Source organism: Felis catus, chromosome D1, assembly GCF_018350175.1.
Source record: "Felis catus isolate Fca126 chromosome D1, F.catus_Fca126_mat1.0, whole genome shotgun sequence".
Classification (NCBI taxonomy): Eukaryota; Metazoa; Chordata; class Mammalia; order Carnivora; family Felidae; genus Felis; species Felis catus.
The window spans coordinates 19,710,823-19,771,770 of NC_058377.1; the positions used below are offsets into that span (position 1 = coordinate 19,710,823).

The following is a 60,948-nucleotide window of genomic DNA, read 5'->3' on the forward strand; positions in this document are numbered from 1 at the left end:
ACAAAAAGAAACTCAAAATAGATGACAGACCTAAATGTAAGACAGGAAGCCATCAAAATCCTCGAGGAGAAAGCAGGCAAAAACCTCTTTGATCTCAGCCGCAGTAACTTCTTATTCAACACGTCTCCAGAGGCAAGGGAAACAAACACAAAAATGAACTATTGGGACCTCATCAAAATAAAAAGTTTCTGCACAGCAAAGGAAACAATCAGCAAAACTACAAGGCAACCGACAGAGTGGGAGAAGAGATTTGCAAATGACATATCAGATAAAGGGTTAGTGTCCAAAATCTATAAAGAACTTATCAAACTCAACACCCAAAAAAACAAATAATCCAGTGAAGAAACGGGCTAAAGACATGAATAGACACTTCTGGAAAGACATCCAGATGGCTGACCGACACATGAAAAAATGCTCCACATCACTCATCATCAGGGAAATACAAACCAAAACCACAATGAGATACCACCTCACACCTGTCAGAATGGCTAACATGAACAACTCAGGCAACAACAGATGTTGGCGAGGATGCGGAGAAAGAGGATCCCTTTCACACTGCTGGTGGGAATGCAAACTGGGGCAGCTACTCTGGAAAACAGTATGGAGGTTCCTCAAAAATTTAAAAATCGAACTACCCTACGACCCAGCAATTGCACTACTAGGTATTTATCCAAGGGATAGAGCATCCATCGAAGGGGCACATGCACCCCAATGTTTATAGCAGCACTATCCACAATAGCCAAAGTATGGAAAGAGCCCAAATGTCCATCGATAGATGAATGGGTAAAAAAAGATGTGGTATATATACACAATGGAGTATTACTCAGCAATCAAAAAGAATGAAATCTTGCCATTTGCGACGTGGATGGAACTGGAGGGTATTATGCTAAGAGAAATTAGGGAAAGACAAGTATCATATGACTTCACTCATATGAGGACTTTAAGACAGAGAACAGATGAACATAAGGGAAGGGAAGCAAAAATAATATAAAAACAGGGAGGGGGACAAACAGAAGAGACTCATAAATATGGAGAACAAACTGAGGGTTATTGGAGGGGTTGTGGGGGGGGATGGGCTAGATGGGGAAGGGGCACTAAGGAATCTACTCCTAAAATCATCGTTGCACTATATGCTAACTTGGATGTACATTTAAAAACTAAAATTTAAAATACATAAATAACTTGAAACACACACACACACAAAAGAACTCAGCTACATATAAAATTATGACTGAGTTTTATTTCAGAAATGCAAGGATCGTCTAGTATCAGGAATCTACTAATATCATTTATCATGATAGTATCTCTATGGAGAAAAACCGTGTATCTTCATAGCTGCTGAAAAGCTATGAGTTAAAATATACTATTCATTTTTTTTAACATTTATTTATTTTTTGAGAGACAGAGACAGAGTGTAAGCAGGGGAGGGGCAGACAGAGGGGGAGACACAGAATCCAAAGCAGGCTCGAGGCTCTGAGCTGTCAGCACAGAGCCTCATGCTGGGCTCAAATCCACAAACCGTGAGATGATGGCGAGCCAAAGTCGGACGCTTAACCGACTGAGCCACCTAGGTGCCCCAAAATTCAGTTTTTTATTTAAAAAACTAATTAAGAATAGGTGGATTCTTCCTTGATGTGAAAAAGCCACATCTAATTTTACTAAAAAGCCAGTGTTCTGGTTATCTATTGCCGTGGAACAAGCCAATCAAAAACAGTAGCCTTAACACCATAATAACCACTTATTTTGCTCACAAAGCCGAGGGGTCCCCGGGCTAAACTAGGCAGCTCTTGCCAAAGTCTGTCCGAGATGTGGTCAGACACGTCTGGGGCTAGGCCTTCTCCAAGACTTCTTCATGTCAATGCCTAGTGCACAGACCGTGAAGACAGAAATAACTGGCATGTTCCTCAGGCATCTCTCTATGTGAGATCTCCAAGTAGAGACGTCAGGGGAGCTAGATTTTTTTAAATGGCTGCTGAAGGTCCCCAAAGTGAGCGTTCCAGGAGAGAAAACCAGACCTAGTCCTCTCTAGCCTTGCTGGGAAAACCAATAGGCAATGTTGCTGTGCTTTGTGGCTACTGAGACAGCCATCAAGTCCTATCCTCGTTTAAGGAGACGTGACATAGACTCCACCACTAGGAGAGAGTCCCCAAAATTTATAGATACGTTTTTAAGAAAATCACAGTATTGGGGAGCCTGGGTGGCTGAGTCGGTTAAACATCTGACTTCGGCTCAGGTCATGATCTCGCGGTTCACGAGTTCAAGCCCCGCGTCGGACTCTGTGCTGACAGTTCAGAGCTTGGAGCCTGCTTCGGATTCTGTGTCTCCCTCTCTCCCTGCTCTTACCCCGCTCATGCTCTGTCTCTCTCCCCTTCAAATATAAATAAACTTAAAAAAAAAAAAATCATAGTATCATACTTAAATGGGAGACACCAGAAGCATTCCGTGGAAGTCCAAAACAAAACAAGAATGCCCAGGGGCGCCTGGGTGGCTTGGTCGGTTAAGCGTCCAACTTCAGCTCAGGTCATAATCTCATGGTCTGTGAGTTCGAGCCCCAAGTCGGGCTCTGTGCTGACAGCTCAGAGCCTGGAGCCTGTTTCAGACTCTGTGTCTCCCTCTCTCTCTGCCCCTCCCCTGTTCATATTCTGTCTCTCTCTGTCTCAAAAATAAATAAACGTTAAAAAAAAAATTAAAAAAAAAAAAAAGAATGCCCACTGTTGGGTGATGGGCATTGAGGGGGGCACCTGTTGGGATGAGCACTGGGTGTTGTATGGAAACCAGTTTGACAATAAATTTCATATTAAAAAAAAAAGAATGCCCACTGTTAATTATGATTTAGTATTTGACATCGTTCTAGCATAGAGATGAGCAAATTTTTTCAATAAAAGTTTGGACAGTATTTAAGGCTTCTCAGGCCAGATTGTTTCTGTCAAAACTACTCAGCTCTAGAGAAAAGGCCACAGATAATATGTAAATGAATGGGTGTGGGTGGGATTCTATAGAACTTGACTTACAAACACAGGTGGCAGGCTGGATTTAGCCAACAGGCTATCATTTGATGACCTCTGTTTTAGAGTTTCCAGCCAACACTTATAGAAAAAGAAAGTAAAAAGTATAAATATTAGAAAGGAAGAGATAAATTATTGTTTGCAAATTGTACCCTATAAATCTGAAAAGCCCACAAGAATCAACTACAAAACTAATAAATAAAATAAACAAAAAGGAAATTCAGAAAAACAGATGGGTACCTAATTGGGAGTACAGAAATCCATAGCTGTAATATTGTGATATAATTAAGAAATAGATATTTGAAGGGCACCTGGGTGGCTCAGTCAGTTAAGCATCCGACTTCGGCTCAGGTCATGATCTTGCAGTCCGTGAGTTCGTGCCCCACACCAGGCTCTGTGCTGACCGCTTAGAGCCTGGAGCCCGCTTCAGATTCTATGTCTCCCTCTCTCTGCCCCTCCCCTACTTGTGCTCTGTCTCTCTCTCTGTCTCAAAAATAAATAAAAACTAAAAACATTAAAAAAAAAAAGTAGTAGATATTTGATCTTCGTCTGGGTTCCTGACACAAGAACTTCTACAACTCTGAGTGATAACGGTGAGGGGAGCATCTTTTGTTATTCAAAATAAGCCCCTCTCAACCAAACCTGAGTTTATGCTAATGAGGTGACTCTTGGTGGCCCCCTAGATAGCTTGAGGGTGGGGGCTGGTTGCCAGAGGAACCAACCATGGGAATATTTGGTTGGAATTGTCAGCCCTAAATTCAAGACAGAGGACCCGGACGGAGATTGAGCTAATCACCAATGGCTGATGACTTAGTCAATCTTGTCTATGGACCCTCCATAAAAATCCCTAAATGATGAGATTCAAAGGGCTTCCAGATTGGTGAATGCATCAAAATGCGGGCAAGATGTTCCCGCAGAGGGTTTGGGAGCTCCACACCTCCCACACCATGCGCCTTGTCCTATGCACCTCTTCATCTTGGTCTTGCCCCATGTACCTGTCCTTTGTCATATCCTTCATAATAAGACAGTAATGGTAAGGGAGCTCTTTTCACCGAGTTCTGTGAGCCATTGCAGCAAATTACTGAACTGGAGGAGGAAGTCATGGGGAAACCCCAATTTATAGCCAGTCAGCCAGAAGTATGAGGGACCCCCCTTCCCCAGAAGTAACTGACATCTGAAGCGAGGACAGACGGGTAGTTAACTCTGAGTAGTTAGCATCAGAATTGACTTGGGGGGGCGTGTGGGTGGCTCAGCTGGTTGAGCATCCAACTCTTGATTTCAGCTCAGGTCGTGATCCCAGGGTCATGGGATCAAGCCCCACGTTGGGCTCCACACTGAGTATGGAGCCTGCTTGAGATTCCCTCCCTCTCTCTCCTTCTCCCTCTGCCCCTCTCCCCCACGTGCACATGCTCCAACATAACATAAAAATAGAGAAAAAAAATCTTTAAAAATTGACTTGAATCATTCACTCAGTTGGGTCTGGAGAGTTAGAGAATTGGTTTTTGGTGTGGAAAAACCCCACATATTTGGTTTTAGATGTAAAAATAGGTCAGATTCACACTCAGAAATACAAACATTAGAAGTTTTGCTGAAGGAGTAGCAATAGAGACCTAAAATACTTGGGAAGCAGAACTCAAATACCCAAGAAACAAGAATTGTATATAACTGAGGATGCAAATTTTAAAATACACCTGAAGAGCACATCATTCTACATACTTACTTCTGAACGCGCAAAATATGCACATATATAGTACAGTAGCTTTGAAACAGCAAAATATTGCAAACAACCAGTCCAGCAAGAGAGGTGATTAAATTATTGTACACACATCCAACATATTAAGCATCCATCAGTGCGAGGAAGCCCCCTGTGCACGGATGTCGGCTGTGCTTTCAAGATATATTGTTAATTATAACGCACATCGTGCAAAACATACTTGTAGCCTTCTACTATTTGTCTCGAAAAGTAGGAAGAGGAAATAGATATAAACATACACATACAGGCATTTGCTAAAATGTTTGAGGAACAATACCCAAGAGACGGATAACATTGTTTGCTTCCAGAAAGGGGACCTGGATGGCTGGGGGACAGAGGTGGAAAAAGACACTACACCAGATACCCGCTTTCTGTGTTTTGATTCTTGAACCATATGAGCGCATTAACCACTCAAAAAGTACATATTGCTTTTAAAATATGGTTTATTCGCTACATAAAAGTCAAATGCTTTTCGGGGCACCTGGGTGGTTCAGTCGGTTGAGCGTCGGACTTAAGCTCAGGTCATGATCTTGCAGTCCGTGAGTTCGAGCCCCGGATCGGGCTCTGTGCTGACAGCTCAGGGCCTGCAGCCTGCTTCGGATTCTGTGACTCCCTCTCTCTGCCCCTCCCCTGCTCACACTCTGTTTCTCTCTCTCCAAAAATAAATAAACATTAAAAAATATTTTTTCAAAAAATCAAATGCTTTTCAAGCTTTTAAGAACTTTTGTTACGATTTACTTTTCTTTACCAGTTATCACACGCCAGTTATAATCTGTGTGATCTTGAACCCATTAATCAACATCTCTGTGCTTCTATTTACATACCTGTAGAAGAATATTTATAAGTCCTTTGTGCAATAAACGGCATGGTCTCTTCACTGCGACATCCAGTGCCTTGATGGAGTAACTGTGCAATAAAATTATGCTGCAGTGTCTACCTATCAAAACAAACAAAAGATGGAATTGGAAAGGTAGACTTGTTCCCGGGGATATTCATCTTACAGGTTAGGGAACCATAGAAAGCATCAGACCTTAAAGCGACCTTGAGAAACACTCCTCCCTACTCTAACCTTCTATCAGAGCTTTACCACGCAGGACAGGATGCCTGTTTGACGTTAGTCAAATCCACCTGTTAAATGCAGGTGTTCCCAAGCTTGACAAAGGTACCCTCGTCCTACAGAAAACTAGTATTACCTCTCAGGAAACTACTATTCAGAACAGAGATTCCCCACTCCACCCCCCCAAAAAAGAAGAGGGATTTCCAAACTTTAACACACACGTGAGTCACCTGGATTTATTCTTAACACGTAGATTCTGATTCAGTAGGTGTGGGATGGGGCCTAAGAGGCATCATTTCTATTTCCCAGGGGATTCCAATGTAGCTGGTCCACAGACCAGTTTCATTAGCAAGATTTTATATAGAAGCAGCTCGCAAAATGCGTACCGTATTTCTATAGATTTATTCGTACACAAGGTCCCATTCATCTTTCCATTATCTAAGTGCATTGACATGTCAACTTGTGTTTAATTGTATCTGCACCTTTCACAGGATAGGTTTTGTTAATTAAATGCGCCAGTCAGCTTATTATGCAGTCAAGGCAAAAAAAAAAAAAAAAAAAAAAAACCAAAAAACAAAAAACAACAACAAACAAAAAAACTCAACCAACCCCAGTAATAGTGACAGACTCCAAAACTTACAACAGTGCATACATTTTGTTTCAAATGAAGACAGCAGCAACAACAGATATGTTATTTCTAAACAACATTAGCATGACCTTTATTAATTAGATATTTTTTGTATTTTATAAATCTTAGGATAGTGGACACAGCCCTAAGTTACATACTTTCTGAACTTTAATTTCAGAAAATGGACATCTATAAAATCTATACATCTATAAATTTCTATCTATGCATCTATATTTCTAAAATCTATACATCTATAATTTCATAAAATAAACATCTCTAAAACGACGGTAGTAACCCACATGTCAGAAAACTAAATAGAAAGCATCAAACAGAAAGTCCTGGCATTTAGCAGTTAGTAAATACATTAATTTTTACTTGAAATCACTAAAGATTACATTTGCTTAGGAGCCCGCATCATGTAATTTCAGATTTCTCTAGAAAAATTATTCTCAAATTTTAGCAAGCAGCCGATTACCTAAAAAGCTTGTTAAAACACAGAAACTCCCAAAATGTCTAAAATGGTTAGCCTGGATCCAAGAATTTGCATCTCTAACAAATTCCCAGGTGATGCTGTTACCGCAGGAAGCACACTTTAAGAACCCCACTGCTAAGGGGCGTCTGGATGGCTCAGTTGGTTAAGCGTCCGACTTCAGCTCAGGTCATGATCTCAAGGTTCATGAGTTTGAGCCCCACCCACATCTGGCTCTGTGCTGACAGCTCGGAGCCCAGAGCCTGCTTTGGATTCTGTGTCTCCCGCTCTCTGTCCCTCCCCTGCTTGCGCTCTCTCTCAAAATAAATAAGCATTAAAAATTTTTTTAAAGAACCCCACTGCTTTAGAAGAGAAAAAAACATGTGAGAAACTATATACATTTCTTGAAAAGCCTACTGTGATACACAATGCTTTGCCACAGTCTTACCGATGGGACTTTGTGACACAGCGGAATTCTTTGGAACAGACTTAATTTCCTAATTATATACCTTCAACCTTTTGGCTTTAAGTTTCCTGGGCAACTAAAACACGAGACCCAGGAGAGAACTGGCTGATAACTTTTTCAAACACGTAACTTCAAATATAAAAAGAAAGCTTCATTTTATTCATTGGTGTCCTGATGTTTATAAATGCTTGAAAATACATTATTCCAGGTGGTACTCATAATCGCCCACTTGGAAGGCAGACCGGGGGGAAATCTGTCTCTGAATTTTATCGGTGAAGACCCATGGCACACGAAGATTAAATAATCTGTGCAAGAACACAGAGCCAGTAAATTAACAGAGCCAGAATTTAAGCCTGAGGCTTCTGATCCGCTAGCCTGTGCTGTGTGCCCGAAGCCGAAGCCGCACTGACTGATGAGACAGTACCCAATTATGTATCTATTCACTCCTACAGAAGTGACCCCATTTCCCCATCTTGACGTTTTAGTTCTTATTTCTCCAGAACTCAGAGGCATACATGTGCACAACTGAGCCTGAATTTCTATTAGCAGCGGGCTGTGCAAGCTTTTCAAGCCAAAAACCAAAGGTTACATAAGTTGTTTGGGAAGAATTATGATTGGTGCTGGCAGTTACACTGACTAACTAATACAAGGCTGGCTATTTAGCTAACAGGTGTCACATTATTTCAGTCCAGAGCTGTATTCTCCCAGCAGGTGGTAGAACGGCAGTGACAAACTGTAACTGACCAAAGTTCTAAGAATTAAAAAAGGAGAGGTACACGGGCCCTGCTTCTTCCATATCCTTCCGACCCCAATTTGAATGACTGTCTTTGCTTCACTTTGGAACCTGCTTTCACATTCCCCCCTTTCGATCAAGATATTTCTGGCAGGAGAGCGGCGCTGATCAATTTCACGACCGTGTATCCATCTCACTGCTGGAATGATTGGCAAACCTGCTCCCGCTCCATCATGCCCCTCAGAGGGGGCAGTTTCACAGCTGGTTGGGATTTGAGATGTTCAACAAGCATGCTAGGTGACCGTCTTACGGCCACTTTTGGGTAACGAGGCGGTCTGGGGAAATGAGGTCTAGACGGCAGCTAGGTTCTCGTTTCTTTTCGTCAAAGCGAACATCTGATGAATGGCCTTAAGTCTTGGAGCAATCATGGCTTTGACATTTTAAGTAGTGGTACGGCAACAAACGATACACAAAATGAGCAGGTGGAAAATAGCAGAGAGGGCACGAATTAAAATAATGTTCAATAATAATTTGTAAGCCTGAACATAACCTAAGAGAGCGCTTACGTTCCTGAAGGAAGCCAGCTAAAAATATCAGAAAACTTAAAATTAAACCAACCCTGGATAAAACTCGAATGTCCTTCTAAGGATGTGGCTAGTTTGAGTAACTCAGTGGTTTCTACTTCTACTTATTGTGAGGTGTTTACATAAATACAGCAAGATATATTGGCTGTGGCACAAATCCCTCCTTGGGCTGTGAGCAAGTAATCTACAGCAATCCTGTTGTCAAGAACTACAGGGAATCTAAAGATCCTTGTTGGGTTCTGATGGTTCTCATGGTGGAGCAAGCGGTTTTCTTTTACCATGTCTTTTTTTTTTTAAGTTCATAGATTTTGAGACAGAAAGTACAGGTGGGGGAGGGCTAGAGAGAGAGAGAGGGAGGGAGAGAGAGAATCCCAAGCAGACTCCACACCGACAGCACAGAGCCTGATGCAGGGCTCAGTCTTATGAACTGTAAGATCATGACCTGAGCCAAAACCAAGAGTTGGAAGCTTAACCGAGCCACCCAGGCGCCACTCTGTTACCAGTTCTGGTAAGATTTCTCATGCTAACTTCTAAGCCTGCTGTGCTCACTCCAAGCCATGAACCTATACTTCTAACGTATTGGTAAAACTGATCCCTAGAAGGTCCGGCAAGAAGGTCACACCCTTCACTGTGGCCACAGCAGTTGTCTTCATATTCAGAAGGGCCCTTATCAGGGTAATCCTCTACAACTGATAAGGCCCTTTTTCTTCTCGGGTGAAATTAGGGAGTAGTGGCTGTAGCCATTTTGAGAATAAACAAAAGGGGGATATTCAAAGACCCCCGAAAATATGGGCCCCCAAAGCCTCTCCAATTATCAAGATCTTCATATGCCCAAGATTGATGATCATATCCACAAATAAAAATATATCCTTTAGGCAGGCAGAGCAAACCAGACAGGTTGACAGTATAGATTATTTAGCAGGCAATGAAGAGAAAGCAAGCTCAAGCCAGGGGTCAGTTTTGGGGAGGCGCGCAAAAGTTTCATTAAGTTGGCAAGCTTGGGGAAGGATGGTCACGGGGAAAGGATTGCATGAGAAAGTCTTACAGGGATGCCTGGGTGGCTCAGTCAGTTAAGCCTCCGACTTCAGCTCAGGTCATGATCTTGCGGTTCACGGGTTCGAGCCCCACATCAGGCTCTGTGCTGACAGCTCAGAGCCTGGAGCCCGCTTCAGATTCTGTGTCTCTCTGTCTCTCTCTGCCCCTCCCCTGATCAGACTCTGTCTCTTTCTCAAAAATAAATAAAACATTTTTTAAAAATTTGTAAGTAATAAAAATAAAAGGAAGTCTTACAGACTGATGAATTCTTCTTAGGAAAGGTGGGTCCCTGAACTTGCACTACAAGTACAAGTAAGAGCCTGGAAACCCCCCTTCCAGGAGTTTGTTATGGGGGGAAGGTGGACATGGTGAATGGTATCCAGATAAAGCATGGGATGAGAGTTTGGGGGCTGAAAACTTGGACTTGGTGGGTATAGCAGAAGGCCTCTTATCAAAAGTTACAGTGAGCAATCCCTATCAAAATAACACCAGCATTCTTCACAGAGTGAGAACAAACAATCCTAAAATTTGTGTGGAATCAGAAAAGACCCCGAATAGCCAAAGCAATCTTGAAAAAGAAAACCAAAGCAGGAGGCATCACAACCCGGGACTTTAACATGTATTACAAAGCTGTAATCATCAAGACAGTATGGTACGGCACAAAAACAGACACTCAGATCCATGGAACTGAATCGAGAACCCAGAAAGGGACCCACAAATGTATGGCCAACTAATCTCTGACAAAGCAGGAATGAATATCCAATGAAATAAAGACAGTCTCTTCAGCAAGCGGTCCTGGGAAAACTGGACAGCGACATGCAGAAGAATGAACCTGGACCACTTTCTTACACCAGACACAAAAAGAAACTCACAACGGATGAAAGATCTAAACGTAAGACAGGAAGCCATCAAAATCCTAGCAGAGAAAGCAGGCAAACACCTCTTTGACTTAGGCTGCAACTTCTTACTCGACATGTCTCCAGAGGCAAGGGAAACAAACACAAAAATGAACTATCGGGACCTCATCAAAATAAAAAGCTTCTGCATAGCAAAGGAAACAATCAGCAAAACTAAAAGGCAACCGACAGAATGGGAAAAGATATTTGCAAATGACATATCAGATAAAGGGTTAGTATCCAGAATCTGTAAAGAACTTATCAAACTCAACACCCAAAAAACAAATCATCCAGTGAAGAAATGGGCAAAAGACATGAATAGACACTTCGCCAAAGAAGACATCCAGATGGCCAACCGACAGAGGAAAAAATGCTCAACATCACTCATCACCAGGGAAATACAAATCAAAACCACAATGAGATACCACCTCACACCTGTCAGAATGGCTAACATGAACAACTCAGGCAACAACAGATGTTGGCGAGGATGCGGAGAAAGAGGATCCCTTTCGCACTGCTGGTGGGAATGCAAACTGGTGCAGTCACTTTGGGAAACAGTATGGAGGTTCCTCAAAAAATTAAAAATAGAGGGGTGCCTGGGTGGCTCAGTCGGTGGAGCATCCGACTTTGGCCCAGGTCATGATCTCATGTTTGTGGGTTCGAGCTCCACATTGGTCCCTGTGCTGACAGCTCAGAGCCTGGAACCTGCTTCTGATTCTGTGTCTTCTTCTCTCTCTGCCCCGCACCCCCCACTCATGCTCTGCCTCTCTCTGTCTCTCAAAAAATAAAATAAAATGTTAAAAAAATGTTTTTAATTAAAAATCAAACTACCTTACAACCCAGCAATTGCACTAAGTATTTATCCAAGGGATACAGGTATGCTGTTTCAAAGGGGCGCATGCACCCCAATGTTTATAGCAGCGATATCAACAATAGCCAAAGTATGGAAAGCGCCCAAATGCTCATCGACGGATGAATGGATAAAGAAGATGTGGTATATATATATACAATGGAGTATTACTCGGCAATCAAAAAGAATGAAATCTTGCCATTTGCAACTACATGGATGGAACTGCAGGATGGAACTTATGCTAAGTTAAATCAGTCAGTCAGAGAAAGACAAATATATGACTTCACTCACATGAGAATTTTAAGAGACAAAACAGATGAACATAAGGGAAGGGAAACAAAAATAATATAAAAACAAGGAGGGGGACAAAACATAAAGAGACTCTTAAATATGGAAAACAAACATAGGGCTGCTGGAGGGGTGGTGGGAGGAGGGATGGGCTAAATGGGTAAGGGGCACTAAGGAATCTACTCCTGAAATCATCGTTGCACTATATGCTAACTAACTTGGATGTAAATTAAATAATTAATTTTAAAAAGTTACAGTGAAGTTGGGAATACTTTTAAAAATTAGAGATAGGCACAAGTATTGGGCTATTATTTTTTTGCAAAACTTTCAGTGGGGAAATGATGGCAAACCCATCTATTGAATAGGCAGCCAGATGAGGCTGAGGATGGGGACATCTGAACAAAACATTATCCTTCCAGGTTTGGGAGGAGAAAAGAGGAGGGAGAAAAACTGATAGGATTTAAAAAAATTTTTTAAGATTTATTTATTTTCAGGAGAGAGACAGACAGAGTAGGAGCAGGGGAGGGGCAGAGAGAGAGAGAGAGAGAGAGAGGGAGACACAGAATCCAAAGCAGGCTCCAGGCTCGGAGCTGGCAGCACAGAGCCCATCGCGGGGCTCAAACCCACAAACTGCGAGATCATGACCTAAGTCGAAGATGGATGTTTAACCAACTGAGCCACCCAGACGCCCCAAGATGAATAGCCTTCATAATGCTGGAGATCTAGGTAAAGAAGGGAAAAACAAAAGAAGGGAACAATAGGTATACAGAAAGCTTTGGGATTTGGTGATCACCAGTGAAGAAGTCCTACTGAATATAAAACAGAAACATGTAAGAAGTCCCCCACAGAGAAACTGTAGACCAAAGATCTCAGTAGTTTTTGAGTTTCCACTAAGTGTCCGACAGATATGAAAGAGTTATTGTACTGGGCCGGTCGTGACTCGGGAAGGCATTCTACTCAAATGTCTGCTTCTTTTTCCAGGGTATGGTCAGTTTAAGGTCTACACTGGCTTAGTAATCCAGTTGGATTTTGGAACCTTTTCTATTATTATTATTTTTTTTAGTAATCTCTACACCCAACTTGGGGCTCGAACTCATGACACTGAGATCAAGAGTTGTTGTGACTAAGCCAGCCAGGTGCCCCTGGAGAAATGAGGGGCTTTTTTTTTTTTTTATGAGAAACATGGATCCATGAGTCAATGCCTTCTAGTTTGCAGTGCAAGGACTGGTTAGCAATACCTGATATGGTCCCTTCTGGCAAGGCTAGAGAAGTCTTTGTGGAGGGGTCTTTTCTAATAAACCAGGTCTCTGGGTTGAAGGCTGTGACATTCAATGTCTTCATTTCCTAGGAACACACCATGGGAAGACTGTTCTTCTACCAAAGTATGGTTATTCTCTATGGATTTCATTCAGCTTTTGCAAAACTGAAGTATGTCCCCTTTTATCACCTGTAGATCCAAGGAAGCAGGGGTCAGGTGCATCAGGCATCCGCTACAAGGAGGACAGATTCTTATTGAATGTCTATCAGAATTTTAGGAATTTCATATAAATTTTGGAACACTTACATTAACAGACACCTATGTAAATACAATATGAAAAAGGTTTAGTATTACTTATTTGACAATGCTCCCTATATGATTTAACATAGTAAATAGGCCTAAGTAGTTCAATAGATCCTTTGGAATGTTCCAAGGGCCCTCTGGAAAACAATCCCAAAGTTTCTTCCAGATTGAAATGACTTCACTCCCCAAGACTTCGACTTGGGAAGTTTGTCAAAAACATCAAAAGGCTTGGACGCTTGGCTAAATAAGATCACGGAAAATTTTATAACAATACTTATTTACTTAACCAAAGTGACAAAAAGATTTCAAGGGCAGGGGCACCTGGATGGCTCAGTTTGTTAAGCGTCTGACTCTAGGTTTGGGCTCAGGTCATGATCTCACAGGTCCACGAGTTCGAGCCCCGCATCAGGCTCTGCACGGACAGTGCGGAACCTGCTTGAGATTTTCTGTCTCCCTCTCTCTCTGCCCCTCCCCTACTAATGCTGTCTCAGTCTCTCTCAAAATAAAATACACTTAAAAAAAAAAAAAAAGAGGGGCGCCTGGGTGGCACAGTCGGTTAAGCGTCCGACTTCAGCCAGGTCACGATCTCGCGGTCCGGGAGTTCGAGCCCCGCGTCAGGCTCTGGGCTGATGGCTCGGAGCCTGGAGCCTGTTTCCGATTCTGTGTCTCCCTCTCTCTCTGCCCCTCCCCCGTTCATGCTCTGTCTCTCTCTGTCCCAAAAATAAATAAAAAAACGTTGAAAAAAAAAAAGATTTCCAGGACATATATATAAAATTTTGTAGCTCCAGAAGTCTCAGCTCTTTTTGAAAAGAGAAGTCTCAGTTTTTCTAAGTAATTAAATACGTGATAAAAGAAACAAAAACACAGAAGACAAAACACAGGATCTTTGTTTCCCAGGCAGATTACATTCATGCTAAAGAAATTTTGTTTACAATTTCTTATTGAGAACAGACCAACAATCTAAGAAAATGTTGTTGTTTTAACAGAAAGAAACCAAACACTAATTTGGTATCAGCGCACTATTGAGCTAATTTTTTTTAACCCTATAAATAAGTCAATTCAATCTTAGACAGCTTTGACCATACAACATAAACCTCCTTTTCCCCCAACTTTCTACACCTTCCTATGTCCATTTTAGTTTGTCCCTCGTTCTTCTCATTTCCAAAATAGGACTTTAGGACAAAATCGCTTTCATTTCCCCCAACAAAATGCATTTCAATTCCTCGTAACTTCTTTTATCAAAAACACACATCCCGTTTCCTTGTATGTTTTCATATATAGTCCGTTTCCTTTCCTGCTTATTGTTTTTAGTAGTTTTATTTTTTTACACATGTCAATTAGAATTCTTTACCTTTGGAATCCTTAATTCCCAGCAAAAACTAAGAAGCAAGCAATTGTGGGGCGCCTGGGTGGCTGAGTCCGACTCTGGCTCAGGTCATGATCTCGCATTTCATGAGTTCGAACCCCGTGCTGGTCTCTGTGCTGACAGCTCAGAGCCTGGAGCCTGCTTGGGTTTCTGTGTCTCCCTCTCTCTCTGCCCCTCCCCTACTCATGCTCACTCGCTCTCTCGCGCTCTCTTAAAAATAAACGTTAAAAAAAAATTTAAAGAAAAAGGAAGTAAGCAATTGTGGACTGGCAAATGTATAAATACATGCTTTCTCAACGTGGCATAAAATGTTCATTATGTTTACTAAAAGACCCAAATATTTTTAATTTCTCTAAACTAAGAAACCCAAAGTGGTAGCACAGGTAAGCCTGTGCTCAGTAATTAATTTTGTGGTACTGTAGCTTTTTAAGAAAATACAGTATTTATTGCCCTAAGAGCCTATACAAATCACATTCCTGCGTCCATGTGGCTCATGGATTGGGAGGATGTGAGTGTTACAGGGGCCACTCACAGAATAACCTGTGGATAACCATCAATGATAGGCTTGATTCCTTGGATTATCTCAGCATTTAAAGGGTATTGTCTGATACTGGGCAGAGGCTTTCTTTGACCCATTTGGATTTTAGTGGGCAGTACAGAATAAATACACCCAATATAGGTGGCATTTCTTGGACCAGAGTCTCATGAATAAAAGCCAAGAGGGGTTCAGTGTTACAGTATTTTACAGAAAAAACAGGGATCGATATTAGGGTGCCAAGATTTTCTTGAAGTTTTGGATTTGGGGAGTTGGTATTCAAAAACATTTACCCCTTTTGGGAAAAGACAAACATCCTGATGGGCTTTAAGAAAATTTGGACCCAATGTATGCATAGGAGCCAAAGGGACCAGCAGGAACAGATAATGTCCCTGACTAGGTCCCAGTCGGAACCGGATGGGGAAGTCATACGGCCGTAAGAACCCAAACCATTTCCAGAGTTTGAGTACTCTCGAGAAAGGGGATGGGAGAGGCTGGTTAGGTTTTAAACGATAATGCTGCTCTTGCCTCCATCAGGGCCTACATATCCCTCCTCCTAACATTAGGTCAATTCGTCCCAAAGAATGGGTCTGGAAGAAAGGGGAAATCCCCTGTAAATCTTCCTAGCAGCCCTATTGGGGAGAATGGCTGAAAGGGACCCTTTCCTTAAGAGACTGAGGAGATTGGGGTGCCTGGGTTAAGCATCCGACTTCAGATCACGTCATGGTATCACGGGTTCCAGCCCCAGGTCGGCTGTGTGCTGACAGCTCAGAGCCTGGAGGCTGCTTCCACTTGTGTGTCTCCACCCCCCCTCCCTCAAAAATAAACATTAAAAAAAGAGACAGACTGAGGAGACTGACTATCCTTGCCTTGGGCCAATCTTTTTAGTTTCAGACAGTCCTTTTAAATTTTTAAAAAATGCCCAGACTTTTTGCGGTCATAACAGGTACCCTTTGGAGTAGCAGCAGAGCCCTTAAATAGGGGTTTGTTTTGATTTACAGTTAGCTGTTGCAAGTTGAAGGCTAATGATGTGCGTGGCTTTCTTTTCACTGTTTTGGTTATTTTGGTTATTTCAAGCCAGTGGGACAGGAACCGTGGGACTACGCCAGTGAAACACATTATGCACCCAGTGTGCCTCGTGTTGGCTGCTCTCGCGTAACCCCTTCTATTACGAGGCGGATCGAAGTTGGGCCCTTCTACAAGCTGGACTTAAAAACAGAGGACCCTGGCTCCAAAAAGCACCAATGAGCTGCCAGAGTTCCCTGCCAATATTGACCAATCAGGACGAAGTTCTTTCAACCAATCAGGATGGGGCACTTTTTTTTCTTTTCCCTCATTAGCATAGTGAAACCCAGTGGAAATGGCCATGCGCACCTGAGCAGGAACTTTAACTAACTCGCCTGTGTTTGTGGAGGTTAGTTTACTCCGTGTTGGTGTTGTGTCTCCTTTCAGCTCTAGCTGTAGCCCCAGTAAAGCCTTGACTGTGCTGTTGACTTCTGGGTCCAGGCCCATTTCAGGTGCAAGAACCCAGCTCCAGTAATACTCCTGGGTTAGCTAGGTTAATGAGATCAGGAGTTTGCATTGTCTGCTTAACAAGTAACAATAGTTCTTCGTCTAAGCCATCAGCAAAGGTATAATTAAAAATAGTATAGGGGTGCCTGGGTGGTTCCGTTGGTTAAGTGCCAACTATTGTTTGCAGCTCAAGTCATGATCGTAGGGTCGTGGCATGGAGCCTGCCAGATATTTTCTCGCTCTCTGCCCTCTCCTGCTCACGCTCTCAAAAATAAAACGGTATAGCTGGCTGTATGAATGGCAGAAGGCCAGAGTTTTGGCAAGGACTGTCTCTAGTCAGTTACAATCAGATTCATCAGGCCTTTGAATACCTTACTGAATCTTCCCAAACAAAAGATTTGGGGAAAGGGGCGCCTGGGTGGCTCAGTCGGTTGGGCGTCCGACTTCGGCTCAGGTCATGATCTCACAGTTCGTGAGCTCAAGCCCCGCATCGGGGTCTGTGCTGACAGTTCAGGGCCTGGAGCCTGCTTCCCATTCTGTGTCTCCCTCTCTCTCTGCCCCTTCCCTGCTCATGCTGGGTCTCTCTCTGTCTCAAAAATAAATAAACATTAAAAAAAAAAAAAGATTTGGGGAAAGTCTTAGGAATAGTTTTACAGTCTTTTTCCCAGTTTAGGGGCGTCTATTCCATCAGTGGCTCTCCGCTTGGAGAGGTCTTGTTAGTGGGTTATAGCAGTCAGTTTGTTGCATCCAGTTTCTAGCCTGGCCTTCACCAACTAGCTTTATAATTAGTTAACATAAATCACAGAAACTGGGCTTATGTGTTTGGATCACAATGTTAAATTCCTCAACACATTTACGAGAGTCTTTGGAAAATTGTTTAGCTATGGCACATAGTTGGGCTTTTGACCAGGAAGTCAAGGAATTTGGGCAGCCCCGGCTTTTAACCAGGGAGTGAAGGAAGTTTGGGCACCCCTACCTCCTCATGTTTAACCTTAAATGGGGTGTCAAGCAGAGCTTCAGGTCCTGTAGGATCGGAAGGCTGTCAGGGTCTCAGGAGGAGAAGGGGTGTTCCGGTAAGGAAGACTACAGAGAAGAAGGTAGTAGAAACAGGGTAGGAACAATGGTGAGAGGTGGGGAGGGGGAGGAGGAGGAGGAAGGGGTTGAGAGGCTTCAGCCAACGTTTCTAAATTTGAGAGGCTCCCGGGAAGGTCTGAATCAGCTTCCTCGAGTTTGGAATTAACCACCCAAAGGAAAGTAAAACTTCCCACGCAGTGTTTCTTTTGGAGGCCTCCAGATACCAATTAAAATAAGCTTCCCCCTCATTTTGTTTGGCCTTCTAACGCTTTTCCAGTTATGCACACAAATTAACTAATTTGGGGATATCAAAACTGTCCCGTTTTGGCGAATGGAGTTATAACTCATCTCAGATAATGTGTCCGGCGGGACCGAAATTTTACAGCATGAAGGGCCATGTTCCTCAAACCTACATCCGGCAGGAGTTCCAGCAGGAAGCTATCAGAAGTCCCCTTAGAAGAATTATTTCCCGTAACAGTACTCACCGAGAACCTGAAACCCGGCTCTCCCACTCAGAATGGGGGAAGACAGAAGGCTCCCCTCAGCTATGAGTGAAGACAGAACCGGAACCGGAATCTGTGTTCCAGGAGGTGGTGGGCGTGCAATTGACAAGATGTAATTGATTAAAGTCAAAAGTTCACCTCGTGCTGAGAATTGCAACAGGACAGGTGCATAGGCGCGGCTTCAGTATCCTCCAGACCCTGTTTTGAATGACTCTTTGCAACGCTCACTTCATTTTGGAACCTTCTTCCACAACATCATCACCTAGAGACTGTAATTATGACAAGCACACAGTATACCACAGTTCCAATATTTGGCTGGAGTGAAACTCAGATGAGGTCTTCCAGATGGACTAAGAATTAAATCTACACGAGACCCGTGAATAGAAGGAGGAAAAACTAGGTTTTATTCAGTGCACGTGGAGGCCTAATAATGCAATTGAGACCCAAAGAAACACCGAAGCAGTTTTTTATGCTTTTCGGACAAAGAGATAACAAATTGGTGAGTAATTGACGGGATAAAGAAAATAGATGTTTGGGAGCTTTAATTAGCAAGGAATTATGAAGTGGAATTCGGCCGAGTTAGTAAATTACAAAAGAAAAAAAAGTAACAACGTTTGTTTCCACACCTTTCTCAGCTTTAAAGTCTCTGTCTCTGGTGATAAGGATGTCTTTTTAACTTCTTAGTAAGGGGAGGGTATCTTTCAAATGGAAGATGTATTTCCTCTTTGGAGGCGGGGAGACAGAGGAGGGTATGAGTGTTCTGCACCAGCTGTTTTACTAAGTAACTTTTATTTAAAATACTCACTATGCCAGGGGCACCTGGGTGGCTCAGTCAGTTGGACATCTGACTTCGGCTCGGGTCCTGGTCTCCTGGTTCGTGAGTACAAGTCCTGCATTGGGCTCTGTGCTGACAGCTCAGAGCCTGGAGCCTGCTCCAGATTCTGTGTCTCCCTCTCTCTCTGCCCCCTCCACCGCTTGCATTCTGTCTGTCTCTCTCTCTCAAAAATAAACATTAAAAAAAAATTTTTTTAAATAATCACTCTGCCAAAGTGGTACATTTTGAGGCAGTCTACCCTTAGTCCCTCCATTACCGATTCCTTACTTAAACATTTCTTACTTACAAAATAAATAATGTGTATCTTTCTTCTTAAAATTGAGTGTCTGAGAATTACATGAATTCGCCTCATAGTATGGAATCATGAACTCTTAAAAGTTTTAAGGCGGGGCGCCTGGGTGGCGCAGTCGGTTAAGCATCCGACTTCAGCCAGGTCACGATCTCGCGGTCCGTGAGTTCGAGCCCCGCGTCAGGCTCTGGGCTGATGGCTCGGAGCCTGGAGCCTGTTTCCGATTCTGTGTCTCCTTCTCTCTCTGCCCCTCCCCCGTTCATGCTCTGTCTCTCTCTGTCCCAAAAATAAATAAAAAACGTTGAAAAAAAAAAAAAGTTTTAAGGCTCCAAAGAATCAGTTTAATGAAGATTCGTCCATCAGGAGGTTCCTGCTGGTGGATCCTGAGCCAACAAATGAAGATTAGCCTTATTGTCATGGGAACTCAAGATAGTTGCCTTCCATGTTTGGTGGAACCATGTAAGAACATGTTTTTATACATCAATGATGTCCAAATATTCAGCCTAATAGGTGGGCAGTTGTCCCATAATAACATCCCCTCTTCTAAATTTCTTTGATGACTAATGCTCATTGCTCGCTGATACAGCGACAGATTCTCCCTCCAGGGTGCAAATTAGCCCCAAATTTCTGGATCTACATTCCATCGTGGCCCAATATATGCCCAACATTTCCACCAAACTGGGTTGCACACTATCCTCCAAACATTCCCCCCAAACTTCCTTGTCTCTGCCTTTTTGCTACAGCCTCTAAAATTCCCTCCCTCTATCCCATAACCCTCCTCTGTATGGCATACGAGGTTGGAGATCTCCTCACGATACAGTCGCCTGTGAGAGAAGATGAAGCTTACTGATTTCGTGTCTTACCAGATCCAGTGTTCCTCATCAGCCCCAACCCAATGGTTTAGAAGGAAGGCGAGTCTACCTAGATTTAGTGGAACTCAGTACGGCAATCGAAATCGTCCCTCTGGAGAATACTTCATCTCTATATGAAAAACTGAATGCCTGCGCCCTCAGGTTGCTCTGTCTCCTGCCTGCCTCCCAGCTCTGCTCTGCAGCAGCATCCAAAGGAGTGTGGGGAGGCAGGGGGTGGCTTGCTGGACCCCATGGGGCACGCAAAGACTCGAAGTCTTGGATGTCTCAGCCTCAGAAGGGAGGGAGAAAATGAAAAGGGGGAGTCAACCCTTTCTCTTCTTCCTCCCGCATTCCCTTTTTCTTCTTCACGTTCCTTGTAGAAGACTCCCGATCTACTTCTAGGCAGATGGATACCTAAGACCAATAAGAAGAAGGTCATATACTCAGAGAGCCTTAAAATTTTTTTTTCAACGTTTTTTTATTTATTTTTGGGACAGAGAGAGACAGAGCATGAACGGGGGAGGGGCAGAGAGAAAGGGAGACACAGAATCGGAAACAGGCTCCAGGCTCTGAGCCATCAGCCCAGAGCCCGACGCGGGGCTCGAACTCACGGACCGCGAGATCGTGACCTGGCTGAAGTCGGACGCTTAACCGACTGCGCCACCCAGGCGCCCCTCAGAGAGCCTTAAAAACAAGGACCTATATTTACGCTCCTTCCTCAGCGCTTCCTAACACGTCTTACTGTTGGAAATTGTACAGTTTTGCCTTGCTTGCGTAGTTACGGTGTCTGCAGGAAAGACAGCAAGATGACGAGCAAGGCCATTCTAGAAGGACCAGAACAGGTGGGGCAGGATGAGGAGGACAAAAGTGAAAACATTATCTAACTAGAAGGTTCACCAGAAGGAGAAGAACAAATGATTCAGAATGCTTTGGGAGAAAGAAGCCTTCTTTCTTTCCTCCAAGAAGCCGTCTTTGATCTCCGACTCTGTGTTGGATGCTTCTCTTAATGTGCCTCCTCTGCAGAATACCTAACGCGGTTGGACTTCAGACAGGGAGGTCGAAAGTCTTGTAAGCTCTCCCTGTGTTCCGCCTGCAGTGTGGCGACAGCAGGGACGAACACGGGTCAGCAAGGGGCACACTCACAGAGACTCCAGCCACTGGGCAGCCAGCCATCAACCAGAAAGGCCTCCCCAGCGTTGAGCACCGGGTGACCTTTGGACCTTTGCATGTTCCTGGAGCGAGGGACCCCAGTAACGACTGACGTGTAATTTCCTGCCAGCGAGCCGATTGGAGATTCTCGAGTCGGAGGCAATCTGATTTAAAGGAAATTAAGAAATCTGATATGCTTGGCGCACCTGGGTTTGTATCCTGAGACCCGTTCCACTGTAACAGGTGAGTTTATCCTGAGGGAGTTTGAACGTGGAGATGAACCCGTGCCTTCCTTGAGTCCAAATGGCAGGCTCTCTGTATCCATTCCCTGAGTCAGGTTCCTGAATTCACGTGCTCACGGGCGCCCGGGCGGCGCAATCTGTTGAGTGTCCGACTCTTGCTTTTGGCTCAGGTCCTGATCCCAGGGTCGTGGGTTTGAGCCCCACGTCGGGCTCTGTGCTGAGCATGGAGCCTCCTTGGGATTCCTCTCTCCCTCTCTGCCCCTCTCCCCTGTGCGTGCGCTCTCTCTCTCTCTCTCTCTAAAGAAAACAAAATGTTGGGGCGCCTGGGTGGCGCAGTCGGTTAAGCGTCCGACTTCAGCCAGGTCACGATCTCGCGGTCCGGGAGTTCGAGCCCCGCGTCGGGCTCTGGGCAGATGGCTCAGAGCCTGGAGCCTGTTTCCGATTCTGTGTCTCCCTCTCTCTCTGCCCCTCTCCCGTTCATGCTCTGTCTCTCTCTGTCCCAAAAATAAATAAAAACATTGAAAAAAAATAAAAAAAAAAAACAAAATGTATTCAAACTCAAAACCCCCAGAAGTTTCTAAGACCCATAGAATCATAAGGCCTTTCCCGTGCTTACCTCAAACTACCTTTCCAGCTTCATCTTCCACCAGCCAGCCGCATACACACCCACCCCCGTACCACACCAAACTACAATGTGGCCATTCCAATTGCTTCCTATCCTGAGCGTGCCAGGGTCACGTATACTTTTGTGCTTCTCTTGCACCTTCTTCCTCTCCCGGGAATGCCTTCCTGCTGACCTCTCCCTTCACTTGGTAACACCAACTCAAACTTCAAGACCCATCTCAGATGTCACCACCTCCCCCACCTCGGGACAAGTTACAAGTCCCTCCTCTGTGGGCTGGGAGCACTTAATGAACACTCTGGCCGGGAGCACGTGTATTTTACAGCAACTGGTTCCCGTGCCCTGGGCACTAACCCACCAGCTCCCACAGGAGGAAGGACAGTGGCCTGCCCATCTCTGTGTGCCCAGTGTACTGCAGGGTCGAGCGCACAGTAAGCACTTGATAAATCTTTCTGGGAGACGGGACATAGAGCACTGGCCAGGGAGCCTCTCAGTGGCCCTGGTGATGCTGCATGTTGGAGCACCGTCTCAATCAAGGCTTTTCGTACTTTTTTTTTTTTTTTTAGCTTTTTTAAATTTATTTTTTTTTAAATTTACATCCAAGTTAGCATCTAGTGCATCGATGATTTCAGGAGTAGATTCCTTAATGCCCCTGACCCCTGTAGCCCATCCCCCCTCCCCCAACCCCTTCCGTAACCCTCTGTTTGTTCTCCATATTTAAGAGTCTCTTCTGTTTTGTCCCCCTCCCTGTTTTTATATTCTTTTTGTTTCCCTTCCCTTATGTTCATCTGTTTTGTCTCTTAAAGTCCTCATGTGAGTGAAGTCATATGAAATTTGTCTTTCTCTGACTAATTTCGCTTAGCGTAACACCCTCCAGTTCCATCCACGTAATCGCAAATGGCAAGATTTCATTCTTTTTGATTGCCGAGTAATACTCCATTGTATATACATACCACATCTTCTTTATCCATTCATCCATCGACGGACATTTGGGCTCTTTCCATGCTTTGGCTATTGTTGACAGCGCCGCTATAAACATTGGGGTGCCTGTGCCCCCTCGAAACAAAGGCTTTTCCTACTTCTGACATCTCCAGGAACACCGGATTACGAGAGAGGCTCCGCTTGATCCCAAGCGAACATTCTAGAACAAGAAAAAGAAATGCTTTTAATTAACAAATTAGAACACCACCAAGAAGATTGGTTACTCCTGGGGTGATGTAACAGTGACAAGATACCAGACATCCCCACTCTCCCCCGTCAGGATTGGAACAGCACAACTGGAAAACACAGTAAGCACTTGGTAAATCTTTCTGGGAGACGGGGCATAGAGCACTGGCCAGGGAGCCTCTCAGTGGCCCTGGTGACGCTGCACTTTGGAGCCCTGTGTCAATCAAGGCTTTTCCAGTCGGCGTCTTTGAAAGTCCCCTCTCCCCACACAGACTTCTGAAGATTCTTCTCTTATTCGTTAACTCGGTCTCAATAACAGAAGCCACACCCCCAGGCGTATGGCAGTGCAAAATGTACTTCATCGCGTGGTCTTACGTGATTCTCTCGATGTTCCTGAAACACAATCCCGGTAGAAGTGCTCAGCGGAGCCAGGCAGACCTTGTCAACTAGGTCAGTCGCTGTTCCCCTCCCTCCTCTTGCTTCCAGGATCGGGCACTGTCCACACACCCAGATGCTGCAGGCATCCCTGAGTCATGGCCCGGATCAGACCCCAGCCCTGCTCCAGCTCTCCCTTGGATTCTAATCATGGCTACCACTGAGCTCTTCATCTGTTTCCAGTAGTAGTGTCTCCTTTTTCTCCTGTTTCTGTTCAGGGGGCCCCCTCCTCCAGCTACGCAAGTCAGCACCCATTCAATTCTGATACCGACTACCCTGAGTTGTCGAAGACCCCACAGGCCCAGCCCCCAGAAAGACGGCCCTCACTTGAAACGCCAGCCCCAAGTTGGGGGCCCCAGGTCACCTGCACTTGTGGCCAACTGGATACAAATTCAGGGAGTTTCCTGATCTCCTTAGGTCTCATAATCCATTGGAAGGACTCACAGAACTCAGGAACACACTGTATCTATGATCGCAGTTTCGTTATGAAGGATCAGGACCAATCAAATAAAGAGACCAGAGGGCGAGGTTTGGGGAGCCTGGCCCAACAGTGTGTCCACCAGCCACGAAGCTCCACTGAGCTTTTCACTGGGGTTTCACTATGTAGGCATGATTTACCGAACCATTGGTGATAAGACTGAGCTAAATCTTCAGTCCCCTTTCCTCCCCAGAAGAAGTCACATGGTACTCATCACACGGTGGTCTTTCCAGCAGGACCAGGCCCTCCCCACCCCCCAGCCATCTCATTCGCATAAATTCAGGTGTGGTCCAAGGGACCACCAGGAATAACAAAGCTTAGAAAATTCTAAGGATTGGGTCACGTGGGTGGCTCAGTCAGTTGAGCATCTGACTCTTGATTTCAGCTCAGGTCGTGGTCTCATGGGGCCCTTCAGGCTCCATGCTGGGCTGGGTGTGGAGCCTGCTTGGATTCTCTCTCTCCCTTTCTCTCTGCCACCTCCACCTCACTTGTGCAGGCACTTCCTCTCTCTCTCTAAATAAACTTAAAAAAGAGAAAGAATTCCAAGCATTTTGAGTCTTCTTCTCAGGAACCAAGAACAAAAGTAAGTCCAATTCTTTTTTTTTTTTATGTTTATTTATTTTTGAGACACAGAGAGAGACAGAGAGCAAGGGAGCATGAGCAGGGGAGGGGCAGAAAGAGGGGGAGTCACAGAATCCGAAGCAGGTTCCAGGCTCTGAGCTGTCAGCACAGAGCCTGACGCTGGGCTTGAACTCATGAACCACGAGATCATGACCCGAGCCGAAGTCAGACACTCAACTGACTGAGCCACCCAGGCGCCCCTAGTCAAAATCTTTATTGTAAAACAGGTACAGGAAGGCTAATTACTTGCCCAAGGTCACATGGTTGGGTCTCAAACCCAAGAAACCCGGTACAGAATCTACATCTTAAGTATTCTCTTTCAGTAAAAATGTTATTGTTGTTTTCAAATGGGTCTTGCACACTGCTTATCAATTTTATTCCGAGATAGTTCAGTTTGGGCATTGTAGTGTGATCGAGATTATCTTATAGTTTTAAATAATTATCACAGGTATATATGAAGATCACTGGATTATATATATATTCGGTATACAGTCCCTTTACTAACTATTATCTCTAACAATGTTTCCATGGATTTTCTTGCAACTTCAAAGCGAACAAACATTTTCTACCCCAATGAAGATTATCTTACTGCCTCTTTTCCCACTGTTATGCTTCATTTTTCTTCTCTACTTGTGCCTGCTTTTCCTTAAGCAACAGTGTTGACCAAAAACTCCATCCAAAGTCAAAGGAGAGATCCCAAGAGGTGTTTTGGGGCTCCAGAAGTCCCTTCCCAGCAGAGGGGGCAGTTGAAACGAATCTTGAAGGAAGACGTGCCCAACGGGAGGGGAGAGGGTTGGTGGGTCAGGACTGGACCTGAGAGGGCTGGACAAATGCTTATTTAGTTCACTGATTTCAGTAGAAGGTTGTAGAAGGTTTGAAATGCCATGTTGCAGAATCAGATCTCCACACAGGGGAGCTATGGATGCGTTTTGAGCAGAGGAGTGACGAGAGAACAGTACACACGGAGCCGATGGAGATTGGGGAGCATGGGAGAGTTTGGAGGTGGAATGGGAACTTCTGCTTGAATTTTTTATTTCGTGGGTTTTTTTTTAACATTTTGTGTTCTGTGGATGCTTTATAACATGCGCTGTGCCTAACAGCACATTATGAGCTTCATAAAATAAATACATAACGGTAGGTATTGAAAGATTATTTTCACAATCAAAATTTAGACACAAGTGCGTCAGAGAAGCAACATGTTACCACCACTAAGCAACCGCGATACTATCAGATTCAGGCAATTTATTCCTAAACCATGAAAAGATAGAACCAATGGAAGAAACCCAAAGGAATCTCAAAGACTCAGAAACTGAAATGAGGACAATTTTGTTTTGTTTGTTTCGTTAAAGATAGCCACTAAAATACTTACCTGGCAGGGGAGACACCATAATCACGAAGGCGATTTTCCCAGGGCCAGGCTTATCCATTGCACTGCGGATGTGCTGACCCCTGCGATTTCCCCAAATGTGGGAAACTTGACCGTGTAATTTGTGGTAGTGGGGACTGCATTTGCGTTTTCCCCTGAAAAGAAAAAAAAAATAGCCACTAAAGACAATTATGAATATGGTGGTTAACTCCAAGTGTCTATGTGAAAAGATTTCAGTGATAATCATATTTGCTTATTATAAATGATTTAAAGTAATTATATGAGGAGCTCCTGGGTGGCTCAGTTGGTTAAGCATCTGACTTCAGCTCAGGTCATGATCTCACAGTTCATGGGTTCGAGCCCCACGTTGGGCTCTGTGCTGACAGCTCAGAGCCTGGAGCCTGCCTCGGATTCTATGTCTCCCTCTCTCTCTCTGCCTTCCCCCACTCGTGCTCTGTCTCTGTCTCTTAAAAATGAATAAATGTTAAAAAAAATTTTAAGTAATTGTATGAAGTGTTTTGGACTGATGATTCCCAAACATCAATCCTTAGACAGTGCTGAAGCTTGATAAAAATTTCATCCCTTTGTAACAGAATTATAAAACAAAACCAGAAAATGTAATGATCTTTCCATTAATCTAAATATTTAATTAAAGGGCTGTCTTTTGTTTTTGAGAAGGTGAAAACACCTTTTTGGGGGAGGGTGGGGGTTATTCCCCTTTAAAAGTAAGATGATACTGGGGCACCTGGGTGGCTCAGTCAGTTGAGCATTCAGCTCTTGATTTTGGCTCAGGTCATGATGTCGCAGTTCGTGGGTTCGAGCCCTACGTCAGTCTCTGTGCTGATAGCCTGGAGCCTGCTTGGGATTCTCTCTCTCCATCTCTCTCTGCCTGTCCCCTGCTCGCACCCTCCGCCATCTCTCTCTCTCAAAATAAATAAACTTTAAGAAAAAAATTTTAACTAAGATGATAGTAACCACAGATGCTAGATTTTTTTAAAATATTACTTGGAAAGGGGCGTCTGGGTGGCGCAGTCGGTTAAGCGTCCGACTTCAGCCAGGTCACGATCTCGCGGTCCTGTGAGTTCGAGCCCCGCGTCAGGCTCTGGGCTGATGGCTCGGAGCCTGGAGCCTGTTTCTGATTCTGTGTCTCCCTCTCTCTCTGCCCCTCCTCCGTTCATGCTCTGTCTCTCTCTGTCCCAAAAATAAATAAACGTTGAAAAAAGAAAAAAAAAATTAAAAAAAAAATAGATAGATATTACTTGGAAAAATAAAAAGTTGGCAACCATGTCTTGGCTTTATGTATTCAGCATTTTTGTGGGTAGGGATTTTTTTTTTTTTTTGCTTGATTTTTTTGTTTCTTGTTTCATAACTCATAAAAATCTCAAAGTCTGGGAACCGGAGACTACAGATTACAAACTGCAGGTGCATCTCTGTCCACCAGATGGCAGAGCAGCTCTACACATAACTTCCTGAGGCTCCACCTGTGCTACCTCTGCCTGCTGGCCCTTGGCAAGCATCGTGAGCTTATCTTCCGAATAACATCTTAGTTTCTCTTTTAAATATTTGCCCCCAACAAATATTGTGACCAGAAGCATTTTACATCTCAGCCTAGAAATGAATTTCCCCTACGGTATTATGTTTAGGCTTGCCCTGTCTCTCTCTCTTCTCTCTCTGATTATTATAAACGTCTGTTAATAAAACAAAGACCTAATGGAGCATTTGCAGAGATATAGAAAGACAATGTGAATCAGGGAGGGACGGGACGGGGTGGATCCTAACGTTCATCATTCTGATGCACTATCACACACACACACACACACACACACACACACAGCTGAGGCTCATTATGTGTAGAGACATGGACATAAGGCAAGAGGGGGACGAAGGCAGGAAAGGGCAGTTGGGTTGATCAGAGGGAATAGAATTCCTTAGGTCCCGGAAAATACAGCTACTTAGGAGAAACAAAGAGGAACGCTATACTGCCACCCAGTGGTGTGAACTGTTTCTTTCCAGACAGATGCAAAGAAGATCTTCCCATTCGGCTGGGGATGGGTGTCCAAGGCCACGGTCCCCACCACTCTTCTGTCACCAACCAGCACCTGATGCAGGTGTGAGGCGTGAACCCAGTGGTCAGTATATTCGTAGACCTTGACCATCCAGTCGCAGGCTTGTCTGAATGAGGGGCTGGTGAGGACTTACTCGGTCTCTGGACTTAGCGTTTTGCAGTTTCAGGTAATATCACAGCTGACTGTCCATGCACACTAAGAACCAAAGCATCACCCTAGGGCAAGAGACGCCTAACCATCATATGTGGTCAGCTTTCCCTAAAACCCCCCATTTCAGAAAACCTGAGTACGTCTGCTATTCTCCCTCAAATGCTTTGTCTTAGCAGAAAATGACTGCCTGCAGAAAAAGTCCCAAGTCGTCCTGAGAGCATCTTGGGAAATCACCTCCTTGTCCTAAGCCAGGAGAGCAGAGCCCAGGAAGGGACCCAGGGCCCTCTCCGGGTGCACACGAAGGAAAAAACAAGGCACTGTGCTTCCTCCTACTCCAATTTGGAGAAGAGACATTTTCATCCTCTTTCCCTCCTTCCGCCTTCTACTTTCACTCCCCAAAGCCCTTCTCTACTACACTTTGGGATTTGGCAAACTGGGGTTAAAATTCAGACTACCTCCCCTGCTAGCTGGATGACATTACCCACGTTACTTGACCTTCTCTTGCAGCAGATGAAGCTAACAGAACCTCACCAGCGCCCTCTTGTGGGGCTTCATCCTCAGTCTAACCTCTCCTATCACCTACCCCCCCCCCCCCCGCCATGTTTCCAAATCAAATCACACACTCTATTCCTGCTTTCTAATCAAAACTCCTCTCTCTTCAGTGTCGGGATATGCCAGTTTCTGAGAAAGCTCATTGAATTAATTTACAATAATGTGAAAATGACCTTTCCCTCCTAGAGTTATATAATGCTCTGTTGGAATTCTAGAACTGCAGGAAGTTTTGGAAGAGGGATGGCACCTGTCATCTGGTCCAAATCCCATATTCTCCAAATGATGCTACTGAATCTTGACGATGTCAAGTGGATGGACAGACCAAGCCCCAGAGTATTTCACAGAAGACCCCAGACGGGAACAAAATAGATTCGGTGTACTGATCTCTGCCCAGATTATTGGCAGGATTCTACACCGATTCTGAGGTTCTAATCCTGAATATTTTCCTTGGCTTCTCGCCATTGTCCACTTCCCAAGTACCATTCCCTTCTCCTCTCCCCTTTTCTATTTATTTTTTTTTAATGTTTATTTGGTTTTGAGAGAGAGAAAGAGCACAAGCGGGGAAGGGGCAGAGACAGACAGAGACACAGAATCCAAAGCAGGCTCCAGGCTCAGAGCTGTCGGCACAGAATGCAACACGGGGCTCGAACTCATGAACTGTGAGATCATGACCTGAGCCGAAGTCAGACGCTTAACCGACTGAGCCACCCAGGCGCCCCACCTCTCCTCCTTTCTAATGATCACCATCTCACATAGGTGGCTCAAAGACCTCATTCACATTTTCCAGACTTCAGGGCTTAAAATTCTTTAGAGAATGGCTCCAGTATCCCCATTCAAGATAATTAAAAAAAGGAGTCATCCTGTAAGAACAGGTGGAAGAAATTTCTGGAAGAGAGAAAACTACATGAACAAACCATGCAGGTGCAGCGTTTACCCTGATGGCTATAAGGCAGTCCAAACTACGTAAACACTTCAGAAGGCACTAGTAAACCCAGAGTTCCATATCCAGCAAAAATGTCTTTTAGGGATGAAACTGACTATAGGGGGTTTCCAGGGGAATTCTGTCAAAATTAAGAGAAGTAAATAATAAATGGCTACGATATAAAAGAAATAGCTGTATAAGCATATTACTTAGAAATAGGGATGGAAATAGCCTAAGGATCAGCTGACCGAATACAATGAGCTGCTTATGTGGAGCGGATGGTCTTTCTTTCTTTCTTTCTTTCTTTCTTTCTTTCGAGTCAGAGCTGGTCTTTTGACATAAGCTTTTTCGAATCATTTGATTTTTAACTACAGACCTGTAGCACCTTGCTAAATATAGAAACTAATGAAATGTTTCAAGCATTCATTTGAAACAGGACAGGTGGCCCAGGTTATCTGTTATTCTGACAGTCAAAGGAGATGTCCTGCTTCGTGCCTGGGGAGGTCAGGTCCCCGGAGCCTTGGACTGAGCCGGCTCCCTCCGCTTAGAATATCAATGTGTGCGAGGCTTTCAAGCCTCTCTGACGGCCTCCGCACAGCCTCCAGTCTTCTATAGGCTCCCCGCTTCAGCCGGGTTAATAGGCTCTTTTCTGCACACAGATTACTTCCTACCCCGGGGTGTTGGAAAAATGTCTCTCGCTGAGATACTTTCCTTGCCCGTAACATTTTCCCCACGCCCTTCTGTTACAAAGGTCTTCACAGGCCACTTTAGCAAGGTGACGTCTCTGTGTGGCCTCACCTGCCTTATCGGGCTTCTCAGCATACTGAGACTCGCTTATGGATGAATGAATGTGTCCCCGATAAGTCTGGCACCTGGCAAAATGCTAGGCAGCTAGCTGGCACTTGGTGAATATTTGTTGAATTGGGTTTGTTTTTTTTTTTCCCAATCAATACTCTTCTTATGTGTCGCTTGCCATTGGTCCCTCCAACAAAGCTGTCATCGTTTTTGTCCCCTGCCCACCATTTCCGGTCACCCTGGCTAGCTGATTTGGGGAGGGCAATGAGGAAACCAAAAAGCTAATGCTATGGTCCTTCTGGGGCTGCCTAGGGTGTCCCTGCTCCATGGTTTCTCAAATTATGAGTGACAGAACAGTATTGTCTCCTGAAGTGTTAGTAGATGTTCTGTAATGAAAGAAAGGTGTTTTTGTGGTAGACAGTCTCTGGAATGACCCCAATGATTGCTACGTTGGGTATTCACATCCTATGCAATCCCCTCCCCGCTGAGGGCAGGCTTGACTTATTGACTGGCCTCTATCAAGTAGAATATGGTGGGGCGCCCGGGTGACTCAGTCGGTTAAGCGTCCAACTTCAGCTCAGGTCATGATCTCACGGTTCAAGCCCCATGTGGGGCCCTGTGCTGACAGCTAGGAGCCTAGAGGCTGCTTCTTGTTCTGTGTCTCCCTCTCTCTGCCCCTCCCCTGCTCATGCTTTGCCCCTCTCTCTCTCTCTCTCTCTCAAAAATAAATAAACATTTAAAAAAAATTGTAAGCCACTGAACTGTACATTTAAAATGGTTAAAACAGGGGCGCCTGGGTGGCTCAGTCGTTTGAGCGTCCGACATCACCTCAGGTCACGATCTCACGGACCATGAGTTCGAGCCCCGCGTCGGGCTCTGGGCTGATGGCTCAGAGCCTGGAGCCTGCTTCCGGTTCTGTGTCTCCCTCTCTCTCTGCCCCTCCCCCGTTCATGCTCTGTCTCTCTCTGTCTCAAAAATAAATAAACGTTTAAAAAAATGTTTAAAAATAAATAAAATGGTTAAAACAGTACATTTATATTATATATGTTTCCCCACAATAAAAAGTAACTTAAAAAAAAAAAAACTGTGTCTTCTTCCATCTTGGCCTCTCTCTTCTTCTCATCGCTCACCCTGGGGGAAGCCAGCTGCCCTGTGCAAAGGCCCACGTGGCAAAAAATCATCGCCTGCCAGCAATCACGTGACCGGGCTGAGATGTGGGAGTCCACAGGCCTGTCGTCGGCCACACGAGCAAGCCATCAGCCTAGCCATGGACGACTGTGGTTCTGGCCGACACCAGGCTTGCAGCCCGTGAGAGACCCTGGGACAGGACAACGTGACTAAGCCCCTCTCGGATCCCTGACCCACAGAACGCGCGAGATGATAAAGGCTCACGGTTTGCAGCTGTGACGTTGTGGGTGATTTGTTGCCCAGCAATAGGTAACCCATGTGGGCTGTATGGTCAAATGAATTCGGGAAATATTCTAAACTATGTGCTTCTTTTGCAGATTCAAAAAGAACATTGAGGTATTAATTTAAATTTTTTTTTTGATGTTTATTTATTTGGGGGAGAGACAAAGAGAGACAGCGCACGAGTGGGAGAGGGGCAGAGAGAGAGGGAGACAGAATCCGAAGCAGGCTCCAGGCTCTGAGCTGTCAGCCCAGAGCCTGACGTGGGGCTCCAACTCACGGACAGTGAGATCATGACCTGAGATGAAGTCGGATGCTCAACCAAGACTGAGCCCCCAAAGGCGCCCCAAGGTGCTAATTTTAAAGAAGAAAAAGAAGACTTTTTGTCAAGAAAACCCATTAAACCTTGTTGATCTCAGTGTTCCAGACTTACTCGGCTATCAAACCCTTGCATTATGGAATACCTATCAACATTTCATAATATGTATATTTTAAAGTTTATTTATTTTGGGAGAGAGAGAGATCATGTGCGCAAGCAGGAGAGGGGCAGAGAGAGAGGGAGAGAGAAAATCCCAAGCAAGCTCTGCACTGCCAGCACGGAGCAGGTGCAGAGTTCGAACTCATGAATCGTGAGATCATGACTTGAGCCAAAACCAAGAGTCGGATGCTTAACTGACAGAGCCACCCAGGTGCCCCCCCCCACATTTCATAATATAATGCTATTCCAAGAAACATAACTGGGTAATATATTATATATATATAATATATATAATATATTACAATTATAATAATGTATATAATATATATATGCCATTTACATCCAACTTGTAAATTCTTGATGATTTAGTAAATCATTTGGGGGGCCAGAAGAGAGGAGGAATCTTGTGCAGGAAGTATTCACCTGCAAATAACAGGAAACTCATATTTTAATGGTGAAATAAAAGCATAGGTTCAATTTCCTGACAACAAAAATCTGAAGGGGAGTAGCTGTCAGCACTGGTTCAGGAGCTTAGTGATGTCAGGGTCAAATTCTCTGGGACCCTTGTCTTCTCTCTCTTCTCTCTCTCTCTCTCTCTCTCTCTCTCTCTCTCTCTCGTGCCCAGTGCTTCTGGGCGGCAAGATGAATGTACCAGCTGCAGGCATGCTAGCAATTCTCAAGTCGGGAAGGAGATGAATAATGTCTATCCTTTTTCCCCATAGAAAGCAAATGCTTTATAGGAAAGATTTCCACTTATATAATTTGTTGCCCAGAACTGTGTTACCCGGCCACTAACACCTGCAGGAGAGGTTGGAAAAGTGATTATCTTATCTGAGGCTGTGCACATTTCTGCCTTGGACAGAAGGGATTTATTGGCGGGGAAGAAGTAAGTGTGCAAATAACTAGAGTCTTTAGCAGCAAGCACGAAAGGGACAGCAGAAACCCACCCCGACTCCTGGAGAGACAATTCACGTCCCCGTGTCCTCTGCACATATGCGCCCATGAGATAGTTAGACCGCAAGACACTAATGAGAAATTAAATTCCTGAAGCCCAGCTGCTTCAGAGGGACAGATATTTAAGAGGGATATATAGGCAGCAGAGGCGGGGCAGAGAGTTTCTCGTTGTAGGATAAAAATCTCTCAGGAATAATTGAGCCGGGCAGTCGTTCTTCCCCTGCCAAATGTCAAACAATCTAAAAATCCCCCGACTTCACACCCTCAGAGGGTTGGGATGCCACGAGAAGAGCAGAAACGTCTAGAGAAATGCAAATCCAGGGGGTGAAGTTGAAGCAGTTCCGGGGTAAATAACCAAGACCCTTTGCAACTGGTGTGTCCAGACGTGATGCTAAACGTGTGATGGGTACTGTTGGGCGGCACACGGAGGAAACTCAGAGGATGATCACAGAAAGGCGGGGAAGGATGAGAGACCTTCGGCCAGAATCGAAACAAGACATTTCCCAGCCAGTCCCCTGACCAAGAGCTTCATGAATATCCTAGCGAGGAGGTATCGGCCAGAATCAGTTGAGGATGCTGCCTTTGCCATGGCTGCTATGTCCAATGATTGTTAAGCGTATTCTATGGCCAGAAAGAGAATTACACGTTTCGCCTTTACAATCTTTATTTTCAAGGAGACTTTGCCCACAAATACTATTTTCCCCCAACGCACAAACGAAAAGCATACCATTCGGAAAGGTTTAGACATCTGACCCAAAACCACCCGGGTGGTAAGTGCGGATATAGGATTCTGACCAGGATCTGCATGTCTACAAGACCTGGGTATTTTCTACTCGGCCACAGGGCCACCTCTGATCACTACAATGCAGGCAAGCCCTATGAGTCACATTTTCTTATCTGTAGTTTGTTGAATAGGTATGAATCCCCCGGTAAATTCGTCTCAATCTAGTCTTTAACACTTTACCATGTGATCACTTTATTTTTATAATTTAAAAAAATCTAACAGCCTAAGAACATGTTAGAGACTGTCTCAGTCGGCTGGGGCCACCATGACAAAAGACCACAAACTGGGTGGCTTGCGCAACCACAATGGACTTCTCACAGTTCCAGAGACCAGGCATCGAAGATCGAAGTGTCATCGGGGTTAGTTGCTTCCAAGCCGTCCTCCTTGGCTTGCAGATGTCTGTCTTCTTACTTACTGTGTCCTCACATGGCCTTTCCTCCCTGGACCCACAGGTCTGCGTCCAAATTTCACCTTCTTTAAGGATACCAGTCATGTTGAATTAAGACCCAGCACCCTACGTGATCATGCCCTCTATTACCATGAAAAACCAACTAGAAGGAAGCCTTGAAGACTCACCGATATCATCATATGACAGTTGTACATTCTTATGGGAATTAGCCCAGGTTAACAGACTCTAACAATTGTCTATCGTTCATAAGTACAGTACTAGAAGGATCTGTGAATGCTTCCCAGAAGAGAAGCTGTAGCTTTGCAACAAAGACAAGAACATATCATGTTTGCAAATTTCCTGTGAAGAGTACATCTTTGCCCAGAAATTATACGAGTGTGTTTTCTGAAGCTTTTGTTAAAGAATCGGGGAGGAAAAATGTCTCAGTGTCCAAACGACGTTTTTAAAAAGCAAGTTGGGATGTGGTGTCCCTATAAAATCTGCTTCAAATTATGTAAGAGACTTACGTTTGAATAACACAACTATCCTACAATTTCTGCACTGAGAAGCCCAATAAAAGGGGTCACAACACTTCCCTCCTTCCAGGTGGACCCTGGTTATAATGGCAGGGACGTGGCTGCAAATATAACACCCATCTCATCTGTCATCTGCCTTCAAAGACCAAGTAAATTGTACCTACTCTGGGGCCCTGAGCCATTTGGGTGATCAAAGACATCCACCTGCAGAAAGAGGGCAGGAATGGTGCACAGAATGTAGAGGCATTTCTTGACATTATATTTTGATGTCCTCATTGTGATTTAAATAATCAAATTATGATTTGGACTAGACACAGGGGTCCCAAGTTTTAGCAGACCCTAATACAAGCCTATATAAGACAGAAGCAGAAACAGATTCCTGGTACCCCTTAGTCTAGGGGTCTTGTCTTGCCCTTGGTGTATGAAGATACCATTACATTCAGTCTTTAAAAAAAAAAAAAAACCAAGTTCCTCTATGTAATTACAGGTGAAGCTGGTTATTTTTGAGGAGATGACATTGGAGGGGAAATAAGTAATATACAAGAAGCACAATAGAAAAGTTATAATGCCAACATCTAGCCATCTATATCCTTCTTCCTGGAGGACCTCAGTAGCAAACAGGGTCTGAAGGAAAGGGTGAAAGTTTCCTGCTGTTGAATTATCAGGACTCTATGGATTGTCAAATCTCTTAGGGTTTTACTACTGCTCAGCACTAACATGAGGGGTAATCCGAACCACAGAATGTTAGAACTGCAAAGATTCTCCTAGTCCAGTGTTTTCAAACTTTATTTAAAACTCATACTTTATTTGGGGCGCCTGGGTGGCGCAGTCGGTTAAGCGTCCGACGTCAGCCAGGTCACGATCTCGCGGTCTGTGAGTTCGAGCCCCGCGTCGGGCTCTGGGCTGATGGCTCAGAGCCTGGAGCCTGTTTCCGATTCTGTGTCTCCCTCTCTCTCTGCCCCTCCCCCGTTCATGCTCTGTCTCTCTCTGTCCCAAAAATAAATAAACGTTGAAAAAAAAAATTTAAAAAAAAACAACTCATAATTTATTTAAAAGTCGTAATTTAAAAAAAAGGAAGGAATAGAAGGCAAAAAGAGATATGGAAAGCAAAAGGAATCATTACTTAATGGGTAAAGCAGAAAAAAGATTACTGCTTAGCCTGAAGAAACAAGGAGAGGGGGGCTCACTAAGCTTCCCCTTTTTTCTCTGGAAAGGCGCCTGAAAGTTCTACAGAATATCTTGGTCTTCTGATCTGACGGTCCGTGGGTTCGAGCCCAGCATCGGGCTCTGTGCTGACAGCTCAGCACCTGGAGCCTGCTTCAGATTCTGCGTCTCCCTCTCTCTCTGCCCCTCCCCTGCTCACGCTCCGTCTCTCTCTTTCAATCATAAATAAATGCAAAAAAAAAAAAAATTTTAATCAGACCCTAGAAACAAGCAGGAAACTGATGTATAGCAAGACAAGAACAAGAGAGAGTGTGTTTACAAGGTTTGGCTGACGAATCCATGTTTGGTTGGCCAGAGCTCCAGAACCAAGGTGGCCATGAGCCCAATGGCCCTCCTCGAATGTAAATATGTCATAGTGTCCCACAAACCGGTCTCCCACAGCCCTACACTGACATAAAAACCTTTTTCTGAGTTGGTTCTTTTGGATGGACAGTGTTAGCACTTGAAAACTGAAACATGAATGAGCACCTAAAGAACATAAAGCACTTACCAGCATTGGCACGTGACAACATCGCACAGACCACGGTAGAAAACTGACCTTCTGTACCATGTTTCTATGTTTGGAAAACTCATACACAAGCTCGGTCCACATGTGCACTGTGATTCGGATTAAAAGGAAAATGTTTGGAATCCCAGTAGAAGTAGGGCTCGTGCGAACTTGTGGGTTTGCAGGGAATGGGGTTGCGGAGAAATTCCACGGCTACTAGTGGGACAAGAACCGGGACAAAGATCCACGTGAGACCTGCTCGAGGCCACACTCGCAAAAGGCACTTTTTATGAAGTGCATCGAATTGCCACACACACACACACACACACACACACACACACACACACACTGCCCTGAGGCATGTATTATTATCCTCATTTTTCAGAGAAAGACCACTAGCGCTCAGAGAGGGTGAGTAACCCAACGCAGCGTATTCAGCTATCATCTGGAGAAGCAGGATTCATTCATTCGACAGACAGGCATTCAGCGGCTATGGAACACCAGGCACATGCTGGGTCCCGCCGGGTCCGTGGGGAGCAAGAAGGGCAACGTCCCCCTGCCCCCCTGCCCCCTGCACAGGCGTGCGGTCCGTGGAGGACACAGACAGGTGGACAATTCCAACAGAGGGTCTTGGGAGCCATCAGAGAGCCAACGAGCCCATTCAAGGGGGCTGCCCGCCTGGCTCCACAGCCCGTCATCCTCACAGATGCTGAACCATTTGGGAAGAGAGCCTGTGCAACCTCACGTACTCTCCCCAGAGCACCTAACGACCCCTTCTTTAAGGTTTCCATCAGAAGAGCTGACGCCGATGGGCCTCCAAGCACCGGCCTCCTCATTTGCTCTCTAGGCTTAGACAACACCGCCCCAGGGAGGGCACAGTCAAACCGACCGAAAGCTTAACATCTCACTTGTCTGACAGTAAGTGGATACGTTGTACCTGCTGTATAAATTCCTTCTGGGGGACTGAAGTGTTTGAGAAAGGATTCCCTCCTTTGAATTTGTTCCGAAGAATGAGTCCCCAGACATGCAAATAACCCCAGGAGATCCCTACCATGCACAGGCTGTTTCCACACCCACATTGCACCTTGTCCCTCAGAGACGCTCTTCTCCTCACCCTCCTACACCTTCTTCACATCCCAAGTTCTTGCAACAGACACCTTTGGAGTCCTCCCCCTCTTTTTCCCTCCTGCTGTTTCCCCTTCCCTCCCTCCTCCTTTGTACCTTCTCCCATCCGACCATCTTCCTCATTCTCATTTCTCCAACGGGTACTTTTTGCAGTTTTTTCCCTCCCCTATCATTCTCTGTAAAAAAATCAAGCAAAAAAATCAATCCAAACAAGGCCGAGGATCCCGTCCGGCTTTGCTTCCTGAACATGGGTGTTCCCCCATCTCGGTGAGTCACAAACTCGATGCACGTGGAAATCTCCCTGAGTCTTTAGCAAACCCTGATGCCTGGGCTGTGGCCCAGCCATGCTGATCTACTGAGTGGCAGAGTGCAGACCGGGTATCAGGATTTCTAAAAGCTCCTGGAGAGACTCTAATGAGCAGCAAACTTTGGGGCTACCTCACTGTGTGGCTGTCCTCACGCGTGAGACGTGGCGTCCGTACCACACATGACCTTCTGTCTGAATGGCAGAATCCGAGAAATTTGGAGCCGATGGGGGTCCCTTTTGAACGCTCACAGCCAGGCCAAAGTCCCGCAGAACAGAGCCTTTTCTCCTTTCTGTGGCCTCCAATTCAGACTGACATTCTGGCATGAATATAAAATCAAGAAGACGAAGCTAAAAAGTACCCTGAGCTGCTCAGCAGGAGAAAAAAAAAAAAAAAAAAAAAAGCGTGGGGGCGGGGGAGGGGCCATTGGGTTCATTGCCACCTTGGTTCTGGAGCCCTGGGGCTAACAGAACGCGGATTCGTCAGCCATACCTTGTAAACACACTTTCCCTTGTCCTTGTCTTGCTATACATCAGTTTCCTGCTTGTTTCTCGGGTCTTATTCAAAGGAGGGGGGACTTAATTCACGATCCTGGCAATAGGTCGAGTCTACACTGTAAAAGTGATAAACCTGAAACTCAGGAAGGTGAAATCACTGTCCTAGGGCCATACAGTCAGTTCATAGCAGACCCAGAACTGTAAAAACGCAGGAATCCTACGGAAATGTTTAGGAAAGTCAAAAGTGCTGGGGCGCCTGGGTGGCTCCATCAATTGCCTGAGTCAATTGACTCTTGGTTTCAGCTCAGGTCATGATCTCATGGTTCGTAACTTTCAGCCCCGCATCAGGCTCTGTGCTGACAGTGTGAAGCCTGCTTGGGATCCTTCTCTCCCTCTCTCTCTGCTCCTCCCCTGCTCGCGTGTTCTCTCTCTCTCTCTCTCTCTCTCTCTGTAAATAAACTTTAAAAAACAAAAAAGGGCCATCACAATTCTCCGACCATTATTACCATCTGACAAAGAACTCACGACTACCACTAACATTTACAGTGACAAGGAGATGGCCACAGCCCTGCCCACAGACAAGAAACCAATGTGGGCTTGTGGATGGCCCCTTGCCAGAAATCCTTGCATTAACCTTCCCCATCCTCACCTCGCTCCCCAGAGCACCCGATTGATTGGCCTTCCTGATAATAATACCACAAACTTCTCAGTAGGAAGTGACGCATTGCCCTGAGTGCCTGGGTGGTCCTGAAAACAAGCCATTCACTTCGACACAGTCCACCCCCCAGAGGGAAGCCCCTCCTGCTGGGTTTTCCTAAGTTCCTAAACAATGACAACCTGGTGTGGAAGAAGGCGCCCTGCTCAGGCCCCAGCCATGAATCCCAGCCCTGGCTCTCCACCAACAAGCAGTGTGGTCTTGGCCGGCCATGCCTACTCCTCATCTGGAAAATGAGGGGCTCGGACAGGACCATCTTGAAGGATCCTTCCAGCTCTCAGATTCATAGATTCCACGATCTGACTCACAGAACAGCCACGCGGAGCCAGGCAGCCTCAGAAATTTGCAGTTCCCTAGAGTTCCATAACCTTGACTGAGTTTCTTGGAGTGGATTCAAAAGTTGTGGGAATTAGGGGTGCCTGGGTGGCTCAGTCGGTTGAGCGTCTGACTTGGGCTCAGGTCATGATCTTGTAGTCTGTGAGTTCGGGCCCTGCGTCGGGCTCTGTGCTGACAGCTCAGCCTGGAGCCTGCTTGGAATTCTGGGTCTCCCTCTCTCTCTGCCCCTCCTCCACTTATGCTCTGTCTCTCTCTCTCTCTCTGTCAAAAATAAATAAACATCAAAAGTTGTGGGAATTATACGCCTCATCTGATGTCAGGGAAAGGTACGCATGAGCAGAGGTGCTGTGGTTACAGAGAAATCAAAAGTTCAGATTTTCCAAGACATATCTTATGTTAATTGTTCTGTCCCAGGGTCCCCATAACTACATCTTTCTTGTCAGACTATAGTCCCAGATAGTTAGATCAGAGATAGTTAGATCTTGGTTGGCATAAATCTTCCGGACTTGTACGGGATGCCCAGACTCTGTCCTCATCCTTGACTTGCAAAGACCACTACGTGAATTCTTGTTCTCTGGTTTAATTCTGCAGACATGAGGCATCCGTGCATTTTGCCTCAAAATAACACTATTTGTAGGGCTCTCTCCCATGTAGTATCTCCATTCATGGTTTTAGGGATTGTTCTCTTTGTCTGTAAGCCTTCCAGATAGGTGATGTAGTATGTTGTCCTATTTTACAGATGATAAAATTGAGGTCCAGGAAGGGTTTAGCTTTGCTAGTTAATATCAGAGTCTCTGTTGACCCAATTCCGGTCTTTTGACTTCATTTCCTGTTCAATTTCAATTCAGAACAATTGCCGTTACCGCCCGAAGGAAACGTAGCTACCCCTCAGCGTGGGGTTTCAGATTTGTCGGATATAAAGTAGACTCACTGAGATGAGACAAAGATCAAAAACCAGTTCATAGTCACAGTCAATGACCATAGACCAGTGGGGAAGGTTCGAAGTCGGACTCAGGACTCAGTGCTCAACACACATACAAGCCCTGGGCCTACTGACACTGGTCTGTACGGGCTTCCGAAACCGGAAGCAGCAATCCTTCAGACTGACTCAGGATGGCCTATAATCTCGCCCTCCAGGTGTAGCCCAGCAGCATGGATATCACCCAGGAGCTCACTACCAGTTACCAGCCCAGAGGCACTGAATCAGAATCTACCTTTTAACGAGGGCCCCAGGTGAGTCGTATGCATGCACACTCTACTTAAGAAGCCCTTCTCCGAGCTCCCCTCCACCCATGAGGTTCCACAACGACCGTGTGAGTCCATCTTGTTCGGCAAACTTTGGCCAGCACACCGGCCAAGTGGGGGAGTCCGTGCAAGTCTTGGACACCAACAGTATACAGATGTGGGTCAACAAAGACAAGTACCTCCACTATAGAGTATCCAGCACTGTATGAGGTATGTGGGCGTTCCTTAGGAAGTAGCTGGTTACCCCATGTTATGGGAACAGTGTGACCTTACGGGCGGGGGGGGGGGGGGGGGGGGTGGGGGATGAGGGAGGGATTTCAAAAGCTGGTATCACTGAGCTTTTCACTGCCTGGTACAGATTACGGAGCTGGTTTCCTCCCTCCGCCCTCTCCTTGTCCTTTCTATGTTTCTTACTGGCTCCTCTCTTTGTCTCCTTCCCTCGCCCAACGTGCTCCTGCCCTGCCCACTCCCAATCACACACACACACACACACGCGGATTTTCAAAGTTAAGGAAATGTTGAAGCTCCTCTCTTCTGATTAGGACCCACGAGAGTAGCTACTGCAAAGACATTTGCATTAATTACCACATTAATTTCTTGTCCCGGGGAAAGCTCAGCAAGCCCGAAAGCCTTCCTGCCAGCAAACACCTATGAGCCCTGATGGTGGATGCAGGGGGTCTGGGTTAGCGAGGTGGCAGGGAGAGTGCTGGAAAGGAGCCCCCTGATGGCTTCCGCACAGGTGTTCAGCATCATAGGGTGTTAATTGGGTAACAGGTGGCAGCGCAGAGGGTGGAATGGGCAGCGGAGTGAACGGGGCAGAAGCTGACTGCCGTAACCTAATTTTAAACAGAGTGGAATTTTCCTGCTCCTTCCTTCAGTCTGGGCTGGGAACGCTCAGTCACAACAGAATTTAACGGCGCACCAGCCTTGATAACCGCTAATACGTATAGCTGCTTTCTAAGCGCCCGGCACTCTGCTATGGACATCACGTGCTTTATTCCAGTTCTTCAGAGCGATTCTGCGGGGTAGGTGGGACTCTTGATTTTAAGGATGCTGAAGCCAAGGTGCAGAACAAGATGAAGAACAGCTCAAGGGCACACAGCACGTGGCGGAGGTGGTATTTGTGCATTAACCCACAGCGCGGTGCTGTCTTCCCGTATCGATGTTCACAGGAAAAGCAAGAAGCCTGTTGGACTATGTGTGGACCACCCTCATCGCGAGCGTCCTCCTCAAATCCGGAGGCCACATTTTAAGAGCGGGTAGAGGGACAAGGGAGTTGATCAAACATAGGAGGGCCTAGAAAACATGAGAGAAATGGCTAAATCAGGCTAAATCGATACACTAGTGCCCAAATCGCAGCCTGCCCCTGTTCTTGTTAATAAAGTTTTATTGGAACACAGCCGTGTTGCCTGTGGCTCCTTTCACGCTGCAATTGCAGGACTAAGTCATTGCAACAGAGATTGTACGGCCCGCAGAGTCTAAAGTGGTTACTACTCTGACCCTTCTTAGGAGAAGATTGCCAGCCGCCGGGCTAAATAAATTATGGGCCCTAAGCCTCATTGCAGACACCCTGCTCTAAATCATTACTCAATACTGCCAAAGAAACTGGGGGCGTTTCACCCAAAATGGAAAACTCAAGGGCATATATCTGACATCACATAGAAGTGGATTTATTTGCAAGCCAATGGGTGGGCATATTTTTGGGGTGGTTTCTTTTTGCCCAGCCCCCAAAATGTTCCTAATATTTATGAGTTAACTTAGAGGATGACTAGCTCTCCATCATCAAAAGTACTCAAATGGCCAGGTAAGTACCCATTAGTCATAGTCTGTTCTAAATGATCTGTGTTTCTTTTTGTTTTTTTTTTTTTTTTTTTGAGAGAGAGAGAGAACAAGCAGGGGAGGGGCAGAGAGAGAGAGAGAGAGAGAGAGAGAGAATCCCGAGCAGACTCTGTGCTGTCAGCACAGAGCCGGACTCAGGGCTCAAACTCACGAACCGTGAGATCATGACCTGAGCCGAAACCAAGAGTCGGATGCTTAAGCACCTGAGCCACCCAGACGCCCCCGATCTATGTTTCTTTACAACTCATATGATCTTACAACTTTCAGTATGCATTTCAATCAGACTAATGCATCATGAGAAGTTTTCCTGAGTCTCAGTGTCCTCGTCTTACTAGGGTAAGCTCATCATCCCCTCCCCTTAACTGTTAAGTAACAGTTCACTTATCAAGTGTCAGCAAAGAATAAGCAATTGTACTTCAGTGGATAGAATTCAACCTGTTGTCAAGATGTGTGCATCTTCAAATGTCCTTTTGTTTTCCAAGCTCAACAACAAAAAACAATTCTTTTTTTTAAAGTGTTTGTTTATTTTGATGGGGGGGGAGGGGGGCGGGGAAGGAGAGTGCCCGTGTGAATGGGGGAGGGGCAGAGAGTGCGGGATAGAGAATCCTAAGCAGGCTTCAAGCCATCAGCTCAGAGCCTGACGTGGGGCTCGATCTCAGGAACCACGAGATCACGACCAAAACCACGAGTCGGGTGCAACAACAACAAAATTATTCTTAAGGCCAAAACAGACATAGCTGCTATCAAAAACATGATTTATTTATTCATTGAATATTTACTGAGTGCTACTGGGCACAAGACCAGTACTGTTCCTAGTTTGGGAAGGGACAGAGGGTGTCCAAGCCCTGTGGGAAAACAGCAGGGGAGGGGGCCAGAGTCAGGCTCACCAGCAGGAAAGGGCAGCTGGACAAGCGGTGGCCACCACCTGGGGCTACAGCTTCTATAAAAGGCACCCACGGCCAGAGGGAAAGAGGGAGGCTGAGAGACACACACACAAAGCCTGGGCCAAGGCACCTGCCAATCGGGGATAATTCCCCACTTTCAGCAATGCGGACGAGCCCTGAGCTATCAGGACGAGACCCAATTTCTAAACTGGAGGTTCCAGGAGAGCGGGGGGAGGGGGGGCAGTCACAAAACTACAATCCATCCCGACTCGCCAAGCTGATTTGGACCCTGAGGCCGCCAGTGGCTGACTTTTCTTGGGTCAAAAGAGATTTTCAGTCACCCCGTAGTAGATACAGCACAGAGCAGGCATTCCTGCGGTCTTGGGAGGGCTCCCTGGAGCCCCCACAGGTCGTTTCTGGCATCTCTTGGCTCAGCATTTCTCTCCCACATGGCTGTCCTCTTCTCTGCCTCTCTCCCAGGCAGTAAACAACACAACAGAGTGGCTAAAAATGGTAGCGATGACCCATGATTATTACCGCTCGTGGTCCTCGAGTTGCGCTGGGTTCAGCTCCACGGATGTCACCGGGGTCCCGCCAGGGGTGCAGTCGGACCACAGCTGGGGCCAGGACATCACCTGAAGCCTTGCTGACTCCGCTGACTGGGAAGATCCCAGCGGCTGGGGCTCCCTGAGCAGCCCTCTCTGTTTTCGCACGGTCTCTGCTTGTGGGCCCTCCCGGGTACCAGCTGCGGGGCAGCGCGGGGCTCCAAAGTCAAGAGCCTGGGAGAGAGCTGTTGGAAGCAGTCTTGTCTCTTCCAACGCAGCCTCAAAAGTCATTAGGTGTCATTTCCACCGCTTTCTCTTCAATACAAGTGAGCCACTAAGCTGGGTCCACGTTCACGAGGAGGAGAATTACACTTCATGTTTTGCAAGGACAAGCATCTGTCAAGAGTTGAGCTGTGCCGGGGCGTCTCGGTGGCTCGGTCGGTTGAGCGTCTGACTTCGACTCGGGTCATGGTCTCACAGCTCGTGAGTTCGAGTCCCGCTCGGGCCCTGTGCTGACAGCTCGGAGCCCGGAGCCTGCTTCGGATTCTGTGTCTCCCTCTCTCTCTGCCCCTCCCCTGCTCATGCTCTCTCTCTTTCTCTCTCAAAAAAATAAACATTAAAAAAAATAAAAAAAGAGTTGAGCTGAAGTCCTCAGTGATGGTGCTGCCTCAGCATCCATTTTGTTTGGCCCAGTGGCCTGTGGGGCCTTTGACACTAGTCCCTCACGCGAGCGGATGTCCTAGATAGCAGCCCTCAGGAAGACGAGCAGGTGGAGGTGGTGTCATTGTTTTTCTTTTTTTTAAGTTGATTTATTTTGAAAGAGAGAGAGGGAATGCGTGGGGAACGGGCGGAGAGAAAGAGAGGGAGACAGAATCCCAAGCGGGCTCACCGCATTCAGCACAGAGCTCAACGTGGGGTTCGATCTCCTGAAACGTGAGTTCATGACCCGAGCCAACCAAAATCAAGAGCTACCCAGGCGCCCCCAAAGTGCAAGTTTCTGATGTGAGCCGCCCAGCGGCCCTGGTGAGCAAGTCCCCCCAGACTCCCAGGGTCTTCCCCTCGGGTGGCCCTGAAACTTACCAACGGCTCATGCTTTTTTGAACTGACCAATCCGACCGTAGCTCGGGAACCCCAAAGCACTGCCTTCACAGATCTTAACAAAGGCACGTTTCCGGGTCCTGCCGTCCTCTCCGCCTACACGCTGCCTCGACCTCCCTCCAGGCGAGCTGCGGGCTTTTTCCAGGACCTGTGAGTGATAAATATCTCAGGTTCCCTCGTGGTCTGTTTTCAAACTGCAGCACGCCATCCAAGACCCCGGGACTCCACGTAACGAATACTAATTTTGCAAAGTCACAACAGTGTCCTAGACTTTGAAGACGCATTTTAAAACTCTTGACGCCAGCCCTACCTTAATATCCATCCGTTGTCCCCGTCGCCTTCAGAAGAAATTTTCAGGCTTCCCGGGCAGGCTCTCGGGGCCTTTCTTGACCTGCACGCCGGCTGGCTGACTGGCTGGATTTCATTCAGCCTCAGCCCTCCACGCCTCTGCCCCTCGCCACCTCGCACCTGAGCGCCAGTCGCACCAAATGACTCTCGGGTGCCCGCCTGAATGTGCCAGGGCCTGGCCCACTTCCCGCACTTCTGCACCCGGATGCCCCTTTGCCTGGAGTGCGCCCATCTCCCGTGGCACCCCGCGCCCCACCGCTTACTCGAAATCATTTACAATGCAGCTCCGAGAGGTGCCCTCTGACCATCATCCCATCCTGTGGAGTCTGGAGCCCGTCGGTTGCCCCATCACACACGTGTGTCTTTGTACCACACTTACTTCCCGGCAGTGTTTCTGCCTTGGGCTTGCCTGCATCCTGAAGGACACGGCGGTCTCCTTGAGCACATGGGTCAGGTTTTATTCGGACGCCTATCAGCTTCTGTCAAACCCAGCATATGGCAGGCCCTCAAAACATGATGAATGAATGAATGAGGGTCAACAGTCCTCAAAAGTCCTACCATGGTGCTTAGAATTCGGATTATATATTCTCAAGATATATATCTTTGCATACGCTTGTATAAGGATGTATGTATAAAGATCTATGGTCTTGAGGCACCTGGGTGACTCAGTTGGTTAAGTGTCTGACTCTTGGAATCAGCTCAGGTCTTGATCTCGAGGTCGTGACTTCAAGCCCTGCACTGAACTTAAAAACAATCAAAAAAAAGATGGGGCACCTGGGTGGCTCAGTTGGTTAAGCATTGACTCTTGATTTCAGCTCAGGTCATGATCTCATGGTCATGAGATCAAGCCCCACGTCGGGCTCCATGCTGAGTGTGGAGCCTGCTTAAGATTCTCTCTTGCCCTCTGCCCCTCTCCCCACCCGGTGCTCACTCTCGCTCTCTCTCTCTCTCTCTCTCTCTCTCTAAAAAAAAAAATAACTTACTTCATAAAGATATAGGGTCCTCTCTCTCTAGGTTTATTTACATATGAGAAAATCATTCTGAAAGCTTCTTGGTCACTATGACCTATCCACAGCAGTGTTTAGTGAGGGGTCTTCTAGAAACCAGAGCCTGATGCTTTGTGAGACACAAATATAGGGCAGGAAAATTGTGGTAAAAGGAAAATGAGACAAGGAAAGGTTTAAGGCAATGTATCAGCATGCTGGCTACTGTTCATGACCACCACAAAGAGGCAGAGCAGATCTTTGAGGGGGTGTTTACTTGGCATGCGGCATGCGTCCAGGAAGGCTGTCTAGAGAAGACAGTGAGGGAACCAGTCTGCCCAGCTTCCACCAACCTCTGGTCTCCCATTGGTCAGAGATCACCCCGTGGGGGGTTAACTCTCCCACAGTTTTACAAAAAAAGGAATTTAAGTTGCAGTAGAGGCATCAGAGGAAATGCCAAAGGTGGGTGCCGTATACAAGTAGCCTTTCACAGGGCGCACTACAGAGCAGTGTCCCTCAAACTGTGTTGAGTGACATTTAAAAAAAAAATTCCAACCTATGACGGGCAGATGATTGTGTGACACGCAAGAAAAATGATTTACTTGAGAAATGACATTCCCAAAAAACCTACAAAATACACTCTGAGTACAACTGCTACAGAACATGTGAGTCACTCTTGGCGGGGACCAGAGGGAAGCTTTATGGCAAAATAAATGTAAAAACACTGTGTGCTTCCTGTCGCCTGCTCCCTGGGCGTCCCTGCAGGTCCTGGGTTGTGAGATAGTCTGCAGTATGAGAACAGGAAGTAGCGAGAGGGGACGTCCTTGCCTTGTACTTGACCTTCATGGGAAAGCTCCAGGTTTCTTACTGTGAAGTAGGATAGCTATAGTTTTTTGCAGATATTCTTTTTTTTTTTTGAAGTATATATTTTTTTAATTTTTGGAGACGGCGATAGAGAGCGAGCAGGGGAGGCAAAGCAGAGAGAGAGGAAGACAGAATCCCCAGCAGGCTCCGCGCTGTCAGCACAGAACAGTGCTCAGGAACAGTGAGATCGTGACCTGAGCCGAAATCGAGAGTCGGCCACTGAATCGACTAAGCCACCCACGTGGCTAGATATTCTTTAGATATTCTTTATCGAGTTGAAGAAGTCCCCCTCTATTCCTCGTTTCCTGACAGCTTTTATCATGAATGGGTCTTGGGTTTTGTCAAATGCTTTTTTCTGTATCTATTGATATGATCGTGTGTTTTTTTCTTTTTGAGCCTGTGGATGCGATGGAGCACATTAACTGATTTTTTAATATGGTGCCAGCTTTGCATACCTGGGATAAACCCCATCTGGTCTTGGTGTATAATCTTTTTTCCACATTGTAGGTTTTGACTTGCTAATATTTTACGGAGGATTTTTACAGCTGTGTTCATGAGAGATACCGGTCTGTAGTTTTCTTCTGAAGTCTTTGTCCGGTTTGGTATTCGGGTGAGAAGAGTTCAGCTTCTATCCTCGGAAAGAAACTGGAGACTCGGTGTAATTTCTTCCTTAAATGTGTGGAAGAATTCATAAGTGAACCTGTCTGAACCTGGTGCGTACTGTTTAGGGAGATTTTTTTTTTTTAATTTTTTTTTCAACGTTTATTTATTTTTGGGACAGAGACAGAGCATGAACGGGGGAGGGGCAGAGAGAGAGGGAGACACAGAATCGGAAACAGGCTCCAGGCTCTGAGCCATCAGCCCAGAGCCTGACGCGGGGCTCGAACTCACAGACCGCGAGATCGTGACCTGGCTGAAGCCGGACGTTTAACCGACTGCACCACCCAGGCGCCCCTGGGGAGATTATTAATTATTGGCTCAATTTCTTGAATGATATGGGCCTATTCAGTTCGTCTGTCTCTTCTTCTGTGGGTTTTGGTACCTGTGTCTTTCGAAGAATTGGTCCATTTCATCTAGATTTTCAAATTTGCGGGCATGCGGTTGTTCACAGCATTCCTTTATCATCCTTTTAGTGTCCGTGGTCTCTGTAGTGCTGTCTTTTCTGTCATTCCTAATCTCAGTAATCTATGTTCTCTTTCTTTCTTAGTCTGGCTAGGGGCTCGTTGATTTTATTGATATTTTCAAGGGACCAGTTTTTAGTGTCATTGATTTTCTCTACTGATTTCCTGTTTTCAATTTCATTAACTTTTGCTTTAGTTCTTATCATTTCTTTTCTTCTGCCTACTTTGGATTTAATTTGCTCTTCTTTGTCCAGTTTCCCAAGGTGCAAACTTATTGATTTTAGATCTTCTCTTCCAATAAATGTATTTTTTTTCAACGTTTATTTATTTTTGGGACAGAGAGAGACAGAGCATGAACGGGGGAGGGGCAGAGAGAGAGGGAGACACAGAATCGGAAGCAGGCTCCAGGCTCTGAGCCATCAGCCCAGAGCCCGACGCGGGGCTCGAACTCACGGACCGCGAGATCTGACCTGGCTGAAGTCGGACGCTTAACCGACTGCGCCACCCAGGCGCCCCCCAATAAATGTATTTAACGCTATACATTTCCCTATAAACACTGCTTTTGTTGAGTCTCACACATTTTGATGTAAACATCTATTTCAATTTCTTTGGAAAGTTCTTCTTTGACCCATGTATTATTTAGAAGGGTGTTGTATAATGTTCACATATTTTGAGATTTTTCTAGTTGTCTTTCTGGTACTGACATAATGGGTTTAAACCCATTATGGTCTGAGAGCAGACGCTGCATGATTTCTATTGTTTTAAATTTGTTAAGTTCTGTTTCATGGCCCAGAACGTGTTCTGTCTTGGTGAATGTCACATGTGAGCTTGAGAAGAATGTGATTCGCTGTTGTTGGATGAAGTAGTCTACAAACGTCAATTGTATCCAGATGATTGACCATATTGTTGATTTCAACTCTGTCCTTAGTTGTCTTCTGCCTGCTGGATCTGTCCACTTCTGAGTGGGGGGGGTGTTGAAGTCACCTGTGTCATCCCATGTGAAGTCCCATGAGTCACTGTGACAGTGAATTCATCTATTCCTTCTATCAGTTTTTGCTTCATGTACTTTGACGCTCTGTTACTAGGCACATACACAGTAAAGATCTGATGCCTTGGGGAGTCTGGGTGGCTCAGTCGGTTACGGTCCAACTTCGGCTCAGGTCATGATCTTGCAGTTCATGAATTCAAGCCCCACATTGGGCTGTCTGATGTCAGCACAGAGCATGGTTCAGACCCTCTGCCCCCCTTTCTCCCTGCCCCTCCCCTCTCAAGCATGCTCATGTGCACTCTCTCTCTCTCAAAAATAAATAAACATTAAAAAAAATTTTTTTAAGATGTGACCCCTCTATCATTATGTAATGCCTTTTTTAAAATCCCTGATAACTTTCCTTATTTTGAAGTTGCTCTGTCTGAAATAGAGCCACCCTTACTTTCTTAAAAAAAATTTTTTTTTAACGTTTATTCATTTTTGAGAGAGAGAGACAGAGCCTGAGTTGGGGAGGGGTAGAGAGACGGGGAGACACAGAATCCGAAGCAGGCTCCAGGCTCTGTGCTGTCAGCACAGAGCCCGATGCGGGGCTTGAACCCACTGACTACGATATCATGACCTGAGCTGAAATTAGACGCTCAACCGACTGAGCCACCCAGGCACCCCTCTTACTTTCTTAGTGTTACCGTGGTATATTTTAAAGACTTTAACATATTAATCATTTTTGTTTTAAATTCCCAGTCCGATAATTCCAACCTCCCTGCCATACCTGGTTCTGATGCTTGTTCTGTCTGTTAAAATTGTGGGTTTTGCCTTTTGGTTTGTCTGGTAATTTTTTTTTCTTGATAGTTGGTCACGATCGGCCTTTAGTAATGTGGTTGCTGAGGTGTGGGGGGGGGGCATTCTATAGTCCTATGATTAGGTCCAGTCTTTAAGCAAGCCTGCACCCCTGGATGTGAGCTTCACGAGGGTTTCTAAGGTTTTCCTTCTCCTCCCTTAATGGCGAGAGGATGGCCGGAGTGGGCTAGAGTTGGACATTTCTCTCCCCCAGGTCAGTTAGGCTCTCATTAACCAGTTTCCCCTGAGGGCAGGCATTGTTAAAAAGAGCATAAGGCTCTGGGTTATTTCAAAATAGTTCTTTTTTTTTTTTTTAATGTTTATTTATTTTTGAGACAGAAACAGAGCATGAACAGGGGAGGGGCAGAGAGGAAGGAGACACAGAATCCGAAGCAGGCTCCAGGCTCTGAGCTGTCAGCACAGAGCCCGACGCGGGGCTCGAACTCACAGACCGCGTGATCATGACCTGAGCCGAAGTCGGAAGCTCAACCGACTGAGCCACCCAGGCGCCCCTCAGAATAGTTCTTTTCCCCTCTCCCTGCAAGAAGCGCTTAAGGATTTTTCTCCAAAATTTACTGCAGGAACCTGGTCAAGCTCTTGGAGGAAAATCTCACGATATTGTGGGGGTCCCCCTATGACTGGGTCTCCCTGAAGTTTCCATTCTCAGACTTGCCCACACAGAACCTCCAACGATTTGTCAGTAACAGCTCAGGTTCTCTTACCCCCGCACTGGTTTCCAAGATGGTTTCCACTCACGAGTCTCCACCCTGGGAAGCTGTGACTCTCTGTATTCATCCGACCGTCTCTACCAACTTGGGGGTTGTGGTTTGCCCTGTGTCCTCAGCTCTCTTACAGATCCCAGAAAAGTTGTTGATTTTTCAGTCTGTTCAGCTTTTTACTTGCACATGCAGAACCAGAAACCAGCAGTCCTTGCCTTTTTTAAAGTAAAACGTTTTAAAGTAATAGATAAATAAATGTAAAATCTACGTTTTAGAAGTGCCATAAAGTTGGAAAACAAATGACAGCTGGGGGAAAAGTATTTTCAATTCACATTCCATACAAAGTCCAATGTCCTTAATAGAAAATGGACAGACGACAAGAATACGATTTGAAAAATAAATACAAATGCCTTTTAAGTATTTAAAAAGATGTTTAAATGTGTACAAAGTATTCAGAAAGTGCTTATTTAACTGCTACCTGTTGTTTGTATTGTTATTACCTTTTCAAATAAATGCAAAGGAAAGCTATGAGATTTCATGTTTTATTTTTCAGATTGGCAAAGATTTTTTAAAAATCTGGCTAACATCTATTGGCAAAGGTATGAGCATTTCCACATTGTTGCTGAGGGTGTAATTTGATATAGTTTGTTTGGAAAGAAATTAGCAATATCTATCAAAATTTAAAAGACATGGGGCGCCTGGGTGGCACAGTCGGTTAAGCGTCCGACTTCAGCTAGGTCACGATCTCGCGGTCCGTGAGTTCGAGCCCCGCGTCAGGCTCTGGGCTGATGGCTCGGAGCCTGGAGCCTGTTTCCGATTCTGCATCTCCCTCTCTCTCTGCCCCTCCCCCGTTCATGCTCTGTCTCTCTCTGTCCCAGAAATAAATAAACGTTGAAAAAAAAATTAAAAAAAAAAAAGACATATATCCCTGATCTAGCAATTTCAATTCTAGGATTGACCCCTCAGATATATGTGTGCCCAGATATGTGGGTAGAAGAATGTTAACTGCAGAATCTTTAGTTAGTGTAAAAATCTGGAAACACATATACAACCTGATACAGCAATATAATAAAATACTATCTAACTTTTTAAAAGAATAAGGTGGGCCTATAACATGGCCATGGAGAGAGTTTGAAGATGTAATGTGAAGGGGGAAAAGTACAGAAAAAAGACTATGCAACTGTTTATGTCAAAAAAGGTATAGGGGCGTCTGGGTGGCTCAGTCGGTTAAGCGTCCGACTTCAGCTCACGTCATGATCTCGCGGTTCGTGGGTTCGAGCCCCGCATCGGGCTCTGTGCTGACAGCTCGGAGCCTGGAGCCTGCTTGGGATTCTGTGTCTCCCTCTCTCTTTCTCTCCCCCCCTCACTAGGACCATCTTGGAACCCTAGTGCCTCTCAGAGCTCACAGAGCCATCCCTACTCCACTCTGAGTTCTTTACAGCTGCCCCCTAAATAAGCCAAATCTCATGTCCCCACTCTAGCAAAACCCATGGACCACTTTCCCTCCTTGAGCTTGAGAAATCTCTTTCCTGCTCTCCCTTCTCCAAAATATTGCTTCTCTCCCCCAGAGACGCCTAGCATAATGGGTTGAGATTTTCCCAAAGGACGGGATGAGAGAATGTTCTCAAGCAGCCTCTAAAAGCCGATTCTACAACACCCACCTCTCTTCAGGCAGACGAGTATGGAGGGCCCGTCTCCCTGCTTAGAATGAAGACAGTCAACATTTCTGACAAAAATGAAATTACCATCTCAACATACACTCCTGACGCACCTACAAGGTAAGAATCGCTATCGGTAGAGGTTGTGTCCTCTCCCCAAGAGATTATTTGTCATCGGAGGCCTCGGGTCCAGAGAGAGGAACAATGGAGATTCAGTCTATGGTCCGAGAATCATAGCTGACCTAAGCTAATGATCTCAGGTCCAGGTAGAATAGAACTGAGTTAGTCCACACTCGTGATGGAAATAGAGTTGGAGCCGGAGGAGGCTGGGAACACTGTCAGACCATGATTGAAGGAAGAGAGTGGGAGAAAAGGTTGGGTAGAAGCATCCTAAATTGTTAGGCAGTCGTGTGGGGTTTTTTTACATAAATGTTTATTTATTTATTTTTGAGAGAGAGCACGAGGGCAAGTGGGGTAGGGCCAGAAAGAGAGGGAGACAGAGGATCGGAAGCGGGTTCAGGGCTGTCAGCACGGAGCCCGACATGGGGCTTGAACCCATGAACTACGAGATCGCGACCTGAGCCCAAGTCGGGCGCTTAGCCTACGGAGCCACCCAGGCGCCCCCTAAATTGCCACGCGGTTAATGGATGTTTCAAGAAGACCAACTGGGAGGCCTTGAGGCAAAGTCAGAGGATGCAAGAATTCTAGGCCTTTCAGGAAGAGATCTGCCTTAGTAGCCCTGCCACTCGTCACTGGCAGGAGCAGTCCCTACATGGATGTGGTGGTGGGATTTCAAGATCGAGCAGCCGCAGCCCCGGGGAAGTCATGCTGCTCTGTAAAGATCTCCAGGGGCCTACGCATGACTACCACAAGACGACTGTCCAGGCCGCAAAGGGAAGAGCCTGGGAGCATGTATGGCAGAAGGACAAAGGGCTTAAGGAAGAAAAACCTTCCCCTTCCACACATGTCCCCCCGATGAGGAAAATAAAAAGGACCTGAGGTTTAAGGGTGGTTTTAAGAGGCAGCATGGGGTGATGGAAAGACCACTGGCTTGACAGTTGGCGAAAGGTTCTGAACGTGGCGTTCAGAACCACGTCTGAATGCCACGTTCGTCAATGCCACGACAGGACGAGAAAACTTTGCTCACCTGGTTACTGTCTTTGCAAGGGCTCCAAGACACTATGCCGTGGATATTTTCAGAGTCTTTGATAAAACTGTTATTCTGCAGGCCCTGCCCTCCCCTGCCCTCTCTTCATGGATATAGAATCCAAGGGCAGGGAGAGGACACTTTGAGTGGCACCCTCTCCTCTCCACCCCGGCGGACATGGTGTTGACTTCTGTCTGCCAGCCCGCCGCCCTTCTCCCTCGGGGTAAGTCCTTCCTCAGGGGGCTCCTCAGCCCCTCATGTAGACCAGCCCCTAGAGATCAACCCCTAGTTCTCCAGCCACGTCCCTCCGTGTCCGTATCCGAGACCATTTATTCTTATCTTGCTGCAGGAAGCCGGACGCTGTTCCGGCTTTTTCTAAAGCCCAGCTTCTCTCAAAACACTTCCCAAAGGGAATCCCGAATAAAAACTTGTCTGAGGAGACCCTGCTTCACTGCCCCGTTTCTACCTCTTCCTGAAACAGGGAGAAGGGAGAGGAACTGGCAGCACCCTCCATGGCCACTCACCTCCATCCAAGTGAGGCTCTGAAGCTACAGCACTTTTAAGGGCCGTTCCCTGAGAAATAGAGACAGAGAACCATTAAAAGCTAGCGTCATCCTCTGTGACGTTGCCAGGCCTCGCCACTGAAGCAGAAAAAAAAATCCGAATGCTTTTGGTATCGTAACAGGGACGAGGGTTTAAGAACAGAAGGACAAACGCAGAGCCTTGCCTACCGGGGGGAAATATTTTTCCCCGTGTGGGTTTGGATGGTACTGTCTTCAGGAAAAATCTAACGTTTGTCTTCAAGGAAGGCTCTTTTTTTTAATTTTTTTTTTCAACGTTTATTTATTTTGGGGACAGAGAGAGACAGAGCATGAACGGGGGAGGGGCAGAGAGAGAGGGAGACACAGAACCGGAAACAGGCTCCAGGCTCTGAGCCATCAGCCCAGAGCCCGACGCGGGGCTCGAACTCACGGACCGCGAGATCGTGACCTAGCTGAAGTCGGACGCTTAACCGACTGCGCCACCCAGGCGCCCCAAGGAAGGCTCTTATGTAACTGGTCAACCCGTGAGGCCATGGGCTACAGCAATTCTCACTGGTGGAAAGATCGAAAATGAACCAAGCGCCAACACGCACGGCCAACCATAGCACCCAAGCTCTTCCTTTCCCTAGAATATGCAACACTGGGCCGACTCCAGCTTTTCTGCCCATCTGGCTAAAGCACAGAGTGACAGAAAGATCAAAGGACTAAGGAAGGAGCCAGAAGTGAGAGCTCCTCCTCTGGAATGAAGTAGGGCTTCCCTAATGGATCTTAGGACAGTGGCTTTTATAAATCCTGCCTCAACAAGTGAAAAACAGAACTAGCCTGCAATCCGGCAATGGCATTACTGGATATTTACCCAAAGAATACAAGAACACTAATTCCAAAGGGATACATGCGCCCCTATGTTAATAGCAGCATTATTTATAATCGCCAAGATACAGAAGCAGCCTAAGTGTGCATCGATTGATGAATGGAAAACGAAGATGTGGTATATATAAACAATGGAATAGTATTCAGCCATAAGAAAGAATGAAATCTCGGCCATTTGCATCAACGTGGATGGAGCTGGACGGTATCATGCTAAGCGAAATAAAGTCAGAGAAGGACAAATACCATATGATTTCACTCATACGTGGAATTTAAGAAATAAAACAAACAAGCAAAGGGGAAAAAGGAGAGAGACACAAACCAAGAAACGGACTCTTAGTTATAGAGAATAATCTGATGGTTCCCAGCGAGGAGGTGAGTGGGGAGACGGGGGGTAAGGAGGGCATCTGTTGTGATGAGCACCAGGTGATATATGGGAGTGGTGAGTCACTATATTGTACACCTGAAACTAATATGACACTGTATGTTAAACTGGAATTAAAAACTTTTAAGATAGGTGGATGGATGGATGGATGGATGGATAGGTAGGTAGGCAGATAGATAGACAGATACATACATACATAGATACATACACAGACAGATACATACATACAGATACATACATACATACACAGATACACACATAGACAGAGAGTTAGATATTAGATAGAATCCTGCCATATGCAACAACGTGAAGGACCCTAAAGGACATGTAAGTGAAATAGACTAGATACAGAAGGACAAATACTACATGATTCCACTTATGTGAAGTATCGAAAATAGTCAAACCCAGGGGTGCCTGGGTGGCTGAGTCAGTTAAGCATCTGACTCTTGATTTTGGCCCAGGTCATGATCTCATGGTTTGTGAGCTTGCCCCGCATCGGGCTCTGGGCTGACAGCATAGAGCCTGCTTAGGATTTTCTCTCTCTCTCTCTCTCTCTCTCTCTCTCTCTCTCTCTCTCTCTGCCCCTGCCCCACTTATGTGCGCTCTCTCTCTCTCTCTCTCTCTCTCTCTGCCCCTGCCCCACTTATGTGCGTGCTCTCTCTCTCTCTCTCTCTCTCTCTCTCTCTCTCTCTCTCATAAATAAATAAATAAATAGTCAAATCCATAGAAACAAGGAGTAGAATGGTGGTTGCAGGGACCAGGGAGAGTGGGAAACGGGGAGTCTCTGTCCAGTAGCTATAGTTTCAATCATGCAAGATGGATACATTCTAGAGATTGCTGTACGGCATTGTACCTACAGTTAATGACACCGTACAATACGTTTAAAAATGTAAGAGGGTAGATCTCATGCTCAATATTCTTGCCACAATAAAAAAAAATGCAAACGGGGACCAAAATATGTTTGATGAATGCATATGAGTAAGTAAATAAATACATAAATACATTTATTTAAAAAAAAATTAAGCCCCATACACATCAACTGGTTCTAATCCTGAGTGCAATAACAGATCACAGCACCAGGATCCATCAAGAACCCAAATGAAACACCAGTATTCGTTTTTTTGAACTCAGTAGAGGCTAAAAAGAAAAATCGGGTCCCCATAAAAGCAGCTCTAACTTTCCTACGTCATCTAGCACAGTCCTCGGAATATAATAGATATACAATAAATCTTTGCTCTGGGCTTCATTAGTTTTCCTTAGCATTGAATGTTCATGTATCTGGGTTTATACTTGTGGCCGGTTTCCTCAGTTACAAGTCCTGGATAAAATCTCTTAGAAAACGTAAACATCGGGGCGCCTGGGTGGCGCAGTCGGTTAAGCGTCCGACTTCAGCCAGGTCACGATCTCGCTGTCCGTGAGTTCGAGCCCCGCGTCAGGCTCTGGGCTGATGGCTCGGAGCCTGGAGCCTGTTTCCGATTCTGTGTCTCCCTCTCTCTCTGCCCCTCCCCTGTTCATGCTCTGTCTCTCTCTGTCCCAAAAATAAATAAAAAACGTTGAAAAAAAAATTAAAAAAAAAAAAAAAGGAAACGTAAATATCATGAAAATTTCACCCCGTGGCTTTCAACTCCCTGAGGTCACTGGAGCCAGTACTTCGCATCTCCTGGCCACGTACAAATGAGCTCTTAGATCTGATGGCGGTTCCAGGCCCGTGCTCTTCTTTTCCCGAATAATCCTTTAACTGTGATTTGGAATAACCATAGGGCTGTTATCGGCAGCGGAAGGGAGTGCAGGGGGAAAGCTGTGAGCAGGCTTGGTGGGTTGGCAGCTGCTGGGATTTTCTCTCAGTGCAGCAGTTGTGGGGAGTTCTATGTTTCTGCACAGACACATTCCCTTGGCAAACAGACTGTTCTTTTTGATTCCTGCCTCCAACAGACTGGCGGCAGTGCACGCAGGAAGGCGGAGACCTGCTCCTCCAGGAATGTGAGCCAGCCCCTAGGGACGCAGGGCCCACGCCGAACCTCAAAAAAGCCTCCGAAAGGTGTGGATGAACACACAAATGAAAAGGGGCGCGTGCGTTTCTTCCTTTAAAAGGAAGGAAATCCTGACACCTGCTATACCATGGATGAACCTTGAGGACGTTACGCTAAGTGAAATAAGCCAGTCACAAAAAGACAAATACTGTATGATCTGTTCATATGCAGTACAGAGAACGTCAAACTCAGAGAGATAGAACAGCCAGGGGCTGGGGCGGGGGGAGTTATTATTTACATTAACGGGTACAGAGGTCCCACTTGGGAAGATGAAAACAAACTAAAGGTGGGGGTAGTGGTTGTTACACAACAATGTGATTATTTTATGTCGCTGAACTGTAGGCTCTACTTTTTTCTTAAGTTTATTTATTTTGAGAGACACAGAGCGCAAGCGAGGGAGGGGCAGAGAGGGAGGGTGAGAGAGAGAATCCCAAGCAGACTCCGGGCTGTCACTGCAGAGCCGGATGTGGGGCTTGAACTCAGGAAGCCTCAAGATCATGACCTGAACCGGAACCAAGAGTCAGAAGCTCAACCAACTGAACCACCCAGGTGCCCCTGAACGGTACACTTTAAAATGGTTAAAAACTTCCCAAATTTTTATGTCATGTAACTTTCACATTATGTATATTTTACCATGTTAAAAATATTATACTTATTTGATAATTTGATGCATCAGAAAATCTTTCTCGGGGCGCCTGCCTGGCTCAGTTGCTCATTTGGTTAAGGGACCGACTTCGGCTCAGGTCATGATCTCACGGTTTGTGAGTTCGAGCCCCGCATCAGGCTCTCTGCTGTCAGCGCAGGACCCACTTCAGATCCTCTGTGTACCCACCCCTGTCACTCCGCTGCTTACAGTTTCTCTCTCAAAAATAAACATTAAAAAGAAAAAATCTTTCTTGGGGCTCCTGGGTGACAGTCAGTCAAGTGTCCGACTTCGGCTCAGGTCATGATCTCGTAGCTTGTGAGTTCAAGCCCTGCATCAGGCTCTGTGCTGATGGCTCAGAGCCTGGAACCTGCTTCGGATTCTGTGTCTCCCTCTCTCTCTGTCCCACCCCTGCTCTCTCTCTCCTTCAAAAATAAATAAACATTAAAAAAAATTTTTTTTAATCTTCCTCTCTCCCTCCCCCACCTCACTCTTTTCCTATACCTCATCTCAAATTCTCCGTTAAATCTGAACGTTTGGCATATATGTGTCACTTAAAATACGCAGGTGTGGGTCCAAGATATCACGATTTTAGATAACAAGAAACAGGGCCCCTGGGTGGCTCAGTCAATTAAGTGTCTAACTCTTGGTGTCGACTCAGGCCATGATCTCACGGTTTGGGAAGTTTGAGCCCTGCATCTGGCCCTACACTGGCATCGAGGAGCCTGCTTGGGCTTCCCCCTCTCTCCCCCTCTCGCTGCACCTCCCCTGTTTGTGCTATCTCTGTCTCTCTCAAAATAAATAAATAAACTTAAAAAAAAAAAAAGCAAGAAAAAGTAAGGCTTACTACTTCCCCATGTTTCAGAGCTGGTGACCCAGGGATGAACTTCATAACCTACCATCCCTCCTAGGGGAGAGGTCACAGAGCTCAGCCTCCATCCTGGCAACACGTAAGTACCCTTTCTGCCAGATGAACCAGTTGGTTGCAAACATGAACTCCTTGAGTAGGCATTTCAGGATAGCCCTGGAAGAAAGAAAAAAAAGTCTATGACTAAAAACAGGTCAAACCAGTAAACAGAAAACAGCGTCGGCTCCCCTATTTCTATTGGGACATACCCAATGCCTTTAGATAATCAGATCTGACTCTGAGTCCCCCTCTGTCCCAGAAAGGGGCCCCTCTCCCTGTCCATAGTCTCTTCTCTGAACCTCTCACCCTTCCCCACTGTATATCCCATTCCCAGCCTTCCTGAATTTAGAGCTTGAGTCTCATTTTCTCACCTCATCATTGGGTAATAACCCTTGGCATCACATACGGCTTTGGCATCGCCTTGGTTTAGTTTGGTTTTTGCCTCGTTCACCACAACATAGTTTCCCCCCCAGCATTTGGCCACCAGGACCTGGGATCTGTACTTCTTCCAGGAACTCATGAGTAGTGTCCCGGCAGACTCCCCTAGCCTGGCAGACACCTTCTCACTTTTTCTGTTTCTTCGGCCATGTTGCCGGGGCAACCGGAACATCAGCCCAACCAATCTTAGGCGCGGGCTGTGTGGACAAGAAAGCATGGCAGTTACCGTGTAGACATGTTTATGCCTGGTATGCCATGTGACAGTGACGGCAACAGGTCACGTGTCTGGACATGACCTTGACACTTTAGACATGTCACCATGCAATCCTAAAAGCAGGATTTTTTTTTTTTAATTTAAGATGGAGAGCAAAAAAGGAAATGGCCTTAAACTGGAAAGATCGGGGTGCCCGGGTGGCTCAGTCGGTTGGGCGGCCAACTTCGGCTCAGGTCGTGATCTCACAGTCCGTGAGTTCGAGCCCCGTGTCGGGCTCTGTGCTGACAGCTCAGAGCCTGGAGCCTGCTTCCAATTCTCTCTCTCTCTGCCCCTCCCCTGCTCATGCTCTGTCTCTCTCTGTCTCAAATAAAAACATTAAAATTTTTTTTAAAAACCTGGAAGGATCAAGAAGAACATCTAGAGGGGGAAAAAAATCAACACTGCGAGGGAGGTAGATTTCTTTCACAGTAGAAATAAGAGAAGAAATGGAATTTGGGGAAAATAGGCACAGAAAAGAAAATCCAGTCCAGATGAAAAATGAACTCAGGGCTGAGC

The 60,948-nt window shown here is 45.9% G+C and overlaps 3 long non-coding RNA genes and 1 other non-coding gene across 4 annotated transcripts; 3 read left to right on the forward strand and 1 right to left on the reverse strand.

Annotated features, from left to right (window-relative positions):
- Nucleotides 1-20,887: 20,887 nt before the first annotated feature.
- On the forward strand, nt 20,888-25,032 carry LOC123380375. The gene is made up of 3 exons (XR_006586059.1): nt 20,888-21,682; nt 23,398-23,592; nt 23,957-25,032. It is a non-coding gene; the product is annotated as an uncharacterized LOC123380375 (long non-coding RNA).
- Nucleotides 25,033-26,365: 1,333 nt separating this feature from the next.
- Nucleotides 26,366-26,527, forward strand: LOC111556863. The gene has a single exon (XR_002736578.1). It is a non-coding gene; the product is annotated as a U1 spliceosomal RNA (small nuclear RNA).
- Nucleotides 26,528-41,038: 14,511 nt separating this feature from the next.
- LOC123380260 lies at nt 41,039-42,735 on the forward strand. The gene is made up of 2 exons (XR_006585790.1): nt 41,039-41,546; nt 42,187-42,735. It is a non-coding gene; the product is annotated as an uncharacterized LOC123380260 (long non-coding RNA).
- Nucleotides 42,736-43,791: 1,056 nt separating this feature from the next.
- LOC123380376 lies at nt 43,792-60,523 on the reverse strand. The gene is made up of 3 exons (XR_006586060.1): nt 60,113-60,523; nt 59,734-59,858; nt 43,792-45,850 (listed from the first exon to the last, which is right to left on the reverse strand). It is a non-coding gene; the product is annotated as an uncharacterized LOC123380376 (long non-coding RNA).
- Between the last annotated feature and the right edge of the window lie 425 nt (nt 60,524-60,948).